Raw genomic sequence first — 72,089 nt, forward strand, 5'->3', positions numbered from 1 at the left:
GACTTCCTACAGGGCGACAGTAAGCAAGAGAGTTTAGTATTGGCAGAAGGGTGAGTGAAATATATTACAGAGTCCAAAGTGGGCACAGACATGTGGGCAGTTGATTTTTTATAAGGCATCAAAGTAATTTAATAAAAGAATAATAGACTATTTTCAACAAATAGTCGAAAAACTAGACATCTAAATGAGGGAAAAAAACAAAAAAAACAAACTCGACCTCTACCTCACACCAACACAAAAATTAATCCAAAATCGATCTTAGACATAAAAGTAAATCTAGAACTACAAAGTTTTAAAAAGGAAACATAGAAGGAAATTGTCATGACCTTGATATAAGCAAAGATTTCTTGGAAAGTGCACTAAAAAAAAAAAACACTAAACATTTTTTTGCAGTGGTAAAATGGACTTCAGATTAATTCTGCTCTTTAAAAATCACCATAAAGAAAATGAGAAATTTAGCCAGACTGGGAGAAATATCTGCAAACATATATCTGACAAAGTGCTAGTGTCCAGAATATAAAGAGAATTCTTACAACTCAATAATAAAACAAACAACCCCAATGACATATAGTCAAGAGACTTTAACAGAACCACCAAAAAAGAAGACGGGCACGGGCCGATAAACATGAAATTAACACATGAAAATATGCTCAGTATCAGTAGTTGCCAGCGAAATACAAATTAAAACCACAATAATATACTAAGATCCACTAGAATGGATAAAAGTAAAAAGAGTGATAATATGAACTATTGGTGAAAACTGCAACTGGAACATTGCTAGCAGAACTGTGAAATGATATGATGCATTTTGAAGGCTGCTTATCAGTTTCGTATAAAGTATATACTTACAACGTGATGCAACAATTCCACTTTTATATATTTACCTAAGAGAAATGAAAACATATGTCTATACAAAGACCTGTACAAGAATGTCAATAGCAGCATTATTTGTAATATTTCAAAGGTAGTACCAATCCAAATGTTCCTCAACTGATGAACGCATAAGGAAATTGTAATCTATTTATGCAACGGAATAGTACTCAAGCACTTAAAAGAAACAACTGATATACACACAATACGGATGAATCTCAAAACATTATGCTAAGTGAAAATGGCTAGAAATAAAAGACTATATAGTGTATCCTTCCGTTTATGCGACCTTCTAGAACAGGCAAACTTAATCAAAAGTGATAGAAATAGATCAGTTGTTGCCTGGGGTGTGGGAATGGGAATTGACTGTGAAGGGAATGTTCTGGGCCATGAAAATGTTCTGTGTCTTGATCGGGATGATGGTTGCAGAGGTGTAGATATTTATCAAAATTTATTTAACTGTACATTAAAATCGTGCATATTATTCTACATAAGTTAGATTTTAATAAAATTGATTATTTTTAAATCTCAGCACTAGCGCTGGAATCTTGAGTCCACTGGCAAGAACATCAAGGGTCTATAGAGCCATCTTAACCACAATGTTCCTGTGGTTTGACCTTGGCTGAGTTTGCAACTCCTTTGGTTCCTATCTGGTTGTAGAGCCTGAATTTCAGACTCCCCCATATCCTTGGTTTGTGAGCTCCCCCATTTCCTTCCACTTTCTTACTTTCTGCTTTATTGAATCTAAGTCCATTTCTGTTGCCTGACTAATAGAGCTACCTCTAGATATAGGTTCTAATATATGGTTCTAAATAACCCACTGGAAATTTAGGTTTTGTTCTTTATGATCCTAGCTCTTTTTAGTAACATGTTGTTTGATTTTTAGCAAGTTTTTTCCCCTACTATGGTACTCAGTTTCTTAATTTGTTAAGTGTAACTAACTTACTATGCAAGTCTTCACCAGTATTGTGTCCTCTGCATGTTGGTTAAGAGCTTTTTTCCTTATAAAGGCCTAACTACATTTATAGTAAGTGACATGAAAAAATAAGTTATTTACAGTATTTTACATTCTACTTTATCTTAGTATAATTCTTTCAGAGTATGAAAATAAGCTCTCTCTCTATATCTTTCCCAAACAACCTTGTTTTTGGAAGATTACAGGAAGTCACAACTTACACTTTGAAAATGTAATGAAAATACTGATTTAAAAAGTAAAATTATGCACACACAAAAAAAGTAAAATTATGTCAGGAATATTACTGGGTATCTCCTTAATTTCAAATTAAACTGAGATCTAATTAAACAATAGTGTTCTTTATTAATAGTTTTTATTTCTTTGATCTACGAAATGTTTCTAAAATGTTCATTGTTTTTAAATACTCAATGAAAAAGATGTGGTCTTTGTAATGTTATCATATAACTTTAGTGGAATTTGAAGATCATGTCACATCATGAGCATATTATTTCCATATTTTATTTGATTGTGTACATTACAAAATAAAGATATTCATTCAATTTAAACAGAGTCCCATAAATGCAGGAAATTGTATTGATTTGATTTTTCCATCTAGTTGTCTAGATAAATTTGATATTAAACCAAACAAATTACATGTTTAAAATAAAAGCATTTGTACAAGTCTTGATTGCTATATACTTATATCATCATGTGGCCCCCTAATAATCTGCCAAAAAAACCTGAAAATAGTTATTAGAACTTTCCCTTTCCATTAAAACTTAGATTATAACAATTTTAATGCCATGAAAGTAAGTCATTCAATCCCAGAAAACAATATGCATGTATAATTTCAAATAATAGGCCACAGTGTGTGATTCAGTCTAATTAGTGTGGTAAGCAGTATATGACAATAAATGGATGCACAAGAATGGTTTTAAGTAATTATAGGGATTTCAAAGCATCATAAAAATGATAAAATACAAGGCATTTTGGAATTGGGACAGCTGCTAGGGATGTAGAAAAAGATGGTGAATAGATATCACAAGTGTATCAGGTTTTACCTATTAAGTGAGAAGCATAAAGGCATTTTTGTTGAGCTCTATATCTGTCCATGCTTTTTCAAACCCAAAGTCAGTCGATTACACATGGTGTCTAATACAATCAGTATTTAAGACTTCAACTAAAAATCGTCTCTTTTTAAATATGGAGTAAGAAAGATCAGTGAACACAATGAATGGTCTATTCAACTCATCCTTTTAAATTTCATTTTAGATAGTGTTCATATTGCTTTAAATATATTGTTTCTTTTCAATATTGATTTTAATAAATATGTTTTTTAGCAGTGTGACTTTGATAATATGTGTTCATAAAAATTAATCATCTCTAACATAGATTCTTGCTGTCTGCTGTGTAAGAGTGATTTCAGCTACTCTAATCAGGCCAGTCATTAGACCTTCATGGCCATTACTTTTTATCTAATTCTTCTTCCTTGTTATTAATTAATTAATTTATTTATTCACATATTTTATTGGTAACATAATTAACCATTTTGTTCTTTCAATATGGTATTTGGTGAACAACATTAAGATACTGACTAAATAGGTTTTGGAAAGAATTAGCAAATTCTGCTGAAGTAGGCTTGATTGCAGACTGAGAAGAATAAGGGATATAAAATTGTTATTGAATGCCTTATTAAGGTTAAAATCATCACAGATGTTAAAAACTTGCATGCTGGTAGAAACTGTTAGATTAATTTCAAAAGGATTAAGTGTGCTCCATAAAGGCATATAATTCTTTGGAACCCTTATTGACCTTTTGCCTGTAGGTGCTAACATTTCTAAACTGGCATGGCTTTCTCATGATCACCAAATGCTTAAATGCACATTGGCTTGAATGAGAATGTGAAATCCTTGCCAAACTGAAACTTAGGGAACTGTTTCAAAATATTTTATAAATGGAAAGAAGAAATAAAAGATGGTCAACAGGGGCTCCTAATGATCTCAGTCCAACCTGCCCCCCAATAAGGATGCCAGGCCAGTGTGGGCAGGGGAATTCATGGGTTCTGGAGGGTGTGTGGTGTGTCTGGAGTGGCCTTTCTTTTGTGTTGAGAGGTGTCATTTTGTATTAAGGGTTGAGTATTGTGAGCCTCTCAGTAGGTTTGGATCAACCTATCAGTGTCCATATGCTGTCAGTATATAAAGATGACCTGTGGATCCCAGCTATTTCATTGTATCTGGACATATCAGTCTGTTCAGAGTAGTAAATCTATCTAGAAGGTCAGTCTGTCTAGGTTGTCTTTATGCCTCAGGCAGTTAGGATGTTCATCACTCCTCTGTGTTTTCCCCACATCTTCTTCTCACTGGAATGCATCCAGGTGGGGACCATGGTCTAGGTGAAGTCAGAGTGAGGAATTTCTTTGCTCCCACTGTCTCAGAAATGTCCTCTGATTTAAGGATGCTTTAAAGGAGGCTTGACTTTGTGGGAAGGGTTGTCTCTCCTTGTCCCAGATAGCCTTTGCTCCAGCTCTGCAAATCCCATCTATAATGCTCCATTGACCAGGAAGACGGTAGAGGCATCATAGGAGACACCACCACAGTCCAGGTTCCAAGGACACCAGACATTTGTGGAACACCAGGATTATGAAAGAGAAACGCTATCACAAACAATGAGGACAACTGATCCTGGGGAAAACAAGAACAATAATTGAACTAGGGATTTGAGAACATATACAACCAAAAAATAAGAAGAGGTTGCTATGAGAAAGGAACCACTAGAGAATAAGAAACAGTTCTTAGAAATTAAAACTAAGGTTGTCAGGTAATTATCCACTGAGCTAAAGATCACATTAGTCAGCTGGAAAAAAGAAAAAGGAAACACAGGAAATTTCCCAGAATACAGAATAAAAAGGCAAAGAGATAATATGAGAGAAAAAGCAAGAGAAATGAAGGTTAGATCCAGATTGTTTAATAAACATCTAATAGCAGTTTTTGAAGGAGGGGTCTGCGATAATTGAACAGTGTCTCTTTTCTAACAGTTAAAATCAAGTCCTGGAATTGAGTCTTTCTGGATTAGCTTGAATTGTACGTCTAGCCTTGAGGCAATTACTGTATCAGGGATATGGAGAAAAGTAAAAGCCATGTATTTATTTTCAAATGCTAAAACTGGCTTAAAATAATTTAATACATTTACAGATCCAAATGCAAATGTTATCGTCTTGCCTATAAAAAGGTACAGCTGACAGAAGATGTGAGAAAGAATTGGGGAAGAGACATGTAGGGAAAATAGGGGCCTTAACAATAGGGGCATCAAGAGATGTTTAAAGTTTCTGGGGGAAAAAAGCTAAACATTTATGTACATTATTTAAAAGTACAGTGATATAAATAGAAGAAATAAAATAGTCACTTTCCTAAATTTAAGAAGAGAGAGGGGGAGAAGAGGTAGTTTTAAGTAAGCTGAATCCCTCTTCTCATACAGAAGTGAGTTAGAAGATGTAGTATCTAAAACTGATAAATTGTGAAGAGGCGTGTTATTTAGAATGATGATGGTAACCACCAGCAGAATTTAAAAGAGAAATGGTTCAAAGTTAACTCCAGAGAGTGGGATTGGAGGTAGTCTCTAGCTTTCATTTGATACCCTTTCTCTATTTTTTTAAAAAGAATTGTCACGTATTATTTTATGATACAAATGTGTACATAAATACATAAAAATAAAATGCCTAATTAAAAAGCTACAGATTTAGAAAACTTAATTAATTTGGATTGTCTTACAATTGTATCTGTACGTATTTGAATTATATTACTAGGGATACATGTAGAACATTTATTACATGAGCAAAACATATTTTTGCACTTGTGAGAACTCATGAGTTGAAAAACATGTCCCTATTTCAGTGGTTGACAAACTTTTTCTTTAAAGGACCAGATTGTAAATATTTTAGGCTTTGTGCAGCAAGAGTAAAAATCAAGGGTATCATACATGTATATATATAATGAGGGAGAAAGCAAATTTCCATCATTGAAATTCAGAGTGTAATAAAAATCAAGCATACTTTTTTTTCATAACATAAATCTACTAATGAGAAGAATGGAATTTTTTTTTCTTTTTTTTTGGAGGATGATAACATTTTGCTCAGTTGGGGTTCAAAGTTTCGAAGTTAGTATTCCCTGTTGTCGGGAAGGAAGAACTATTCCTCTACCTTCTAGGTTCTTCTGGGTGGTCTAAGAATTAAGTTAACATGAGACAGAATAACAGGAGCAAATCAAACAAAGTTTGATAACTCGTATACATGGGAGAAACCCAGGAAAACCAAGCAACTCACCAAAATGGCCAAAGCCACCACTTTAAATACCATCTTCAGCTAAAGACAAAGGAGGATGTTGAGGATAGTGGTTTGGGACTTCAAAGGGGAGGAAGGCAATTCACATGGAGATAGAAAGGCAAATGTTTGGCAAACAAGTGTTTGCCATGCCTCACAAAAACAATGGGACGTGGAGAGGACTTTGATCAAATGGGCCTTTCGAGGTTCCTCCCGGTCTACCACACCTAGATCATGTTATACTATAGTTATCTATGGTGATAGCTCCTTCCTGAAACAGGCTTTCTATCTTAAATTCTTTTAGGCACTTAGAGGGAAGGTCAAAGTTTCTTTCTGAGTCTTTTGTTCTTAAAAATAATCATGCCAGGAGCCAGCCTGGTGGGTGTAGTGGTTAAGTTCACGCACTCCACTTTGGTAGCCCCGGGTTCGCAGGTTCAGATCCTGGGTGTGGACTGATGCACCACTTATCAAGCCATGCTGTAGCGGTGTCCCATATAAAGTAGAGGAAGATGAACACAGATGTTAGCCCAGGGCCAGTCTTCCTCAGCAAAAAGAGGAGGATTGGCAACAGATGTTAGCTCAGAGCTAATCTTCCTCACACACACACAAAAATAAAACCATACCAGAGAGACACATTTTAGGGTGGCAAATTCTGATCCCACACACTATCATCAAATCAATTGCAAACATTCATCTGTAAAGACAAATTTGTTTGTGGGCCAATAAAAAAGGCAGGCAGTGGGCCAGATCAGGCCCACAGGTTGTAGCTTGCTGATCTCTGTTCCATCCAGTCAGCTTCCATCTAGCTGGAATCCAAACTTAAGTTTCTCAACTATCTGTGGTAAAGAATCAGTTTTTTTTATCCAGGTTGTTGCAGAATCGACTCTTTGTTAAATCAAATAAAAGCTGAACGACTAGAAAAATGAAATTAAACAAACAAAGACACACAAAATACAACCCCTAATTGTTTTATTGTTAGAATCAATAGACATAAAGTTATCCTGTTAAATTGCTATAAAAGTTTCTAAATACTTACTTTGAATTTCTCTATTCATTTACTGGCAATCTGGTACTGAAGAGTTTGTGGACTGGCAATAGATAGTTCATTCACTATTCTGGATTAAAAAAAAATGTTGAAAATGGATTAGTAATATAATTGCTAACAGATTTGGCATTGGCAAAATTTGAAATATGCTTTTCTGTGTCGTCAGTGCTTTCTGACTCCTCCAATTGGACCACACACGTGTTCGTTTTCTTTGCAGGCCTAATTGGCAAGACTTTTACAGATATTCTAGACGGAGTGAGGAAGAAGTGAGTAAATCAACTGACTGCTCTCTCCAGGCTTCTTTGGTGTGTTCCTTTGTGAATTTTTTCATTTGATGGACACACTTAGAATGAACACTAACGACCCTTTGAATCCATCAACAATTTTCATAAAGACAAACCACCATTTCCTGAACTCATTACCCAATATTTTACAGTAATTGTCTTGTAGTATTTTGTTGTTGTGAAATACGTTTATTACTGATGAAATATATCTGTTAATTGTACTCTATTCCATTTTTATCACAATTCTCCATTTCACATTCATCCAACTCAGAGTCCAATAGAATAGAAACATGCTTCACATTCTATCTACATGACTCAATTACTGTATTCAGAAGTTTCCACAAACGGTGCAGCTACAAAGAGAATATTTATTTAAATTCACATTCTACAGCCATGTTCATCTGGCTATGTGAGTTTAAAATTCAATTGTTAAAATTTCCATTTTGCAGTGATCCTATTCCCAAATGTATGATGTTAATTTCTTCGAAGAAGCATCTATTACATTTTTAAACATACTTTCCATCATATTCTTTCTTTGGAAGAATAAAAACACTTTAAAGATACAGCAGACTCTTAATTAACTTAAGAAAAGAAAAAAAAAAAAACAAAACCTTGCTTCCTTTCTCTGTTTCTGTCAGGCTGCAGAAGGACTACATTCTTGGGATGAAATCAAAGATTTACAATGTATCCAAGACTACAATTTTTAATGAGATGCACATTCCTTTTCTGATGTAAGCCTCGCCTCAGGGGGTCTGGGAGCAAAAGAGAAGTTCTGTCTGCATCTCTTGCAGGCCCTCACCTGATAAGTTCTTGTGCAGTGTTTTTCAGTTTAAGAATTATCTTCTTCTATTGTTTTCATCATTAAACACATCTCTTATGGAATATTTGATTTGTCCCATACGTGGAGATGAAATAACTAAGGCCTGTTCGTAACAACTGTTTACCTAAGTATCTAGAATGTTTTCTCCAAATTACCTGTAAACTTCTACTTTTTAAATAAATTATAAGTTAATTATAAAACAGTATTCTGGGTCATAACTTCTAAGATCCTAATTTCTTTCATACATACCACTACTAATGACCTAGTAAAATGAAATATACTTCACATGCTACTCTTTACTCCAGCCGCATTGTATCTAGCCTGTGCGAAACTCATCTTCTTTGAATACAGAGTTGAGGCTCAATTGTAGTCGTGTATTTTCATGTTGCTATTAGAAAAACAGAAAGATTCTTTTAAGATCAAAGAAAACTGCAAACCTAGGGTAAACAGTCATGATTTGAAAACATAGTTTTAGAAATGTAAATTTTGATCTTAAAAGATCAATGAAGTAAAGAGTTTGTGTACTAGATTGTGCCACAAATGAGTTATATATTTTTTATATGTATAAATGAGTATATTTTTCATGTGAGATGCTGAATATAATCACATTAGCCCTAGTGAGTGAACATCAGGTTGTGTCAAAAATACAGCATCTCGCTCTTCTTATGATGCTGTGTTCAATCTTTCTCTCAGGGAGAAATGTATCTGATGTCAGCGAAGTTGATGTTTCTACAACTAATGTAATTTCAAGCTATGTAGCCTAACATAGAGAAGCCTTGAGGCTTTAAGACACTTTTCTTATAGAATATCAGGACTCACAAACCCATTTCTAAACCTACTTTATAATACCTGGAGTCCTTATCGACACTGACTCTAAGTTATCCCAGGTACCAATATTATAAATAAACAGGTAAGAATAATCTCATATTCTTTGCAATAAAATGATGCTATGCAGCTTATGTCTCACAGGATTTTCAAAAATAGACATTTTTGGCTCCACAGGCTTCATTTTAAGCATCTTCCAAATATGTGCCATTTCTGCAGTCAGAGAGATGGCCAACAATCTGAGGGTGCTGATGGAGGTGTTCAGCGATGAATCCAATCAGAGCAGTTAAGGTCAGGGACCTCGTTGGTTCCAGTGAGTTCCACACTGAATAGGGAATATTGAGTAATCAGAATTTCAAGCAATCATCATTGGCACTGAAAACTTGTAAGCATTCTACAATAGTACTGTTGTAGTCATATCACCTAAGGGTTTTTTTAAGTCTTTAATAATAATAAAAATAATAGTGACTATAGATTAAGAGCTTACTATGTGCCAGTCACGGTTCTAAACATATTAACATATATTGATTGATTTGATTCTCACAGTGATTTCATAATATAGGTATACTATTCCCTCATCTTAAGATGGGTAACTCAAGCACAGAGATGTTAGTAGCTTGCTCAAGATCACACAGCATGTAAGTTGTATAACCAGGGTTCCAATCCTGGAAGCCTAGTCTAGAGCCAAGCCTCCTAGCCACTAGGTATTATGATAAACAAACATGTCATGAAAGAATTAGTCCTTGTGTCAAACTGTGGAAATTAATCTTCACGTCAACATCATTATCATCATTTAAATATTGGGTAGACGGGTTCAAATCACAGTTATGCAACTTACAAGCTCTGTCACCATCATCAAATTTCTTGACTTCTTTGAATCTTACAGTCTCCCAATCTGTAAAATGCTACAATACCTATCTTGCAGGGTTGTTTTGAGATTGTTAATAATATACATTAACAATATATGTAAACCACCACCATAGCTTCCTGGCACGAAGCGGGTCCTCAACAAAGGGTATCTTTGTTACACCAATAAGTGCATGCTAATATACATTAAATTAAATGTTTACCAAGCTATTAAGCAGATACAAGTCTGACCACAAATCAGTGATATAAATTCCAAGGTAGCAAATACGTCAAGAAAATATTTCAAGCAATGTGTTAGGTCACTAAAAGGAGCTTCTTAGACGAAGTGTTGTTTTGCTGTTTAGGTCACATGTGGCTCAGTGAGCTGCAACTGAGGTCGTGAGGAGAGGCTTGGGTCCAGACTTCACGATCTCAGTCTTGAAAATAGGGAATTCAAGAAAGAAGTTCTATATGTGCTTGTGCTGACATTTTTGCTGCATTTCAGTGATCATTCTCCTACATGGATGAGTTTGGCTTTGGCTGAAAATACCAATAGGCAAGCAGCAGATGTGTGCAGCAACTCAAAATGATGTTTATATGGAATGCTAATAACGTGTGCAAGATGGAGACTTTGATGTTAGAATCTCAAAAACTCCGAATCAGGCCATTTTACCATGAAGCCATGGTTCCCAATCTGCCAGTCCCCAGCAGCCCCCAGCGGGTCCTCCATTCTACAGTTGCACCAAGCGCCATTTTCAAACTAATCACAAACTGTTATTCTGATTAATTGACTGCAAATTAACTCAAATGGATTGTTAAGGTCATAGTAGCTTGTGTGTACGTATGTGTGTGTGTGTTGTATACACAAGTTTTTATTTCTCTGAGATAAATGCCCAAGAATGTGATTGCTGGATCATATAGTAAGTGTATTTTTTAATGATTTACTTTTTAGTAGATTTGTCTCCATGTCCTCTTCCTTTTATATCCCTTTATAAAAAGCTATTTCAAGAAAAAGAGTCATCTTAGACCTTAGAAGTCCTTATCACAGAAAAAAAATTTTTTGTAACTATGTATGGTGATGGATGTTAAAGACTTATTGTGGTGATCATTTCACGATATGTACTAATGTCTAATCATTATGTTATACACCTGAAACTAATATAACGTTATATATCAATCATACCTCGATGAAATAAATAAGAAAAATAGACATTTTGATTAAGCAAAGTTCTCTAAAAATTGACTTTCTTGATATTAACTAAATTTGTCTGCTTATAACAGATGATGATCAGCACCGAGTCAGCTGGTTTTCGCACAATCTGTAATTTAACAGTGTGTTATTAGATGAAACTGGTAAACAAGCAACCAAACCATTTGGTCCACAGGGATGGGTCCACAGGATATCTGCCATGGAATAGACATAGGTGGTCTCTCAACACACTGATTCCTAAGGCCACTCTGGATCCAGCAAACCTGAGTACCCGGGACAGCGCAAAGGAATCTGCATGTTAATGCCTTTCCCTCACCTGTGCTTCCTGCTCATGATGTGATCTGAAACCCACTGGGCTGGACCTTCATAGATGGCAAACCTGGGCAGATAGTTACTCAGAGTGCAATGAGAATACAAGAGAATGAAGAAAACTTAGTTGGAATTATGGAATTTTAAAACTGAAAGAGTCTTTAAAGGTCATCTAGTTCAACCCTATAACTTTATAGAGGAGAAAAATATGTTATTTAACTAAAGTCACTGAGTTTGCTCAGTTGAACATTCTTTCCCTTCTAAAATGTCATTTAGACCAGGAATTGAAGAAATGAAGAAAATCTGAGAGAAGAAAGGAAAAGGAAAGAAGCAAATCTCTGAAGAAAGTCAACTAACAAATTTCAGAGGAAAGTTCTAATCTTTCAAGATGTACTCAAATCAAAATTCCTATGTTTTTAAAGACTTTTTTTTAACCCTAATTAGCAAGCAAGTTTTGTTTTAAATATTGGTATTGCTTTAGAAAACATAACCTAAATACCTGTGGTAATCTGAATCATGAATATGTACTCTCTTTGACCAGCAAATTACAGAATAAGTAATCATTTTCTAATTTCAAGGCTCCTATTCTTTTAGTCATTTAGAATTCAGACTTCAAGCCAATCTATGAATGCCAGGTTTCTGTTCATTACAAACAATTCATCTTAATTAGCCTGAAAAACGGTTTTAACAAGAAATAAATTAGCGAGCACAGAAAGCAAGTTTTGTGAAATGTTTAACGTTCCTTTAAAATCCATTTCAAAACAAATGGCAGTTGAGAACGCGGAAGGTTAGAAAGAGAACTTTTGTTGCTGGATTGATTTCAAATCTTCCTCTGGTTGCATGCAGGTGTAGCCGTGTTTACTTAAAAATTTATTGTAACAGATCACATCTTTATAAACATGATGGTAATCAATGTTCATTAAGGATACAACAAAAATTCCCTAATTAAAGGCCATTTGTTTCATCACAATAGGATCATTTATTTATTACTGGATAAATTGTTACAAATTGCTCCTCTTTTGGGCAGTAGGAGCACAGAATATACGAATTTGGAAATTGAGGCCAAAAACTCCTTTACTGGGTGAAATTCTAGTAATTCAAGCAGAGGGTTGAGTATGACACATGTAAGAAGGGAAGGCTGTGTTTTTGCTCACCACACAGTTCTACGCTGTGATCTGATGGTGCCAGTTCTCGATATTATTCTACCCAAATCTTCTCAGTTCTTCACTTTTCTAAATTAGACAGCTGTGAACATGTCAAGGTACCTTTGGGCTCTATTTTAAACTGTTTCAAACAGCATGGAAACTGCGCTGTTCTCTTTCTGTAATTCCAGAAGGCACTCTTAGCTACAGTGCTATGTAACAGGAAGATAGTGGGAGACATTATAGTCTCTGTCTGTAATAGACTCTACAGATTCTTTGTTTTTTGTTTTTGTTTTTAAACCAAAGCAAAAGCGTAAAATCTATTCTAAAGAAGAGAGTGGGAGAGTCACACACAGATTGAAAGTGCAGACATTTCAAATAAAAAGTTCTTTCCCTGAATTGATCCTCCCTGTTTAACCACCTAATTCAAATAAACACTGTCACACTTCACAGCCACCAGCTGGATCCTCCTACTCTCCGTTCGAATTCCAAACAGTCAGTACAAACAAATATTTTTTGGAGACAAATTCAACTGCCCTAGTGTAAAAGTGTTTTGGGCTCATCTCCAGGCCAAACACATTGGCTCAGGGCAATCTCTTTGCTGTCAGACAGAGGCTGTTACTGTGATTCTCATTCAGAGTTGTTCTTAGAGGATTGCCTCAGCTGATCAGACAGAGTGAGTCAGACAATCTTAAGGAGAGAGAAAGGAAATACCACTCACCCACTCCTTGAAACTCCCATGTGGCAAGTCACATACCATCTGGCTCTTATTGGTCCTTGAATCAGGGTGGGAGCTACAGTAGTAATCTGCCTTTACAATACACTGAGCAGGAGATATTATTCCTGTTTCCTGGTGTACAGACTGCATGTTTCCCAAAACCCTCCTATTTGGAAGACAGAAAGTGGTCCAGGAATACCAAATACGGCCAGCAGTTAGCCCTGTCCCCAAGAAACATGAGTGACCCCTGAGACCAGGCAAGCATCTGATCGCGGTTTCGAGTTGAGTGGGGTAGAAAAGTAAAACTCGTCAAGAAGAAACATGCGAAAAGCTTTTGCTTGCTCTGACTTCCCATCCCACGCGTCTGACTTCGCATTGCCAAAGGTCCCGACAGCAAGTGAAAAATGCAGTCAGACATAAGAAAATTCTGTTTACGCAAAACCAAAATCTAGAAGGAACACACGTTTCTTTTTCTTTCAGACACTTAATCTGTAAGGTCTCAAGTTTACTGCCTACCTTCCAGTTCCAGTTTTGAGGTAGACAGTACATTAAGAAGTTATGCTCTGGTGGAAATTGAACAGGATTGGGATTTCACTCAACACTGTTCTTACCTCCTTACTTAACCTTACTTAACACAATTAACTCTCTAAGCCACAATTTCCCACTCAACCAAATGAAGGTCAGAATGGTATCTGTACTATGAAATACTAATAGAATTAAATAATATGATGTATGGAAGCCTCCTATACAGCACACAACTAACAACCAATAAATGTTCCTTACATCTAAAGAAAAGACAATTAAAGATTTATTTTTTTTAAGTTTAAGGATTAATTTCATTGTTATTTTTTGTTTTACTTGATCTAACATAACCACATACAGAAAACTGGAAAACAGAAAAGAGAAAGAGTCCTTAATCACAGGATCATGATTCTGGTAGTGTTTTGGTATAAGTTTTCCAGGATTTTTGCCTCCATGAATTTTTTAAAATAAATAAATATATACAGTCATGCGTTGCTTAATGACAGGGGTGCATTCTGAGAAATGCCTCGTTAGGCGATTTCACTGTTGTGTGAACATCATAGAGTGCGCTTACATAAACCTAGGTGGTGTATCCTACTACACACGTAGGCTTTATGGTACTAATCTTGTGGGACCATCGTCATGTATGCAGTCTGTTGTTGACTGAAATGCCATTATGCAGTGCATGACTGTATATCAAAATGCATGTGATATTTTGTATCAGTTTTATGTACTACTTTATCATGAGCATTTTCCTATGCACCACATAATTGTAATCACCAACATTATGAATGGCTATCTTATATACCAGAGTGGGTCATTTGCTGTATACCTCATCACCCCTATTGGTGTCTAAATAAGTTGCTTCCAGTGCCTAAAAATGGAAAGAAGAGCCTATGATTGATATTTTACTGAAGACAGCTTTTCTCCTAGTATTTCCATATTTCCTACATTTCTCTTTATATACTTAGCGTAAATTTCAAGAAGAGGGATTACCTCGTCAACAGGCACAAGCATTTTTAAGGCTTTTGATGTTCGTCGCCAAGTTGTTTCTGAGTAAGAGCTGAAGCAGAGTACAAAAATATCGGTCATGCACCGTCTTGCCACGACTGGATTCATTATGCTTTAATCAAGAGGTATGTCAACATCATAATCAATCAACACCTTTGCCTTAATTATCTGCCTTCGTTTGTCTGTCTTCATTCAAAGTCAATTGGAGAAAGAAGTAGGGAAAATTGTTAAGTATTTATTAAGTTAAAGCTCCTTAAGATAAAAAATAAATATTGGAGGATCAAAAAAATATAAATATTGGAGGATCAAAGTCTAATCTTAACTGGCATGAAAAATGATGACTTTATCTAGATGTTATTTTGTTTCATTTAATATAATACACACACGTGAGGTGTGTATTCCTGTATGAGGTTGTGTTCCTCTCAACCTAAGCTTGCTGTACCCTAAGTTTTATATCACTGAAATATCTTTAACTTAGGTTTTTCTATAAGACCAAGTATGTGTGACTGCATGCAATAAAAGTACCCCCAGAGATGTAGTTTGGTCTTGAGAGGAAATCCATAATGGCTAATTTAAAGCACACGGATGATGCTACCATGCTGGAATGGTTTAGAATTTTAGCAATCATAACCTAGCAATCCCGTGGTTTGTTGCTTCTATTTGGTATGTCGTCACCATGATCTAACTCTAATATCTATGAGAATACCTCTGGAAAGTGTATATTTATTTGTTGCCACAATTGATCAACCAAATAGACAAGATGCCCCTGTTACAATCTAGTCATCAGGAATATAACAATAAACAGGACTAGTCTCTGCCCTGGAAGAAGTCATCTCTTTATTCTACAGGGCTGTCATGAGCTAAGCTGGAGGTACAATCAGGTTGGGACAGTACCAATCATGGGATACTTCTCAGATAACAGTCTGATTCTTCTTCTAAAGGGTACTACGTTTCTTGCATAAAAGGGCCACCCAAGAAAGAAATGTGCCTCTTCATTCATCTCATTTAATTCAGCCATACATGATTTTAGAATTGCTCATAAATTACTCAGGCTCCTAATGTCAACAAAGATTGATACTTCTCTGTTCTCTCTTAGACTGCATTGGGTCTTTTCCCTTGATGTATTAGGTATGCTTGTTAAATACAAGGCTGCTAATGTTGGAACAATTGCAATGATCAAGATAGTGAACGCACCCAGATATATATGGAAATAATAATATTGGTGCCTACCACATGGAATTTTTGTGAGAATTGAATGGAAAGAATGAATATATAATGTGAGTTGACATGATCCCAGCCCACAGATAAAATAGACATCAGGTAGAAGTAATCATAGCAGATATTGTCTTCATCATGAACATCAAGATAACAGGACTGCTGCAGCCACTTTGAAAAGCAATTTAACATTTTCTTAAAATATTAAACATAAAACTACCATATTACAAAGCAATTCCACTCCAAGGATCTATCCAAAAGAAATGAAACAAATGTCCACTCAAAGACTTGGACATAAATGTTCATAGTAGCATTACTCATAATAGCCCAAACCTAGAAACAACCCAAATAGCCATCCATTGGTAAATGGATGAATGCAATGTGGTACATCTATATAATGGAAGACTATTGGGTAATAAAACGGAATGAACTAGGGACACAGGCCTCATCACACATGAACCTCAACAACATTATGCTAAGTGAAAGAAGCCAAACAAGAGACCATAGACTTATCATTCCATTTATATGAAATGTCTAGAAAGGACACATTTGTAAAGATAGATAGTACACTAGTGGTTGCCCACACATGTATATGGTAATGACCATGTAACCTGTAGCACAGACAATCTAGTCCTTCTTCATGCACACAGATGTGTACACAAATAAAACAGCCGTCAGTGCCAGCCAATTTGGGTGTAACCCTTTACTGCTCACAAAGCATCTCCTCCATGTGATCCTCCTGCCCCACAAAGGAGCCAGTCCAAGCCAAGCACCTCAAATCTGGCATCCCATGAACCCCGCTCAGTGTTTGTGGTCCTTTCTCTGGCATCCATCTTGACTTGTTCCCAAACAGTTCTCATTCTAATCCTCTCGGTTCTCATTCCGATCTTCCCACCTCTGAACTCCTGACTCTGTGACTCCAATCTTGATTCCTGACCCTGCACTTATGGCTTAGAACCCATCTCTCTCGCTTTGGATCACTTATCATCCTATATGTCTACTTCTGATAGAATCCACAGCTTGGGTCACATCACATCCAATTCTGACCCAGGGTGTCTGGCTCTGCCCCTACCCTTCCGTCACCATCTCTCAGCCCCTTCAAAGAGATCGCCTCTTCTCCACACATAAAGCATTTCTTCTGTTCATCTACTATTAAATTGTTACTTCCTATCATGTGTTAAATATAGTTATTTATGTAGTTGTCATAACCCCAACTGTTTCATCTTTACTATTTCATCTTTACTAAATGCCCCCACAGTATCCAACACAGAGCTTCTCTCACAAAAAATGTTTCTTTTCCGAAATGTACTGATTGATTGAAATATCTGTTAAGATTCTATGAATGGGTTGGCTCTGCAATAGTTCATTTCAGTTATCAGTATAGTATCACAGATGCTAGGCTTACTGCTGAAAAATGTTACTTTCTTGTCTCAAGGCATTTAAAAAGGTGGGACAAAAGACTCTGCATTTGTCCTGAGTTTTAAACAAACCAGAGAAACATTAAAGCATTTAAATGCCTTATTAATGTTAACCTATTTATATCTACGTATTTTTCAGATTGTGAGAAAATGGAACTTTGGGGTCTTCGCAAAAGGACTACCTGGTTATAAAAAGGATTGGAAAGTCAGGCTCATGCGGCAGTTCGTGGAGATACAGAACTCTATGTCTAGAGCAAAAAAAAAAAAAAAAAATCCCAGTATCCTCCTCCATCTCCATTGTGTGATTTCTTAATGCTGCACTTGGCACGACAAAGGAAGTCTGATGTTTCAGAGGTGAGTCTCAAAGTAGCCAAACCACTCTTCAATGTGCTCTAGCTTGACAGAATATTTGTTGCCAGCTTTTTGTTTAAAAATGCCATCAGTTTAACATTAACTGAAAAAGTAATTATTCTCCAGTTTCACTGAGCTATTAAGAAAAAAAAGTTCATTGAAACTCCAGGAGATGAAATACTGTGCTTTCCGGACCTGTTGGAAGCCTTTCAACATTTAGAGCAGAAAAACATAAATTTATTTTTTAAGAAGGAGATTTAGGAACTCTACTGAGCAGAAAGTGAGAAAATTAATCTGAGTTTCAGGTAAGATAGTTTGGATCAACAAAATTCTGCACACTCTGCTTAGATCAGACTCTTTCCATACATTCTGGAAACTCAGTGCCATTTATTACTATAGAATCTTTGGTTTAGGAACATGCACACATGCACTTAAGTCCTGTGTCCTAAATCAAAGAAACTTTAAATTAGTTTGAACTATGAAATTCTGTAAATTACACTAATGACAAAATATTTCTTTATATTCAGCTATTGAGCACGTGACAAGCCTGAAGAGGTTAAGCGCTTGTGGGTACAGGAGAGAAACATTAAAGAAACAGCCAGCACAAGAGATCTCTACCTGCAAAAACATTCCCAATTTAGTTGTAAAGACAGAACATATCATCCAAATAACAATTGAAGGAAACCTTGCTGATATGTGCCGTATAAACTGAATTTATTTAAATTTGAGAAAAAAATAAGGAGTGAATAAAGAGGATAAGGATAGGAGTGGAGATGTTTTGCAAGGTTAGGGAGATTGCAGACGACAGAGATATGAAGTTTAAAAATCAGAAAATTTGGATGTGAGATCTGCATCTTATTTGCTAGGTAATTTTAAACAAGTCTCCTCTGAACCACAGCTAAATAAAGCTGGAAGTGCTTTGCAAACTGTAAAAGATTGCTCAAATACTAGTTATTATTTAGAGATGACTTTCTGCTGCTTTAAGCAGAAAAGACTACTTTTTGAGTGAATTTTAAATATATAACTATACCTTTAATGCTAACATTTTCTTGACATTTTTATGAAACATTTTAATTCACTATGGTGTATTACTCAATAATTTTAAGATGTACCACATTAATAAAATGAAGAACAAAAATCACATGATCATCTCAATAGATGCAGAGAAAGCATTTGACAAGAGACAGCATCCATTTATGATAAAAACTCTGAATAAAATGGGTATAGAAGGAAAGTACCTCAACATAATAAAGACCATATATGAGAAACCCACAGCTAATATCATCCTCAATGGTGAAAAACTGAAAGCTATCCCTCTAAGAACAGGAACCAGACAAGGATGCCCACTGTCACCACTCCTATTTAACATAGTATTGGAAGTCCTAGCCAGAGCAATCAGGCAAGAGAAAGAAATAAAAGGGATCCAAATTGGAAAGGAAGAGGTGAAACTCTCACCATTTGCAGATGACATGATTTTATATATAGAAAACCCCAAAGAATCCACCAGAAAACTTTTAGAAGTAATAAACGAATATGGTAAAGTTGCAGGATATAAAATCAACATACAAAAATCAGTTGCATTTCTGTACACTAACAACGAAGTAGCAGAAAGAGAAATTAAGAATACCATCCCATTTACAATTGCAACAAAAAGAATAAAATACCTAGGAATAAATTTAACCAAAGAGGTGAAAGATCTGTACACCGATAACTATAAAACATTTCTGAAAGAAATTGAAGAAGACACAAAGAAATGGAAAGATATTCCGTGCTCTTGGATTGGAAGAATTAACATAGTTAAGATGTCCATACTTCCTAAAGCCATCTATAGATTCAATGCAATCCTTATCAAAGTTCCAACAACATTTTTCACAGAAATAGAACAAAGAATCCTAAAATTTATATGGAACAACAAAAGACCCCGAATAGCTAAAGGAATCCTGAGAAAAAAGAACAAAGCTGGAGGTATCACACTCCCTGATATCAAAATATACTACAAAGCTATAGTAACCAAAACAGCATGGTACTGCCACAAAAACAGACACACAGATCAATGGAATAGAATCGAAAGCCCAGAAATAAACCCACACATCTATGGACAGCTAATCTTTGACAAAGGAGCCAAAAACATACAATGGGGAAAAGAAAGTCTCTTCAACAAATGGTGTTGGGAAAACTGGATAGCCATATGCAAAAAAATGAAAGTAGACCCTTACCTTACACCATACACAAAAATTAACTCCAAATGGATTAAAGACTTGAATGTAAGACCTGAAACTGTGAAAGTTCTAGAAGAAAACATAGGCAGTACACTCTTTGACATCGGTCTTAGCAACATATTTTCAAACACCACATCTGACCGGGCAAGAGAAACAATAGAAAAAATAAACAAATGGGACTACATCAAACTAAAAAGCTTCTGCACAGCAAAGGAAACCATCAACAAAACGAAAAGACAACCTAACAATTGGGAGAAGATATTTGCAAACTATACATCTGATAAGGGCTTAATCTCCAAAATATATAAAGAACTCATGCATCTCAACAACAAAAAAACTACCAACCCAATTAAAAAATGGGCAAAAGACCTGAACAGACATTTCTCCAAAGAAGATATACAGATGGCCAACAGACACATGAAAAGATGTTCAAAATCACTATCAGGGAAATGCAAATCAAAACTGCAATGAGATATCACCTCACGCCCGTCAGAATGGCTATAATTAACAAGACAGGAAACCACATGTGTTGGAGAGGATGTGGAGAGAAGGGAACTCTCATACACTGCTGGTGGGAGTGCAAACTGGTGCAGCCACTATGGAAAACAGTATGGAGATTCCTCAAAAAATCAAGGATAGAACTACCATATGATCCAGCTATTCCACTGTTGGGTATTTATCCAAAGAACTTGAAAACACCAATTTGCAAAGGTACATGCACCCCTGTGTTCATTGCAGCGTTATTCACAATAGCCAAGACTTGGAAGCAACCTAAGTGCCCATCAAGGGACGAATGGATAAAGAAGCTGTGGTATATATACACAATGGAATACTACTCAGCCATAAGAAACGACGAAATCCAGCCATTTGTGACAACATGGATGGACATTGAGGGTATAATGCAAAGTGAAATAAGTCAGAGGGAGAAGGCCAAATACCGTATGATTTCCTTCATTAAGTAGTAGATAATAACAACAATAAACAAACACATAGGGATAAGTAGATTGAAAATAGAAAAGATGGACTGGGTATGTTTATTGCACACTGAGTTCTTCATGGATGTGTGCTATTTATCTCCATAAACATCCCGTAGCACAGCCTGATGTTTCTGAGGACTTCACAGAGGTAGGTCATATTCTTTGGTTTGACGTGTTTGCGTTTATTTCTTAGAAGAATGAGGGTTAGCCTGGTCTCTCTGTGCCTCCATGAGGATCATCTCTGAGGATCTCTCTGATGCAATACTTGAGTGACAAGTACCATGAGTGGTATCAGAAAAATTCAGGAAATCAAGTTCTCAAAAACTTACACCAAAGAAACTCTAAGGGCAAAAGGTCGTGAACATGTCCTCTTGAGCAGGATAAATTGAAGCAGCAAGCTAAAAACATTTTGTTGAAATCTGATATTTAATATTAAAAATTCATGAATTTAAAAAAAAAATAAATAAATAATTTTAAGATGTATGATAAAAAAAGAAAAAATCTAACTGGAAGAATGTTGCTAAATGGATGGATCATGTTACTGCCTCATTTCTATAATTAAAAAAGAAAACCCTTAACACTCATTTCTGGCTGCTTGAAAACTAATTAAATTTCAAACTGTTTAGCTATCATAGGAGATAATATTTTAATCTATTGAAAATTATTACAGTGGGGAATTTTTAATTTAAAAATCTAGAAAGCTGTAGTTGACACCAAAATAGTTATTTTATTACCTGTTATTTTGCACAGTTTTAGATTGCATTTGCTGAAGAAAATAAAGTATACAGTAAAAACAGAGAATCTATTTCAAAAGATGATATATCTTACACATTTTATTGGCACAATTAGAGCAGAGAGTTTGTGAATAAGAGAACTGGAGGATACTGACAACTTGACAGTTAGACTTTTTTTAACAGCTGCTATTTATTCTGGGAGCATATAAACTAACAGATCTGAACATCACCTAAGCAAACAAGCATTTTTAAATTGTATGTTACCAGACAAATATGAGAAAGGAAATAAAATATAAATGAAAGTGCATTCTTTCGGAAACTTCCTTTCTTTTGTCCCCCCATTCCACCAACTCTATTAAGGAAAAACATTTCATTGTTGCCTTCTAATCCCAAAATCTTGATTTTTTTTCTTTGATATTATTTCCTAGAAGAATTGGAAGGAAAAGGAAGAGATGGCCATAAAAGAAACTTTTATTCTTTAAAAGGATTATTTCCAGACTCTCTGTTTACAACAGAATCGTACAGAGAAAGAATGAAGTATTATGGTAACTGAAACACAAGATGCACGGATCAGTGCTATGGTGGCAAGTCCAATGTGTAAATAGCATTCCCAATGCCATGGACTCTGCAATCTTATCCAATTTTGTGACCAAAGCCTTTCATAGGGCATGGCACTATTTTCAAAGGTGGCATGAAAATAATACACAAAAGCAAAGACATGCCCAATGAAGCACTTGAATGTTGGGATCTAGTTACAGAGGCTTGAGAAGTAGATCCTCTTAATATCAATGGACTATTCATGGTTGACACCCTCTCAAATGTGTCTTACAGCTCTTTTCATCTGTAGCATAGACTAGATAGGTTTCATTAATTACTTCAATTATTCACCCTTCCCTGTATCCACCCTCTTTGCCCTGTGACTTTGCAATTCCTTTGACGATAGACAACTCTGAGTTCAGCAATGTGATCCGCTCTAGCCTCTAGAATGAGATGGCATTGACAGTGGGCCTGGCTTCAAGAGGCCTTGCCTGTTTCTGCTTGCTGTTTTATGCTTCTACCCCAGCGAGTCCTTGGGTCTCAGAAGGAGGAAAAAAATACATAGAACAGAGTTCCACCCAGGGACTCCAAGCCAGCCCAGATGGTGAACCGTCGGCTGGCTGCATATATTTGAGTTGGACTAGAACTTCCCTTCCTTGTCTTGTCTGGATCCATCAACTCTGCAAACTTGTGAGAAATAATAAACGATTGTTGTCTGAAGCTGTTGAGTTTGGGTGCTTGTTACACAGCATTTTTTTTGTGACAACAAGTAACTGATAAAAGTAGCTAATCTCAAAATTGTGGTCTTTCCTCTCTTTAGGGTCTGTTTGGAAAAATTCATCCTTTTAGCACTTATAAGATTACATGCTCGACTTTTGTTTTCAAAAAATATGTACATGAGTCATGCTCAATCTCAAGATGTACTACCAATGTAACTGAATGAACTGATTAATTAAATGCACAATAGGAAAATTTTTAATTCTTTGTTTCACGTTAATAAAAATATAAGCTCTCCAGTTTCCATATTCTCTGAAGGAATATAATTTTTGTTATTAGGACTTTGCAAAGATATATTTACTTACATTTATTCTACTCATTGAATTATTTCCTTTAAGAAAAGATACTTGGAATCAAACACTATTCTCCATTCAATACCTTCAGCACATTTTCATGCATGTAAATAAGCACACAATTTTTATTTTATATTTGAAATATCAACCACAGCCATCTAAAAATTTTCAAGAGCTTTAAGACTATCAAGTGATTAATTTTTCTCTTAAGAAAACACTGTAAATTTGTCTCTCATTTGATGGGTGGGGTAAAGGAAGAGCGAGTGATGTTTTTCTCTTTTATCCCTGCCTCTTTCCGCATCCTTTCCTTTCTTCTCATCTCAGTCTCGCTTTAACCAAATTTGCCAACTAAGGTTGGCAAGCACACTCAGCACTTTTTAAGATGTCAATGAACATTTAGCCCTCAAAGGAGATATCAAAAAAGTAAATTTGTTACGACTTGATCTGTATTTCTTTGTTTAATGATTTAAACCCCAAATCAGAAAGTTTAAAGAAAGTAAAATTATTTTTCAATCCCTTTAGTAATCACTTTGCACTTGATGTCTCTCTCTCTCTCTATATTTCTTTCTGTCTTCTCTCAGCCCCCACCATACTTCATCTGTTTTTTATTCTTTCTCAAATATACTTCAGTACGAATTCCAATATACATATGTAGATATGAACCTTCAGTCCATGAAGGTGCCCCTCACAGCACATAGCATGAATGAGATTTTTAATAAGTGCTTGTTCTACTATGAATGAATGTTTTCTTGGTATGATTCATTTTCACAAATCTTTGTGTTAGCAAGGTTAATGCGTTTCTATTCACAAACTTCTTGAAAACATGATAAATAGTGTCAAATACTGTCAAAATTGTTGGGTGTTACATCTAAAATTATAGTTTGTATTTTTTAAGTCTTAGTGAAATTTCAGAATGAAACATGTTAAGATTAGTAGAGATATTATCATCTTTCATAAAGGAATCGTAATATATGGATATGCGTTCCTCAACTTTATAAGAGCAACAGAAGAATTACATAAGAATTCTAACAAAAATTTCTGTTTTTCTTTTTAAATATCAGCTAAACAATTTATAACTTTGATATTTTTACTTGTTTCTCTGACGAGGCTTTGAGAATACCCATTAAAATTTCCAGTTTTAGGTTCTTCTCAAAAACATAGAAACTATCCAACCCTGTGACAGTGTGCCAAATAGAAGACATAATTGTATTGTACACTGAATACTGAAACTTGAAATTAATCAGACTTCTACTTGAATAAGATGAAATCTATCCAACCAAAGAACACCTAAATATTGTACCTACCCAGCCATGGAAACATCAAAGATCTTCAAAAAGCTAATAGATCTAGTGTTGACAGCTTAGTATCACACAAGAACTATGGGAATCCCAAAGTTATAATGTAATTGAAGAAGAATCTCCATGAACAGAGTTGAATGGTCAAATACCAGGATTCTTTAAGAAGGTGGGAGTAAATTACCTAAGGGTACTGAAGTTGCTCCAATTTTTGCCTATATGTTTCTTCCAGTTTTTCTTCTCAAATCAGAATTATAAACATGTGTATACTCTTTACCATTTCACATTTGAATTATCGAACAATCAAGAATTAATCAAATTTTTAAATAAAACCTAAGTAGGTATATTTTAGTAACTAGAATAAATTTGTTGCTGAGATATTGCTTGTAGAATCATAAAGGTTTTTAAATTTTTGTTGTTGTTTATTAGCTATAACTTTTTGGGGTTTTTTTTGTGGTTGATCTAAGATTTACAATATGCATCTTTAGCTTCTCACAGTCTAACTTCAAATAATATTATAGCACTTTGCATACAATACAAGAAACTTACAACGTTATACTTCCAACCACCCCTGCCCTCTCACTCCATCATTTGGGCTATGTTTTCATATCTTTCACTTTAGTTTCTATGTATTTTATAAAGCCCACAATATGTGGTTATTACTCTGCTTTAAAATTTAATTACTATAAAGAAATTTTAAAAACAAAAGAGAGTATTTTATATCTACTCACACATGTATCATTTCTGTTGTTTTTCATTCCTCGGTATAGATTCAAGTTTTCATCTAGTATAATTTTCCTTCAGCCTGAAGAGCTTCCTTTAACATTTCTTGTAGGGTTGGTCAGCCAGTGGCTGATTCTCTCAGTTCTTTTTTGAAAATGTCTTTATTTCACCTGCACTTTTGGAGGATATAGAATTCTAGGTTGAGAGGGACTTTTGCTCTTGTTTTTCAGCACTTCAAAGCTGCCTTGTTGTCTTGCTTTCATTGTTTCTCATAACAAGTCAGCAGTATTTCTCATCTTTGTTTTTCTTTGATCTCTGACTGCTTTCAAAAATTTCTTTTTATAGTTGGTTTTTAACAGTTTGATTATAACGCACATTGATGTGTTTTTCTTAGTGTTTACCTTGCTTGGGGTTTGTAGAGTTCCTTGGATCTATAGGTTATATTTTCCACCAAAAAAGGGGATCATGAGGAAGAGAGCCTAAGGAATTGTTGATCCCTGGAACCAACAGAGTATGAGAACGCTGGAAATGCAACTGAGAACAAATCAACAGTTGACCTTCACAGCAAGGTTTTGTTCTAGCTTCTTCACTATAGAATTCAGATCACTTAGAAGAACACCCGGGCATATATTTTATGAATGCATGAATGATCAATTGAATGAATAAGTGAATGAATAAAAGATAATTTCTAAACTCATGTTTTATCATTGAGGAAATTGAAGCTCCTGTAGGCTTCACAGTTTACTCAAGTAGTTAGTGGACAAACTGGAACTTAAATTTAAGTTGTCTGATTCATCTTTCAACACAGCAGCTGCCTCATTTCTGTAAATTGAATCATATTTTAAATTCACACGAGAACTCTCTTTCTAAAGACACTCTGTATTGAATCTTTTTGTAAAACTAAAAATCCTTTAATTAGGTTGATTTTTCCTGAATCTTTGGTAGGTTTTTCAAGTTCCAGTTTCTCTCCAAGCTTTCTGGACTATTTCAGTTGCTCGGAGGTTTTATATAACAACTCTATTGTAAAAGTACAGAGGATTCCAAAGGGTGGCTGTTTTTCATTTTGGTAAAAGAGTAAAAGAGCACAATCTGAAGGAAAGAACATGGCTTTTGATATCAGATAGGACTACATTCTGATCCAGGATTTGCAACTTAATAGCTGTTTGACTTTAGACAAAACCTTTAACTTTTCTGGTCCTTGGTTCCTTCTTCTGTAAATTGGGGATAAAATAATATCTCCTCTTACCACTTCAGAGAATGGTAAGAGGAAAATTCGATGATGCACATGCTATGCAAATGCATGTGTTACTATTGCTTAGCTGTGAATTACCCTTTCTCCAGATCGGCGTTTATTGGTAGGATAAAATCCAATTCCGTGGTTGTGATAGGTGGAAGTGGCTGCAGACAGAAGGATAGAGTGGAATATAAGAGGCCACAGCAATAGAGACTTCATTGTCAAGTGAGAGCTAGTGAAAACAATCACACTACTAGCAGGTAAAAGCACTGTAAGAGGTTGATGGGGGTCTGTAAGAAAGCGCCTGAGATAAACTTATCTCTATCTTGTATTTCCCACACTAATGATCATTTTCATTAGTGAGGACAATCAAGTAATTTTTAACTGGAGACTACCGTCACAGTATAAGACGACCATTGTCATACTTCCAATGTCTGTCCTTGGCACCACTAAAGCTACGTGATGTTTTAAAACAGTTTTATTGAGATATAAACATGCCACACAATTCACCCATTGAAGTACACAATTCAATGGCTGGCTTTTAGTAGATACAGAGTCATGCATCTATCACCACAAGACATTTTGTAATGTTTTCATTACCCCAAAAAGAAACCCTACATCCTTTAGCCGTTATTCCCTGGTCCTCCCAGCAATACTCCCCTAGCCCTGGGCAACCACTAGTCTTCTTTCTGTCTCTACACATTTATCTATTCTGGACATTTCACATAATTGGCATTGTACAATAATGTAGTGTTTTATGTCTGGCTTCATTCCCTCAGTATAATGTATTCGGGGCTCCCTATGTTGTAACATATATCAGTACTTCATTTCTTTTTATGGTTAAATTTGCTCTATATTTTTGTAGCATTCCACCTCATAGTATTTGAACTTCCACTGAACTTACCTGTTCTAACATCAGAATATTTAAGATGAAAAGAGCCCTTGGAGATCATTAACTCAACCACCTTTTAACTTTGAAGAATGGAACTCTAAATTGTTTGAGTGTCTAGTGCTATTTTACCTGTGTACCAGAGGACACCAGTCCAGCCTCCGTCCTCTGACTGTACAAAGTGGGCTTCCTTTCATATCTGCTCTAAAACGATAGTCACGCACTTTCAGATAGCACCTAGTGTATAAAATCCTTTCATATATGTGAACTCATAACCTGCATACAAAATCTATGCAGGCAGAGCTAGATACTTGAAACATGAAATATAATAACTGATCAAAATTATCAGATAAAAAGTAGATATATCCTAAAAGGACTCCCCAAATGACAAATGTAAAATACTCATTCTCACTGACTACTTCATAAATTTCAAATATTGTGACTTTCTGTTCTTACAACCCATAAAAACAACAGCTATAAAAATGTACCAGTCTTGACGGCAATGAAGAAGCATTTCCGGGCTGACAGAGGGGTTCTGCTTTAGAGCTGTTAGAACGCAGATGCTCGAGGCCAAAACATGTCTTCTCCTTTGCTCCCCGTAACATCATAAGTTTTCTGAGACCTCTTATACTAAAGTGATCCAGAGCATATATTTACATGCAATTTCTGAAGTTTATTTTATTTATTTATTTTTTTTGTGAGAAAGATCAGCCCTTAGCTAACAGCCATGCAAATCCTCCTCTTTTTGCTGAGTAAGACTGGCTCTGAGCTAATATCTATTGCCAATCCTCCTCCTTTTTTTCCCCCAAAGCCCCAGTAGATAGTTCTATGTCATAGTTGCACATCTTTTGAGTTGCTGTATGTGGGACGTGCTCTCAGCATGGCCAGAGAAGCGGTGTGTCGGTGCGCGCCGGGATCCGAACCCAGGCCGCCAGTGGCTGAGTGTGCGCACTTAACCACTGAGCCACATGGCCAGCCCCTGGGTGCGCGCACTTAACCGCTGAGCCACGGGGCCAGCCCCAATTTCTGAAGTTTAAAATGCAGGGGCTGGCCCCGTGGCTCAGCGGTTAAGTGCGCGTACTCAGCCACTGGCGGCCACACACCGACACACCGCTTCTCTGACCGTGCTGAGGCCGCGTCCCACATACAGCAACTAGAAGCATGTGCAACTGTGACATACAACTATCTACTGGGGCTTTGGGGAGAAAAAGGGAAAAAAGGAGGAGAATTGGCATGAATGTTAGCTCAGGGCCGGTCTTCCTCAGCAAAAAGAGGAGGATTGGTACAGATGTTAGCTCAGGGCTGATCTTCCTCTCACACACACACACACACACACACACACACAAATGCAGTAATTTAATATCAGTACTGATGGGTTATAAGCTGCAGAATCAAATGCTATTGGTCCTGTTATTTAGTCCAAAATAAATAACTCTAGTGTGAGTAATGGGGAAATCTGTTCAAACCCAAAGGTTAAAATCTTATTTCCTTTCTTAAACTCCTTTTCATCTTTTCTTCCGTGCAATATCTGCATGACTTATTATGCCATTATTGAACTGCTCTCTGACCTCATTAACATTCTTATCTCCCTGAAAAAAATGTTATAAGAGACTTGTCTGGTTATTATCTCTGCCACCTAGGACTTAAAGTTTGTCTATCTTTTCCAAACACATCTACCTTGAAATATCTACAGCTTACATGCCTTAGCTATTTCCCCAAACATGCTGAGTTCTAATGTTAGAGATCCACTCAATCTATTTTCTTTTTCACACTTCATGATTTCTCATGCAGGAAATGGCCCAAAGCAATAACCGTGTTTGAAAAAAACCCCACTAATCCATAAAATTCTAGAACTGTAACACTCAGTAGGATACACAACAGGATACAGCTATAGAGAAGAGGTCCTGGTTTATTCCTGTGTTTTGATACGTATGAAACTGATTTTTGCCGAAAGAAAATTGACAGATTATTATTTTATTTGTGGAGTGTTTAGTATACTAATTATGGATTTGAAAATTAAGTCACTGCATTTTCAACGATAATAAGAGCAGCATAGAAACTGTGAAATGATAAAAAGTCACATATCAAAAAATTGTAAGATATATCAGGAAACATAATATCTTCAACAATAATTTAATAATTGAAATAACATTACTTATATGTTTTATGAGCACTCCATGTTTATAATAATATCCCAGCACATCTGTTCTCCCTCCCAAATCCCTCCAATTCTACTCAAACTTAAAGGAAATAATGTGATATCTTATATCAAAGAGAATTTAAAACACCATTTGGCTTGAGAATTTATCTTTCTCATGGGGTACTTACAACTCAGCCTAAATGTTTTTTTCCTTTTTTAGCTTCCTATAAAAGTGTGATTTAAGTCAATATGTAGGTAGGGTGTAGAGTGGTTTGCTTAGAAATTATTGCCCCAAACACACACACACACACTCTTCTACAGATATATGCCTGTGCATATGTGTAAATGTGTGTATATCTCTCTCTACATCTCTATCATTTATATCTCTATCTCTAAATCTAACCTGTCTACTATTGGGCCAACAAAACTAAGAAAAAGTCCAATTTTCATTTTATTCTTTTTTTTTTGTTTGGTGAGGAAGATTAGCCCTGAGCTAACATCTGCTGCCAATCTTACCCTTTTTTTTTTTTTTGCTGAGGAAGATTGGCCCTGGGCTAACATCCGTGCCTATCTTCCTCTACTTTATATGTGGGATGCCTGCCACAGCATGGCTTGACAAGTGGTGCATAGGTCCGAGGCTGGGATCCAAACCTGAGAACCCTGGGCTGCCGAAGTGGAGCTCACGAACTTAACCACTATGCCACCAGGCCGGCCCCTCATTTTATTCTTCTACTCTCCTGGGTGGCTGGTGGTGGGGAGATCCCTCTTTCTTTTTACAGCGGGGAGTTGTTTTCAATATCTGTTCTCTACTTCTTCCTCATTAATAAAACCCTGAATTTCAGATGGGCACATGGCCACGCAGAATAAAGATTGTATCTACCTTCTCCCCTTGAAGTCGATAGCAGTAACATGCACAACTGCCAGAACCTGTTTTTGTTTTTTAAAAAAAGGAGGATGCTCTCTTTTTCTCTTTTCCTTTCCTGTTGGAGGAATGCACACCCGATGACGGAGGTGCAGCAGCTCCCTCCCCATACTGCAAGATGGAAGCTGTGTGTCTTGAGCAGTAAAGCCACAAGAGTTGAGGTTCCGGGTGACTGCCAAGCTCCCATACCCACACCGCACTGACTAGGGCTGTGTGGTAAACAAATATTCTCCCTTTACATCTAATTGTTCACCAAGTTTGGGTAGTCTTCTCCATACATACTTACTGGGTTGGTTTCCTTTTTACCCTCTGTGTCTTAACTCAAGCATGCTTAATCTCTCATCTAGGGTTTTGTAATGATCTCATAATTGCCCTTTCTACCTGCGGTTCCTTCCTTGTGCTATTGTCTTCTACATGCAGACTGCAAAGTAAACTATGTAAATTACAAGCCTGGTCAGAGAAAATAAGTAACGGGATCAGGATTGTAACTCACCCCTGTCTTGATGTAGAGCAAGAAATCTTAGAGACATGGTGGATAGCCAGGAAAAGAAGGAGATCTACTTAAAAGAGGCACATACTAAGACCAAATGACAGATTAGAGGTAAGCAAGGAAACCCTGAATAAGACATAGCAGATACGGTCCCTGTGTCTAGGTTATGTTTCAGATACTGCTGGCCTGTATGTCATTTGTACCTCTATACAGAGCATCATATCTGAAAGAGTGTTTTAGGAGCTCACCACAACGTGGGATTACCATGAATGACCAGCCACTAAGAATGAACATAGGACATGAGAAGAAAATATTTTCTAGCACTCAAAAACACTCCCTGCATAAAGTTACCCCTGACTAACATTCACCTATGAAAATCATTTTCTTGCTGTAAATGCTCTATGATGAGTAGTTATGTTTGCTCAATTATGCCCTTGGTCAGTTCACATGTGCTGATCTTGTCTATTTCATCTACTTGAAAAATTCTATACTTCTCTATAACAACCCACAATGTAGCAGTACATTAAAGAAAATACTAAATTATTATGCTTAATTGAGTTGACTATCTTATAATTGAGGGAGAATTAAAATATTTTTTTCCAAAGAGAAATCCCTTGATTAGAGATATTATAACTCCTGAGTCCAGTTCAGTAACGGGGGCAGATAACACCAGATTCTGATTCTTACATCAGTGCCTTGTCTACCAGATCCAAAAGGCAACTCTAAAGTGAAATAAATGATTTTTGTTAACTTGACTTATGGAGTAGATCACATAGGAATATTTTATAATCACAAATGAGAAATAATCATAGTTCTTCCCTAATGTTTTACAATTAAAACTCAAGTGAAGCAAATCAGATGAAGCAAAATGGTTGCTTTCACAGTGAAGAGAGAAAAAAAGTACTGCTTTTATATAAATAAAATACCATTTGCATTAAAACATAGTCTACAATGAGATAGTGTTTGAATTAGCATTATGCACTTTATAATGCTTAGTCTAGTTATTGTAACTATGTTTTAAAACAGAATTTGACCATCAAGACATTTTCTTACTAAGTACCATCTTTACAATCAATTGTCTGCAGATAATTTCTTTATTGAACTAGTCGGTGGCCTTTTATTCTGTTGAAGTGTTTAACATTTAAATCTTATCCACTTGCTTTTAATTTGCCACAAAGGTATAACTGCCTAATACCTCTGAACTATGACAACGGCATCCTCTTTGAAAAGACCAAGCTACTATTAGAAATGGGTCATGAAGCAAAAGCCATTAACTCATTTTAAAAAGGGCAGAGCCCACCAAAGCATTACTGACAAACCTCCTTCCCTGTGTCCATTTGTCTTTATTAAATATCACATTTAATATCTACCTCCATGCATGAGATAGCCTTCTGAAGCATCTCCCCATGAAAAAATTAAAACCATTAGAAATTAAATTTACTTTCAGGTTTTTACTTTGAAAGAGCAACCTAATTCTCTTATGTAATATTAAATAGTAAACTAACTATTAATAATTCCTAGTAATAAAAATAATGATTCCAGAGTTGCTAGCTTGAAAACATCCGTAAACCCTTAAAAGAGGAAAATTCAATTAATAGAGGCAATGATGAAAAACAGGCAGATCAAGGTAGGGTCTTTTATTTTTTACTTGATGGTGGTTGCAAAAAGACAGCATGAGATAGCTATTTGCATCTTCTCCACAGGCCAAATGAAAGGTGTATTAAAAATTAACGTTAAAATAACAAAAACAATAGAGAATGATATCTCTATCTCTATGTGGGAAGACTTATACTAACTTCCAAGTCTCATTTTAGAATGAGCTTCTGCCTTCAGCATTCATATAATTTCTTATAATGCGGAAAGATAATCTATGTTCTATAAGTCCTCTTCTTGGAAGGAAACTTTTGTAGAGTCAATCTTTACATCTGTTTTCCTCTGTTCTATCTCAGAAAATAAAAATTTTATGAATTTTTCCCTCTCTGGGTTGTCAGTTACAGATGCCATTGCAAGGTGAGGCCAGAGTCAGTTTTGGTGAGAGCAACATCCAGTCACACAAAACACCTACTTTGGAACTTTCAGAACAGAGACGAGAAAGGTTACCTGAGTAAAGGTCTATGTGTCTGTCCCACAGCTGACCCCAGGGCAGGAAGACAAGTGTTGGCAGCTTTGGTTATCTAATCAAAAATTTGTTTTGTTTTTGTTTTGTTTACTTATAATGGAGTCTCCTATTATCTCAGATATGCCTATAAACAAAATAATAAAAATCCAATTCTTCAAATATTTAGGACTACAGGCAAGACGATCTGATTGCCATCTAAAGCAGAGATAGTGCTATTTTATAGGCAAAGTAAAACACATAATTGTGTCAGTTAGAAAAACCCTGGGTTTTTGCTTTTTATTTATTTTTGCCATATTTTATTCTTGATTATAACCTATTCTTTTCTTCCTTTCCTTCCTCCCTCCTCCCTTCCTACCTCTCTTCCTTTCTTCTTTTGCCTTCTACCACTCTATCTTCATTTTCTCATCTTTCTCTTTCTTTTTATTTATGACTAGTCGTATATTTTTAAATCCTTATTCTCCAGTTACAATAGGTATGAGACATTCTGTAGCAGATCATCTCAGAGCAGTCCAGAGCCCCCATATACCCCGTGATAATCTCTCCACAAATGGATCTCAAAGTTTACTTCTCAGAGCTGGTCCATCAACTCGTCGTGGTTCCTACCAGTGGCCGCCTTCTGAAGTTCAGTGGCTCTTACATAAACTGCAGTCCTGCCCCTTGGATGCTCCTGGGCCCTTGATCTGGACTCATGCGTATGCCCTTAGGTTGTTGCTAAATTCTTTCCTATCTCTACTGTGTCTGAATCTTGATCTAGTTGCATTGTAGTGTTGACTCCTGTCTGTCAGCACTGTGTGAATTGTATAAGAAAACGCCAAGCTTTCTTTGTTTCATATTTGCTTGGTACATATTTTCCATCCTTTTATTTTCAGTTTTTCGGAGTATTTTTGTTTTCAGTTTGTCTCTTCCAGGCAACATATTTCTTCACCCAATGAGGGAGTCTTAGCAAGTTTATGAGTTCTAAATGGTGTAATTACTATGAAATTGATCTTATTTCTGCCATTTTAATTCACGTTTTCAATTTAAATGTAAATTGTAATCATTGTTAAAATAAGATTTATTTCTGCCATCTTGTATTTTTCATTTATTCTTCTCTCTTTGTACCTTCCCCCTCCTTTCAATAGAATTTTCTCTTTCTAGTTTAAAAGTTACGTATTCTATTTATTCTTTTGATTGTTGTCTTTTTTGTGTGTGTGTGAGGAAGATTAGCCCTGAGCTAACATCTGATGCCAATCCTCCTCTTTTTGCTGAGGAAGATTGGCCCTGAGCTAACGTCTGTGCCCATCTTCCTCTGCTTTATATGGGACACTGCCACAGCCTGGCTCTACAAGCAGTGCCTCGGTGTGCACCCGGGATCCAAACCGGCGAACCCCGGGCCACCACAGCGGAGCGTGCGCACTTAACTGCTTGCGCCACTGGGCCAGCACCCTGATTGTTGTCTTTATCTGAAGACTCATACTTCTTTGTTCTGTCCTCATTGATTTCTTAAATTTGTAAATATTCGTATCGTCCTCCTAACACAATAAAAACTGGGTCATTTCTAATATTTCTTTTTATGTTGCCTCTTACTATTCTGTTATGATTATCTAGAACTTTAGTTTTGGATGGCTGTCAATATACATTTACCTTTTTCCTGTCCTTGTTTTTATTTACCTAACATAAATACAAGTTTTACTAAGATATTTGTTCATCCTTACTCTCCATTTCTCTTTCAGCATCTCCTGTTCTTCAATAGGTGTTTTAAATAAGGGCCATTTTATGGCAAAAGTTCTGAAGTCTTTTATGTATGAGAATACTTTTATTAGTTCTTCATCATTATACTTCAACTTCTCTAGTTATAATATTTTAGGTTCACAGTTCTTTTTTTAAAAATACTTTAAAAATAAAATATTGTCTTTTTATATTCAATTTGCTGTTGAGACATCTACTGCTAATCTGATTTTTATATCTTTTTTTTTTTTTTTGTGAGGAAGATTAGCTGTGAGCTAACATCTGTTGCCAGCCCTCCTCTTTTTGCTGAGGAAGATTGCCCCTGGACTAACATTCGTGCCCATCTTCCTCTACTTTATATGGGACGCCGCCACAGCATGGCTTGACAAGCGGTGCATTGGTCCAAGCCGGGGATCCGAACCTTTGAACCTTGGGCTGCTGAAGGGGAGCATGTAAACTTAACCGCTACACCACAAGGCTGGCCTGGGCAGATGATCTTTTTTGCTAAAATTCTTGCAGTTTTCTTTTGCCTTTGAATTATTTATTCTCCTTATAATATCTGGGTGTGAATTTTTCCTTATCTCTCCATTTGACCCTCTGTAAGCTGTATTAATTTGAAGTTTTGCAACTTTCTTTAATTTTGAAAAATGTCTATTAATTCTTCACATATTTTCTCTTTTCATTTTTCTCTCATTTTGGGACTCATTCACAATTTATTTATTCTATTATCTATATCTTTTAGCTTTTCTTTTATGTTTTCTATCTCTTTATTTTTACATGCTCTCCTTCAGAGAGATTCTTTTTTTTTTTTTTTTTGAGAGGAAGATCAACCCTGAGCTAACATCCATGCTAATCCTCCTCTTTTTGCTGAGGAAGACCGGCTCTGAGCTAACATCTATTGCCAATCTTCCTCCTCTTTTTTTGCCCCAAAGCCCCAGTAGATAGTTGTGTGTCATAATTGCACATCCTTCTAGTTGCTGTATGTGGGACGCGGCCTCAGCATGGCTGGGGAAGCGGTGCGTCGGTGCGCGCCCGGGATCCAAACCCAGGCTGCCAGTAGCGGAGCACATTCACTTAACCACTAAGCCACAGGGCCGGCCCTAGAGAGATTCTTAATCTGATCTTTAGGCTCACTTATTTGCTCTTCAGCTGTACTCATTAAACTATATATCCCATCTATTGGGTTCTTTATATTAGCTATTGTATTTTCTTATCTAATATTTTCCCTGCATTCTATTTTATGGTTTCTTGTTTTGTTTCACATTGTTAATATCTTCACTTATCATCTTAACTATATTTATTATTCTTTGTTTAAAATTCTTGGTCAACCTGCTCTAATAATTCTGATTTACAAGAAATATATTGTCTATGTCTTTGTATTTCTTTTTTTTTGGCTTATAAACTCACATACAGTCAGTCCTCCATATCCTCGGTTCTATATCCAGATTCAACCAATTGTGGATCAAGAGGCCCAGGATGTAGGGGTAAGTGTAATCAGAATATGTTCAAACTATTATATTCTTAGACTCCTCTTGATTTTAATATTCAGCGAAATAATTTTGGTCTGGAAATTGGACCACTAGAGCAAGTTCCATAGGTACGTAAGGAATCCAAATCATGGAACTCTTCTTGGCTTCCAGCATCTATTTTCGGTAAGTGTTAACAAGTATCTTATTAGATGGCTCTTATTGAAAGCAGCTGCAGAAATTAAAGCATACAGAAGCATGAGGTAAGTTCCAGATCACACCATCTTTCAAATAAGAACTAAGAATTTATTGTCTTTGTCCAGAAATCTTAATTTAAGATCAAATAATAGTCAATATCTTTCTTCTTTTTTCCTAAGCAACAAGATAAATAATCCATAAAATAACTTTTGGTTTTGAAACTTCCCTGGTCACTATTTATGTCCCCTGTCTTCTCTTTCACTACTTATGCCCTCTAACTATATCCTCCTGCCAGAATTCCCCAAGCAGCCAATACTTTTCTTCACTTCCAAGTCTTTGCATACTTTCCCCCAGTATGGAACACTCCTCTCTTCTCAACATTATTTCCTTTCTCTGCTAGTCCTCTGCTTTTGCTGAAGAAACCTTTTGGTTCTTTTTTATGTGACCTCCTCCGGCAAGCCTGCCCTCACTCATCTTTCCTGGCTGAGTTTCACAGTCAAGTCTCCCTGCGTGTTACCATCATACTCTGTGCTTTAGATTTCTTAAGTAATTGTTATTTGATTTTTCTTCCACTATATTGTAAGGTCTTTGTAGTCAGGGATTGTGTGTCTTGTACACTTTTACACACAGCATTAGCCCCAAATAGTTATTAGGTATTTATGGAAAGATAGTAACCATTCTTTGGGTTTGACTGGGTGTCTGCTCTAAAATGTAGTTGAGTTTAATGACCAAGAGATTGGGCTCCAGTGTCAAATCTGGGTTCAAATTGTTTCTCCATTACTTACTGGTTGAATAACTCTACAGTTATATTATTTAACCTTAGTCAACTTTATGAGTTTACATGTTCTCAAAAGTAAAATGAGGCTAAATGTAGTTAATATAACCAAACTGTAAGGATTAAAAAAATAATTCATGTAAAGTGCTTAGCATTTTTGTCTATTACATAGTAAGTTATCAACAAAGGTTAGCTATTATCATTTGATCAGCTCAGGTTCTTTTCATGGTAAAAAAATGAATCTTTGGTGTTCTCAAAACCCTCTTCCTATGTTTTCAGTAACTTGTCTGTGTCTTCATGTGACTCTAGACAACTTTTGTAAGAGGAGAAAATTATCTGATAAAGAGATTTGCATAAAGGCATGAGTAAGAATGACTTAATGAATTGTCTTTAATAGCATAGTCAGTGCTAATCTCTCTAATACTGGAATTTCAGGCATCAGTATCAAATAAGCTACTGGAAGTAATTTTGAGCAAGATAGTCTATTGGGACCCTTGCTAGAAATCTTACTACATAGGAGATCTACTTATTCATTTATTCATTCAGTTGAAAGCATGTACTGAATTCTTGCTGTGTCAAATATCCTACCGGGTGTGTAGGAATATAAAGATTTATATTACTTACTCTTACCCCCAAACATGCTCATAATCTAGTAGAACAGGCAATAATATCTTGTATTTTTATTGTTTTAACGTATATTATCTCATTTACTTATAACAGCTGTTTGTGATGAGGTTGCAATTTTCATTCCCAATGTGCAGATTTGTAGAAGTTATTGGGCTTACCTAAGGTCACACGGTTAGCAAGAGGTGGAATCTGGACTCAGATGCAGTTCTCCTGAATATAAATTCTTGTTTTTCTCTCTATATATACCACGATGCCTCTACAACCAGAATCTAAATAAACTATAATAAGTATCATAAGTACCAAAGTAGTAACGATATTTACATGAGGGCAAAATTAATTTTTGCAACTAATTAGTAATGGTTCCATAAATGAGGGGCATTTTTCAGCATATGGGCACTTGAGGGATGGATTGGGTACTGGTTGGTGAAGATGGTGGAGAGGACATTCCAGACTGAAGTAAAGGCAGGGACTAGTCAGCAGAGGTGGGAAAGAGCGGATCATATTTGGAAAGGCCAAAAGTCCTGGCTGACTGAAATATGGGATATATGAAAGAAGTGATTTTGATAATATTTAAAAGATAGATAGGAGCCAGATTATGGAAAATTGAAAGTTTGCACTTTTCTCCATAAACCGATAGTTCTCAGCCCTGGCTGAGTCTCAGAATCAATTTCACAGCTTTTTTCAAACACTCATGCCCTGGCAACACTCCCAGAGATTCTATTCATTAGCTGTTAGGGGCATGGACATCTGCATATTTTAAAACTCCTCTGTTGATTCAGCTCTGTAGGCACAGTGGAGAGTCAATGTCATGGTGATTGAACTGTGGTCCACTCAGTGCGCAGTCTGTGGACTGTGCTAGTCTTCAAACTATTAGCAGCCACGATGAGAAATTGAGAGGGAGAGTGTAAACACTATAGAGTAATTTGATGGAGTAATTTTATGTCTGTTAAAGCACATAACTTAAAAAGTGGCGCTCTATTTTGTATGCCTTTTTTATTTTTGTATAATTCATTTTATCGTATTTACAAAAGTATTGCTCCTCGTGAATTGGAAATTGAAAACCAAACTGGGCCTTCAATGCAGATAATTTAAGAAGTACTGCTCTAAGCCACAGTGGCTCTTGTGAATATGAAACAATGTTATGAATGTGGTACTGTTTTCACATTAATAAGGCTCTGGCACATTGGAGAAATGAGAGTGAGGCCCAGTCAGAAGTCCATATATTATGATGTGCTAGGATTCAGCTATGATGATGTAATGGAAAGAAAGGGGAAAGCAATCAGAAAAACATACAAAGAAGAAAAATTAAAGTTTGTCAATAGATAGAATTTGGAATAAAAGAAAGGATTAAATCTAAAATGTTTCTGATACTTTATGCCTGAGAGACTGAGCAAAAGCCAGTGATATTATTAAGAGACATGTAGATATCAGCAGAGAATTTGGGGAAAGGAGTGGGGTGGGAGTGGGGATGGAGACTCTGCTTTTAGCTTTAGGCATGTTGAGTTTAAAATGTTTGAAATAAATCAAAAGGAAATGTCCCCAAGGCAATTGAAAATATGAGACTGGAACTTGTTAGAGAGATGGAAGACGGGGATAATAATCAGGGGTGGTATTCAAAATATTTAACAACCAGTGGAGCACTGCGCTGACAAGCCTGAATGCACAGGGGCCATAAACACGTGGTACAGCCAGGCCAGTGCCCACAGCTGACTATCTGGCCTGGATGCAGGTCTGATGGCCATAGGTGGCGGGGGTGGGGGGGGGGGTGCGGATTTGGGGTCTCTGAGGGAGAGATGACAGAGAGAAAAAGAGCTTGAGGAAAAACTCTTCAGAACCATCCATACCTTGCAGATTTGGAGCAAAGATGAGAAAGGCAGATATGGAAAAGATAAGAATGTGATATGGAATTGATTTTCTCTTAAAGTCAGGAAAAGGAGAAATTTTAAGAGGAAGGAAAAAAAGATGATAAATATTGCTGAATTCTGCAGAGAAACTGAGAAGAATGAGAAGAAAGGTAAAACATTCGGATTTGGTGAACAGGAATAAATAGGAAAACTTGAAGAAATCAGTTTTAGTATGATAGGAAAAATTTGAGATATAGAGTGATAAATAGCAATATTTGGTAAGAAAGTAGAGCCAGAAAATAGAGATTTTTAAAAATAAATGTTACCAGAAGAATGAAGGAAAAAGACAGGATTATAGTTTAAGAGAAAAGGAGAGAGGAAGGAGAAAGAGGCAATATTTGAACAGTGAATGAATGAGAATTTTCCAGAATAATGAAAGATATCAATTCATAGGTACTAGAATCCCAAGAAATCCCAAACAAGATAAGGAATCTCTACCTCAATGCATTTTATTGAAACTGTAGAACATCAAATATGTGGAAATCTTAAAAGCAGCCGAGATAAAAGACAGACCCATGTAAAGTGATGGATAAACTAAAAATAGATTTCTCAATAGAAACAATGGAAGCTGGAATATAGTGAATCATATTCTCAAAGTGCTAAGAGAAAACTCAGAAATCCATATCCAGCAAAAATGTTTCAATGGGAATGAAGGTAAAACGAAGACATTTTCAGCTAAACAGAACTGAGACAGCTTGCCATTAAAGAAAATTTTCCTGGTAGAAGAAGAATGATCTCAGTTAGAAAATTGTAGATACAGAAAGGAGTAAAAAACAACAGGAGTGGCAAATATGCATAAAATTTAAATAAACATTAATTATATAAAACTATAATTATGTCTTAAGGAGTTTAAAATATATAGAGAGAAATTATGGTAAGTGACAGCAGCATGTAAGTTGTGAAGGCGTAAAGGTGGTTGGAGTATTTTATGGTCCTTGAAAAAAGAGAGTGTGGAGAGGCCAGGACTTCTTCATGTTCTAGAACAGTCTATGTTACTGTAGACCATGGCTGAGTCAAGGGACAGGGAAAGCATGTAGGAAACTAATGCCTAAAAGAAGTGTCAATGTCACCTTGAAAGTGAACAGATGAACTGTTGTTATTAAAAGAAGAAACGAGTTATGAGGAAGAAGAATGTATTAGTCCTTCAGCATGGTCAAAGGGGGTTACATACATTGTCTTAACTTGCGTTATTTAATTCTCACTACTATTAAGCATTTATTATTGTCTCCATTTTAACAGTGAGGAAACTGTGTGGGTCAGCTAACCTGTCTTGAATCACACTAAGCTGCAAAGTAGGAGTTGGTGCCCCATCGCACCATCGCCCCCCTCTAGAAGGAGGCACTGTTGGGGATGGGGGAAGAAGATCCTCATTTGCCATCCTATGGATGTCAGGAGGCTCAAGTTTCCAGGTGTGGCTGCCCCTGTTTCTGCTGGGTCCCAGGGGAGGTAAAGGCAAATGTGTGAGGACAGAACACTTCTGAGACTTTGATAAGTTATGAGAAAGCCCCATTGATCATATTGATGAATTGTCTTTCCTCCCAGACAAAATTCACTTCTGTCAACTGCTCTTTTATAGACTGCATGGCCAAGCTGTGTCTCTCTCATTTGATTTGACAAGTGTCTGTAATATTACTTGCTCACTTCCTTTGTCATTTTCTCTTGGAAACTAAGTATCTTTGGTTTTTAATCTTACAGTTACTGCTTCATATTCATCCTCTTTTTTTTTCCTCTTCTCTTTTTTCTTTCCTCAAGCAGATAAGCTTTTGCTGCTGTTTGTAAGAACTGATACTTAACCATAAGTCTAGGGTATTACTTTACAGCATCTGCAAGTTCACAAGAATCTACTAGAAATATGCCAGCAATTAAATGACACTTTACTTCTTGGCTCAAGTAGGGGCTCCTGTTGCCCAAGCTCAACCTAGCAGACAGAGGCAGGAATTTTAAATTACCACTGCCAGTCTCTCTCTCTGATGGATGCAACTCAGTCAATATACCAAAAATGTGATCGTCCAAATTAAAATCCGTTTCTTATTATAATAGCCACCCGTCAATGACTGTGCCACATTGTTCTTTCATAAGGAAGAGGGAAGGTAAAAATTATATGTTCATTAAAGAGGTAAGACATGGAATATAGCTACAAAAATATTTCCAGAGTGTAAGTTTTAGAAAATGTGGTTAATTACCAGTGTTTTAATTACCCTGAGGTTGGACCTTTAAACCAAAACTCATAATCTAATTAAGGAAGTCCATCATATAGACAGAGCATAAAGTAACATGCAATTAACATTTCCTAAAAATGAAACCGATACAAGAACATTTTGATTTACACTAATTATACTGCTAATCCTGTACCTAATGCAGCAATGGCTTTTGCATTTAAAAAAAAAAAAAAAGTTCTTTAAAGGTCTCCCTCCAAATTGTAATAGGCTTATATTTCTCCCTCTGTAGTTGCTTGTAATGTACATAAAAGTGAGAATTACAAAGAATTCTCAATCCATGGATATTATAAAATATAGATGACAGAAACCTGGCCCTGAGTGCTCCCATAAGAACAGTTTGCAGCAATCATACTACAGAGTTTTAAGGATAGCCCTTTTGATCAATCTGATTCGTTCAACTCCATGTACTTGAAAGGGCCAAGGGCCAATGTTCCTGAATTCCCAAATATAGGCTGGCTCTTGGCACCAGATATTTCACCTATTACAACACCATGAGCATACTAAACTTTCAGGAAGCATTTGTTTCTAAGCAAGGTGGTGCATCCTACAAGAGTACATGTGTGGTATATAACCGATCATTCTGAAATTCAATGAATTGCATGTGACTCCTGGTGTTTAAAGGTTCTGAAAGCAAAGCATGATTTTCCAAAATCTGAGATTCAAAATGACTAAGGTGGAAAGGAACTTGAGGGATCCCCTAATCTGATCATTTTGATTTTACAGATGAGATTCTAATGCCCAGAGAGGTAAAGAGTTTTGCCCATTCCTACATCAAATCCTATGCAAAGGGGGAACCAAACCAGCGCTATTGACTCCTAGACCTTTGGAGTCAGAAAGATCTGGTTTTAAATCTGACTTTTGCATTTAACATGTGAACGTGAGCAAGTTACTTCCCTAACCCTTGATTTCCTCAACTTTAAAACGGAAACGGAAAGGCAGATCCATCAGGATATGAAAACCAAATGAAATAAAGCCTAGGAAACCTTTGATGTTCCTAGTGTTCTAAGCTGCAGCACCCAAGGTGATCTTTTTTATTCTAATGTCATACTCTAAGATCATCACTAAAAAGCAAAATGTGAAAAAAAAGTGTGTCAGATAATTGATCGAAATGCAAAACTAGAGGAGAACTTTCAGATATTCAAAATTGTAAAATTGACGTCTTATCTAAACTATTCAAGTTGACGTTTTGTATAAGCTGTATGACTGGTGCTTCAAACCGCACTTCACTTTTTTAGTGAAATAAGAGGAAAAGTTATATTCCCAAATACAAATTTACTATCAATTCATAAGGTGAGAATAGGATAAATAGATTCTTTGGACATTAGCCAAGGACTGTGCTAAATAAGTAGGGAAAAGAAGGTTGGGTGCTAAGTTAGACAGAAAACAAAATTACCATGATTTTTTAGCTAATAATTATCCTACATCTATCCAACACCTTAAGAAATATATGCATAAAACATTTTAACGTCATAAATCAAATAGATATGCTGTGTATCACATAGCCAGAAAAAAGACTGTAGAGAAGATAATAGAAACAGAAATTTAACAATAGGACTCAGTATCTAATTGATTCATTAATTTATTAATTTTTAAAATGTATTTATTGAGTCCCTTAATTGTGCATATTTGGGGAATATAAAAACGAATAAAAGACCATCCCAGCCATTGAAGAATGAATGATTCTAGAATGATAAAGAATAACCTTATAGCACTGAGATATTTTCCTGGTGAGTCTTATCCGCTATAGAGTCCTGCTGTCAATATTGCAACACCACTGTCAAAAGTCATACAAAATTAGAAAATATTTGAAAAAGAAAAAAAAATCCATATTCCCAGCACCCAAACTCCAACAAATACCATTTCTATAGTAAGCATAGGAGTTTTCAGATGCCTTGAGTTTCACAATAAATTAGATATACATAATTTTTTTTTGCTGAGGAAGACTCGCCCTGAGCTAACATCTGTGCCAATCTTCCTCTATTTTGTATGTGGGTTACCACCACAGCATAGCCACTGATGAGCGGTGTAGGTCCATTCCTGGGACCCGAACCTAGGCTATTGAAGCAGTGCATGTTGAACTTAACCACTAGGCCACTGGACCAGTCCCACAATAAATTATATTTAAAAAAAAATTTAAACTTGTAAAAATTTCTTCTGTAAGAAGAAAAAATATTGGGGCCAGCCCGGTGGTGCAATCGGTTAAGTGCATGCACTCTGCTGCGGCAGCCCGTGGTTCACCGGTTTGGATCCCGGGTGCGCACCAATGCACCGCTTGTCAAGCCACACTGTGGTGGCGTCCCATATAAAATGGAGGAAGACAGGCATGGATGTTAGCCCAGGGCCAGTCTTCCTCAGCAAAAAAAAAAAAAAAAAAAGAGGAGGATTGGCAGATTGGCAGATGTTAGCTCAGGGCTGATCTTCCTCATAAAAATAAAAGAAAAAAGAAAAAAATATATTATTTAAAGGAGTCTCAATATTTTAAGACACATATTTTACATAATTGACCTCATAGAGTATATGCAATTTTGTGACATTTGTTATATACCAAATGTTCTATCCTAAACTTGTCCCTAAGTGGTAACATTGTTTTTTTTTTTTAATGTCCACACTGTATTCAACTTAAGTAATAATTTACTTAACCACTATCCTATTGTTGAGTATTTAGAATGCTCTGCTTTGTGATCATAATAAACTATGTGATTTGTACAGAGTTCTAAAATGGGACTGTTTTAGACTCAATTTCACTGACGTCCCAAACTAATAAATATCATATCCCCAAATGAAGTTCATGAAAAAGTCAAGGACTTATAAGCAAAAGGTCCAAAGGGTTTGGGGGATTAGGGGGAGAGAGATGGATTTGTAGAAAGAGCAGTCATGAGCTATGACATCTCCACACACCCCATGGAGGATGTGGACAAGGGTAAGGGTGTTTCTCCTTACCTGGAGCCATGAAAAGGGATCAAAGAGCTTGCTATGAGGTTCCAGCAGTCTGGTGCGGCTCAGACATGAAAACTCTAAAATACAAGAGACTATGGACTGGCAAGGAGAGGTTACTACACTGTTGGGCAAAGGATATGTGAGGATTATTTCAAGTACTCTCTAGAGAATGCCAAAAAGAGAAAGACTGCCAGATGCCTTGGAGGTTTGCAAAATTACCAGCAGCCTGTCATTCAAGATGCTTCACCATTATCAAGAGAACTGTAAGTAAGAGACCCCCAGAAATAAGAGGGTCTTGGGTTAGTTTAAATATCTGATAAGCCCAAGGAGGGCCTACGCCTTCTCATAACAATATCAGCCAACTAAGACCTTTTGTGCCCCTTATTAGGTGAAAGGCAGTGGGTGAAGGGTAGAAGAGGAAAGCTAAATGTACAAAGGAGGAAAAGAGAAGAAATTTACCATGCCTCTTCCCTCCCGTCACAGGACTAAGACAGAGAAGACAAAAAATAATTTTGAATAAGTATGGAGTTGTAATTACTAATTTCTAAAATGAAATGTTAGAAAATTATAAAATGTAATTTAGAAATTATTTTTATTTGTTTCTGTAAAGTTGGTGGGACCTTTCATTATCTTAGAATGACTAGGAGGATCGTGAGACCTGAGCTGACGGTCATCCAAGAAGATGGGAAGAACTAGTCCCACAAAACGGTTTCAACAAGTGAGTAGACGTTAGGTTGATATCTGATTACGTCCCATGAGTCTCACCTCTCCAGTGCAGAAGTAAGACTATACTAAAGACTATTTTGCAATTAGATTTTGCATTCTTTTAGTACGTCTCGTTTTGATAAATTTTCACCATGAGATTGCTGAGGATTTCAAGTAGGTTTCATAATTTACTTTACCAAGCCTTGTTTATGAAGACTCTGGGCTTTTTCTTCATTTTTTTAATCATGACCAACGATATTGAAAAGAATATAATTTTGTGTAATAGATTTTTCATCCTTTTGAATTATTCACTTAAAATAAATACCCTTAAGTGGGGTTTATAGGCCAACGGGTGTGCATTATTTTTGCTCTTGATATGAATTACCAAATTGCTCTCTAAAGAGATTGCACCACCATCCTTACTATCAGTGGTGTATGAGCATTTCTGCTTTACTAGAATTAGATATTACTAGTTTAAATGCAAAATTAATGAAATAATACTTATCTTTTAAATTTGAATCTCTTTAATTACTACAAAATATTTTCCCATGTATTTACCATTTATAATTTCTCTTCAGTGGATTGGTTTACATTTTTGCCAAGTCATCCCAATGGCATCTTCTGATTATAAGATGCTCATATGTCACACCAGTCACTCCAGTTACATTTATACTGGCAGGAAGGAAAGAAGTATTCTAGGGAGTAAGAGAATCATCAATATTTGTAGGAATGCCACGTCTCAGGTTCCCTATTCCTCAGGGCCTTAGCACTTAATGCTTAGTGAAAGATAATGGAATTCTTAGGAAGACTGTCTTTTGGGAAAAGAAATAATTTCCTTTCTTTTGTAAAATATGTAGTATTTATGGATATAATTTAGATCAAAGATGGAAAAAAAAAGCAGGCGCATTTTCCATCTTTCCTGTAAAGTGCTTCTGAAAATTTTAGCAATCTTAGTATTACTGGCTTCTTTTCACAGAGAGTCTAAGTAGGACATTGAATAGCTTCTTACCTAAAGTAAAGTAAAATTTTACTGTGAAAGAGCACTAATTAGAACAAGAGAATTCTTCTGTAGTTATTAGAAATTCTGCTTTCTTAAGGATAATTTTAGTTTTTATTATTAAACATAACTGCATTTTTCTAAAAGTAAAGATATGTTTTGCATCTAAATGAGAGGCTACATTAAAATATTGGGGATACTTTCAAATACTGAAACTGCAAATATTAAAAGCATGCTAGTCAGACTCTCACAGAAAAATGCAAAAATTGCAGAAAGGATGGATAAGGTTAGCCACAAAAATTGTTAGAAAGATACTTCAGAACAATACCAAAACAGCATAGATATTTAGTTGTAGAAATGATAAAACGGGAAACATACTATCAAAATCAGTGATATTTACCAAACATTTGAATCTTAGATAATAATATATTTCTACCCAAATGAACCCTACAATTACATCTATATGACAGCTGCCAAATTGGCCTGGAAGGAAATTTGGCTGATGTGATTTACAACAGTTCATCCACTTAGTTTAAGCAAATAGCAAGGACCAGAAATACCAGACTCAGGACATATCTCATATGCAAAGAGAAATTCAGAATAATCAATATTTTCTTCTGCTCAGACCTGCTCATGGTTCTGTAATGTGGGCTAGGATACAATCATGGAGGCTTTGACTTTAACTGGCATGGAGTTTTGGTTGTAAGATGCCAGTTCCCTTGGAGATGGTTTCTGCCACATTTCTCAGTGGCATCAGAGAAAGGTCAGAAAGAAGGGAAAATGTAGTTCCTCCCCTTGGTTTTCTTTAGTTCCAAAGAGCTTCCCCCTTTTCTCTAATATTTCTGGTGCTGATTCTGCACCTCTACCTAATCTTTTGAACCTCACTTCACATTCTAACCTTGCATAGTCATTAGGAGTTTTAGAGATAAGAATGACTCTAGAGAATTATTTGATAAAATCCACCCTCTTGAACCCTTGTGCACTGGTGGTAGGAATGTAAATTAGTGCAGCCACTATGGAAAACAGTATGGAGGTTCCTCAAAAAACTAAAAATAAAACTATCATGTGATCCAGCAATCCCACTTCTGGGTATATATTCGAAGGAAATGAAATCACTATCTCAAAAAAGTATCCGCACCCCTATGTTTATTGCAGCATTATTCACAATAGCCAAGACATGGAGACAACCCAAGTGTCCATCCACTGATGTATAGATAAAGAAAATGTGGTCTATATATATGTACATATATATATATATGTATTCCATGTATCATGGAATATATATGTACATATATATGTATCACGGAATATTATTCAGCCATAAAAAATAAATAAATCCTGCTATTTGTGGCAACATGGATGGACCCTGAGAATATTATGATATTATGATAAATGAAATAACTCAGACAGAGAAAGACAAATATTGCATGATCTCACTTATATGTGGAATCTAAAAACAAACAAAAGCTCATGGATACAGAGAACAGATTGGTGGTTGCCAGAGGCGGGCAGTGGGAGGTGGGGGAAATGGGTAAAAGTTGTCAAAAGGTATAAACTTCCAGTTATAAGATTAGTAAGTCCTGGGGATGTAATATACAACATAGTGACTATAGTTAACAATACTGGAGAGAGGAGTCAAGATGGCGGCGTAATCAGACTCGGAACTCACCTCCTCCTGTGGACACAGCCAATTTACAACTACTCGTGGAAAAATTACCCCTGAGACAGAACTGAAAACTGGATGAGAGGAACTCCCGCAACAACGGACAATCCTGACTGGGGTAGAAGAGGCAGAGACTCCCTTCTGGAGAGGAAAAACGCCGCCTTCACAAGCTGCCAGCTTCACGGCCGCTGGGAGCAGCTCACAGGTCTGCAGCCTCCCTGGAGGCGCGGGGCCCTGAGCCGGGGAGCGCCCCCGCTGTGGGCATATTGTGGACCCAGCATAATCAAGACCAGCGGCATAATATCTGACTGTGCCTGCTACTAAAACACTGGGGAGCACCCCCAGAAAACCCGGTTCACAAAGAAACTAAAACTGGCTCTTAAAGGGCCCGGGCGCAAACTCACCCGTTTCAGGAAGCATCCTAAAATCACCAGAAAGAAAGGTGCACAGTGCTTTGGTGACAAGAGACTCACCTAATAGGCCCTGAGTGCATCTCGGTGAGGGGTGAGACCTCTCCAGGGACTGGGACATTGGCGGCAGCCATTGTTGTGGCCTGGTGTGGGCGTGCTGACACAGACGCCATTGGAGTTCTCCCTGAGGCCTGCTAGCCCAGGGTCTGCCCCACCCGCTAGAGCACCGATTTAATCCAGCTCAGCCAGGGCAGGCAGCCCACCCTAGAGACTGGCCCCACCCAACAACAAGCCCTCAGGCAACTTGTGGGCCTGCATAGATTGGGGACTGGATTCTCTGCAGCCTGCGGAGCGGGCTTGAGTGGGGCAGGGTGAGCACAAGCAGCGGGTGGAGAGTGTGGGGTGGTGGCAGAGTGTGTGGGGCTCCCGCCATGGAGAGACTGGGTCCGCTTGGGGAGGTCGGGGCGCTCACACGGGGCAGGACTGTGTTGACTGTGTGTGTGGACCTGTGGGCGGCAGGGCTTCTCAGCCGCAGAAGACTTGTACTTCTCAAAGACCCACATAGGAGGTTTGCTCCACCTTCCAAAACCTGAAACAATTGGGTGCTCCTGTGCCTGAGGCCAGCCCCACCCAGTTGCAATCCTCAGAGAGCTGACAAGAGACCTAATAGGCTAGAGGCTTACAGCAATTGTAAGGCCCTGAGCCTAACAACCTGCCACGCTGGGGGCCTACTCACTTAAAAGAAATACTGCAACACAAATGTGGTATTAGAACTTGCAGCGAACTGTGCTGGAGATCCCCACACCTGATAAAGAGACTGAAGGGCCCACAACAACTACAAGCAGCTGAGCATTACAACAGCTGGCCAGGAGCATAACTCAGCCTCCCTGGACGCCTACAGGGAGAGCAAACTGGACACAGCAGAAGGATACACGTAGCCCACATAGGGGTCACCCTTGGAACATTGAGAACTGAGGGAAGCACACTGGAAGCATCCTAAGCCATCACTTACATAAGGTCACCTATCCAAGAGCAGGAGACGTAGCTGACCTACCTAATACATAGACACAAGCACAGGGAAAGAGGCAAAATGAAGAGGCAAAAGAATACACTCCAAGTAAGGGAACGGGACAAAACCCCAGAAAAGGAACTAAGTGAAACAGAAATGAGCAACCTACCTGACAGAGAGTTCAAACTAAGAGTGTTAAGTATGCTCACTGATCTGGGGAGAAGAATAGATGAACTCAGTGAGAATGTCAACAAAGAAATGGAAGATATAAAAAAGAACCAATCAGAAATGAAGAATACAATAATGGAAATGAAAAATTCATTAGAGGGACTCAAAAGCAGAGTAGAGGATACAGAAGAACGGATCTGTGAGCTGGACGAAAGACTAGAAGAAATTACCCGAGGTGAACAGGTAAATGAGAAAAGAATTAAAAAGAGTGAGGACAGTCTAAGGGACCTCTGGGACAACATCAAGCGCACTAACATCCGTGTTATAGGTGTCCCGGAAGGAGAAGAGCGAGACAAGGGGTCAGAGAATCGATTTCAAGAAATAATAGATGAAAACTTCCCTAACCTAAGGAAGGAAACAGACATCCAGGTACAGGAAGCACAGAGAGCCCCAAACAAGATAAACCCAAAGAGGCCCACACCAAGACACATCATAATCAAAATGTCCAGAATTAAAGATAAAGAGAGAATCCTAAAAGCCGCAAGAGAATGTCAAGTTACGTACAAAGGAAACCCCATAAGACTATCAGCTGACTTCTCTGCAGAAACCTTACAGGCTAGAAGAGAATGGCACGATATATTTAAAGTGCTAAAAGGAAAAAACTTACAACCAAGAATACTCTATCCAGCAAGGTTATCATACAAAATGGAAGGAGAGATCAAAATTTTCCCAGATAAGCCAAAATTAAAGGAGTTTGTCGCCAAGAAACCAGTGCTACAAGAAATGTTAAAGGGACTGATTTAAGGGGAAAAGAAAAGACCACAAATAGGAAAAATTATCTATTTCCATGATTAGAACGTAATGGATACAAATGCACAAAAAAGAGGTTAGATATGATATCAAAAACATGAGGGAGGAGGGGAGTTAAAGAGTACAGCTTTCAGACAGAGGCCAAACTAAAGTGACCATCAATTCTGTATAGAAGAAGAAAGGAACAGAGAAGGACTACTAAAACACTGAGGAAAAAAAAAAAAATTTAAAAAATGGCAGTAAGTACATACTTATCAATAGCTACTTTAAACGTCAATGGACTAAATGCTCCAATTAAAAGGCATAGGGTGGCTGACTGGATAAAACAACAAGACCCTTATATATGCTGCATACAAGAGACACACTTCAGACCTAAAGACACCCACAAACTGAAAGTGAAGGGATGGAAAAAGATACTCCACGCAAATGGCAATGAAAAGAAAGCTGGGGTAGCAGTACTCATATCAGACAAAATAGACTTTAAAACAAAAACTGTAAAAAGAGACAAAGAAGGGCATTACATAATGATCAAGGGAACAATCCAACAAGAGGATATAACACTTGTAAATATCTACGCACCCAATGTCGGTGCACCTAAATATATAAAGCAATTATTAACAGACATAAAAACAGAAATAGACAGTAACACAATAATAGTAGGGGACTTTAACACTCCACTTACACCAACGGATAGATCATCCAAACAGAAGATCAATAAGGAAACATTGGCCTTAAACGACACACTACAACAGATGGACCTAGTAGATATATACAGAGCATTCCATCCAAAAACCGAAGAATACACGTTCTTTTCAAAGGCACATGGAACATTCTCCAGGATTGATCACATATTAGGCCACAAAACAAGTCTCCATAAATTTAAGAAGATTGAAATAATACCAAGCATCTTTTCTGACCACAACAGTATGAAACTAGAAATCAACTATAGGAAGAAAATCAGAAAAGCCACAAATACATGGAGATTAAACAAAATGCTACTGAACAACGACTGGGTTAACAAAGAAATCAAAGAAGAAATCAAAAAATACCAGGAGACAAATGAAAATGAAAATACGACATGCCAGAATTTATGGGATACAGCAAAAGCAGTTCTAAGAGGGAAGTTTATAGCCATACAGGCCTATCTCAACAAACAAGAAAAATCTCAAATAAACAATCTAACAATGCACCTGAAGGAACTGGAAAAAGAAGAACAAACAAAGCCCAAAATCAGTAGAAGAAGCGAAATAATAAAAATCAGAGCAGAAATAAATGAAATAGAGACCAAAAAACAATAGAAAAATTAATAAAACCAAGAGCTGGTTCTTTGAAAAGATGAACAAAATCGACAAACCTTTAGCTAGACTCACCAAGAAAAAAAGAGAGAAGGCACAAATAAGTAAAATCAGAAATGAAAGAGGAGAGGTTACAACAGACACCTCAGAAATACAAAAGATTATAAGAGAATACTATGAAAAGCTATATGCCAACCAATTCGACAATCTGGAAGAAATGGATAAATTCTTAGAATCATACAACCTTCCAAAACTGGATCAAGAAGAAGTAGAGAATTTGAATAGACCAATCACCAGTAAGGAGATCGAAACAGTAATCACAAACCTCCCCAAAAATAAAAGTCCAGGACCAGACGGCTTCCCTGGTGAATTCTACCAAACATTCAAAGAAGACTTAATACCTATCCTTCTCAAACTCTTCTAAAAAATTGAGGAGGGGGGGAAGCTCCCTAACTCATTCTACGAAGCCGACATTACCCTGATACCAAAACCAGACAAGGACAACACAAAAAAAGAAAATTACAGGCCAATATCACTGATGAACATTGATGCAAAAATCCTCAGTAAAATACTAGCAAATCGCATACAACAATACGTTAAAAAGATTATACACCATGATCAAGTGGGATTTATTCCAGGGATGCAGGGATGGTTTAACATTCGCAAATCAATCAACGTAATACACCACATTAATAAAATGAAGAATAAAAATCACATGATCATCTCAATAGATGCAGAGAAAGCATTTGACAAGATCCAGCATCCATTTATGATAAAAACTCTGAATAAAATGGGTATAGAAGGAAAGTACCTCAACATAATAAAGACCATATATGAGAAACCCACAGCTAACATCATCCTCAATGGTAAAAAACTGAAAGCCATCCCTCTAAGAACAGGAACCAGACAAGGATGCCCACTGTCACCACTCCGATTTAACATAGTACTGGAAGTCCTAACCAGAGCAATCAGGCAAGAGAAAGAAATAAAAGGGATCCAAATTGGAAAGGAAGAAGTGAAACGCTCACCATTTGCAGATGACATGATTTTATATATAGAAAACCCCAAAGAATCCACCAGAAAACTTTTAGAAGTAATAAACGAATATGGTAAAGTTGCAGGATACAAAATCAACATACAAAAATCAGTTGCATTTCTGTACACTAACAACGAAGTAGCAGAAAGAGAAATTAAGAATACCATCCCATTTACAATTGCAACAAAAAGAATAAAATACCTAGGAATAAACTTAACCAAAGAGGTGAAAGATCTGTACACCGAAAACTATAAAACATTTCTGAAAGAAATTGAAGAAGACACAAAGAAATGGAAAGATATTCCGTGCTCTTGGATTGGAAGAATTAACATAGTTAAGATGTCCATACTTCCTAAAGCCATCTATAGATTCAATGCAATCCCTATCAAACTTCCAACAACATTTTTCACAGAAATAGAACAAAGAATCCTAAAATTTATATGGAACAACAAAAGACCCCGAATAGCTAAAGGAATCCTGAGAAAAAAGAACAAAGCTGGAGGTATCACACTCCCTGATATCAAAATATACTACAAAGCTGTAGTAACCAAAACAGCATGGTACTGGCACAAAAACAGACACACAGATCAATGGAATAGAATCGAAAGCCCAGAAATAAACCCACACATCTATGGACAGCTAATCTTTGACAAAGGAGCCAAGAACATACAATGGGGAAAAGAAAGTCTCTTCAACAAATGGTGTTGGGAAAACTGGATAGCCATATGCAAAAAAATGAAAGTAGACCCTTACCTTACACCATACACAAAAATTAACTCCAAATGGATTAAAGACTTGAATGTAAGACCTGAAACTGTGAAACTTCTAGAAGAAAACATAGGCAGTACGCTCTTCGACATCAGTCTTAGCAACATCTTCTCAAACACCACGTCTGACCGGGCAAGAGAAACAATAGAAAAAATAAACAAATGGGACTACATCAAACTAAAAAGCTTCTGCACAGCAAAGGAAACCATCAACAAAACGAAAAGACAACCTAACAATTGGGAGAAGATATTTGCAAACCATACTTCTGATAAGGGCTTAATCTCCAAAATATATAAAGAACTCATGCATCTTACCAACAAAAAAAACTACCAACCCAATTAAAAAATGGGCAAAGGACCTGAACAGACATTTCTCCAAAGAAGATATACAGATGGCCAACAGACACATGAAAAGATGTTCAAAATCATTAACTATCAGGGAAATGCAAATCAAAACTACAATGAGATATCACCTGACACCCGTCAGAATGGCTATAATTAACAAGACAGGAAACCACATGTGTTGGAGAGGATGTGGAGAGAAGGGAACTCTCATACACTGCTGGTGGGAGTGCAAACTGGTGCAGCCACTATGGAAAACAGTATGGAGATTCCTCAAAAAATCAAGGATAGAACTACCATATGATCCAGCCATCCCACTGCTGGGTATTTATCCAAAGAACTTGAAAACACCCATGCGTAAAGGTACATGCACCCATGTGTTCATTGCAGCGTTATTCACAATAGCCAAGACTTGGAAGCAACCTAAGTGCCCATCAAGGGACGAATGGATAAAGAAGCTGTGGTATATATACACAATGGAATACTACTCAGCCATAAGAAATGATGAAATCCAGCCATTTGTGACAACATGGATGGACATTGAGGGTATAATGCAGAGTGAAATAAGTTAGAGGGAGAAGGTCAAATACCGCATGATTTCCTTCATTAAGTAGTAGATAATAACAACAATAAACAAACACATAGGGACAGAGATTGGATTGGTGGTTACCAGAGGGGAAGGTGGGAGGGAGGAGGGTGAAAGGGATAATTTGGTACATGTGTGTGGTGATGGGTTGTAATTAGTATTTTGGTGGTGAACATGATGTAATCTATGCAGAAATAGAAGTACAATGATGTACACCTGAAATTTTTACAATGTTATAAACCAATGTTACTGCAATAAACAAAAAATTAAAAAAAAAAAAAAAACAATACTGGATTGTATATTTGAAAGTTGCTAAGAGAGTAGATCGTAAAAGTTCTCATCACAAGAAAATAAGATTTGTAACTATGTGTTGATGGATTTTAACTAAACTTATTGTGGTGATCATTTTGCAATGTATACATATATCCAATTATTATGTTGTACACCTAAAACTAATACAGTATGTCAATTATAGCTCACTAAATCCAGGGGGAAAAATCCACTCTCTTTCCTAAGCAAAGAAATGAATCAATAAATAGATAAAACAACTACTTAGCAAACAAAAGGTAGGAGACAACTTCTTGACAAAGGGTAAGTACCAGTAATATTTAATTTGCATCATACTTGGCAGGATACAGTGGAAGCACTCTTACTGAATATTCCAGCAACAAGAACTAAATACCCTCTATCACCAGCACCACTATTCAACACTGTATTGGAAGTCCTGCCAAATAAAATACAAGATAAATACATAAGTGATAGAATTATTAGAAAGAGAGAAAAGAAATTCTACTTAGAAAAACCAAGAAAATCAATTGACAAACTGGTGTGACATCAGCCAGCCTACCATATAAAATAAAAGCAGACAAAAATCAATAATATCAGCAATAGCCAAATTGAAAAAATACCCAATTATACTAGCAACACACATATTAAAATAGTTAGGAATAAACCTAATGCAAAAAGTGTGAGTCCTATATAAAGAAAACCATAAAATTGTACTTAAGAACATGAAGGTGTAAACAAATTTACCTACACCTTATGCCAGGTTAAGGAAGTTCAATGTAATAGAGATGTCTATTTTTCAGAAATTAATCAATTTATTCATTTAAAATAAAAATTTAGCAGGTTTTCCGAGAAACACGACAAGCAGATTCTAAACTTCATCTGGAAGAATGAAAATATAGACACAGGAATATAGACAAATGTATACATTGTACATTAGACAAATTCAAAGGAATTCTTGAGAAAGGACAAGGCTGGGAAGTAATGGTAAGGAACTAGATCCTAAAGACATAAAAAGCATACATAAAGTTGTGGTAGTGATTCAATTAATATTTACTGCTTTAAGTGTGGTTTTATTACAAGAAAGGAAAAAATAGTGCAACAGAAAAGAAAATACAGACTCAGAGGATGATAAGGGTAATCTTTCAAAGTAGTAGGAAAATGATGAATGGGAAAACTCAATAAATAGTTATCTTGTGGGGTAAAAATAAATTTACAGCTTATACATCATATACAGTCTTCTCTCAGTCTGCAGGGGATTGGTTCCAAGACCCCCACGGATACCAAAATCCACGGATGCTCAAGTCCCTCAGTCGACAACATAGTACATGATCGGGGTTGGTTGAATCCGCGGATGCGGAACCCGCGGATATGGAGGGCCGACTGTATTCCAAACTGAATAAAACAATAATATTATTAGAAAAAATATATAGAATTAAATTTTAGAATACAGAATGCTTTATAAGCAATAAAGGGGGAAAACAATAAAGGAAAAGACTGACATACTTGGTCATATAAAATATAAACTTCTGTATAGTGAAAAAAAGTACCATGAACAGAAACAGGAGACAGGCTGGGAGAAAACTTTTCCACTAGATGAAACATATATAATATTAGATGTCTCATCTAATACATTGGTTAAGAAACTAGACTCTGGGTTTGTCTGATCATGTGAGTTTGTACTCAGCTCTACCACGGACTGTGACCTTGGGCAAGGTCTCTCAGCTCTCTTTGCCTCCGTCCCCTCATCTGTAAAATGGGGACAATCCTGCCAATTTCATTGTGCTGAAAGGATTAAATGAGTTAATCCATACAAGTGCTTAGAACAGTGCCTGGACTCAATAACCATTAGTTATTATTATACATAAGTAAAAAATAACATCCAGAATATTTGAATATGTAAAGGACTTCTAAAATTCATTTTTAAAGTACAAAGAACACAATTTATAAGTGAGTAAAATATAGATACAGACAATTCATAGAAGAAGAAATATGCATGACCAATGAATACACGCCAAAAAATTCTCAAACGCGGTAATAATCAAAGAAATTCAAATTAAAACAGCCAGAAGATAATTTGTATCCATCAAATTGGAAAGAATTTTTAACAATAATTAGAGTGCTGGTGAGGTTGTAGAGAAACAGTTACTTACTGAACATACAGTTACATTGAGGGGCCAGCCCAGTGGCGCAGCGGTTAAGTGCACACGCTCTGCTTCGGCAGCCTGTGGTTTGCAGGTCTGGATCCCTGGTGCACACCAAAGCACCGCTTGTCAAGCCATGCTGTGGCAGCATCCCATATAAAGTGGAGGAAGATGGGCACGGATGTTAGCCCAGGGCCAATCTTCCTCAGCAAAAAAAAAAAAGAGGAGGATTGACATTGGATGTTAGCTCAGGGCTGATCTTCTTCACAAAACAAAACAAAACAAAAAACCACAGTTACATTGCATACAATGTTGGTGAGTATACATTGATACATTCTTTGGGGAGGGTGCAATTTGGTAGAATATTGTAAAATGTAAAACATACATACCCTGATCCAACAATCCCATTTCTTAGAGTCTGCCCTAGATAAATAGTGTAATCTTGAAAAAAAGATATTGTTTATAGTTGGGGATGTGGGGGAACCTGTGGATGTCCACCAAGATAGCTAGATTAACAGTGGTTCATGGTTCAATGCAACTGTTTAAAAGAAGGAATATCTATACATATTGCCAAAGAACTTTCAAAGTCATATGGTTTTAATTAAAATTAAAAATAATTTGAAGAATACATAAAAATTGATACCAAATATGTTTTTTAAAGCCACAATACAAAATAGCAAAATATATAATATATATACACATATATAATACAGTATGAACTGAATCATTTGCAATGAGAATGCATTCACTTACTGATTGCAAAATTTTAAAATTTAATAAAAATGAGACCTGTGATATAGGAAGTACTCAATAAATAATTACTGTTATTGTAGATATGAATATAATGATTAATCTTGAAACTATGTGCTAGTCTCTTGCTCTCAAGGAGACAGGAATCTAATTTTCTGTCGACCAGAACACCACTCTCCTGCTCTAAACACTTTACAATGTTTCAAACCAGTTGCACATAACCAAAGCAAAGCTTGCGTAGTCTCCACGTGACTGAGAACAGCTGGCTGGATTGATTCAAAATGAGAGAACAGCCTCAATCCTTGTCTTGACTTCCGTAGACCTGGCCTAACTAACACAGAGCTTGGTATTTGCAAAGGGCAGCTCATTTTCAGATATAAAGAACAAGAAGAGAATTAGCATTTTAAGGGTTGTGTCTTATTTGGGTTTTACTTATTCACGCTTTATTTTCATTTTTTGAAATGAATCATGTTACTACGCTGTGCTTGCATAGCTGACAGGAATATAATTTATGTGAGAAAGGCAAAAATAAATTGCTGCAATTTTTAAATTGTGATTGTGAGAAATATGATACAGTCAATGCTGATTTGAAACCTCTAAAAACAGGCTCTGCAAAATTCAGATTATTTCTAGATAAAATGTTAAATTTTCTGTGCTAATTTTCTATCACAAAAACATCAGTAGCTTTGGCTCTGCGCTTCAGCTCATATCACAGAAATCTCAGTCTTTTCTCGGTCTGTCCTTCAATAATAGAGGTAAGGTCAACAGTTTGGTATATTATGCTTAATGTAATGGTTGTATCCAATTTATCCCTTTCTCATCTAATGATAATTCTTTTAATGTAAGTTATGTGGAATAGATGGAGTCAGGCCAATCATAAACTCCCTCGACTGTAGTTAAGAAATATGCTCTACTTCATAATGATGGAAAGTCATATCTGGAAATTCCAAAGGTATCTTCAACTTGGAAGTTAACTTCTTCAAGTAAATTAGGATTGTCCTTGGCAAATGGTAAAGGACCCCACTAAATGAAATACAAGATTAAATTTACACTGACATTAATGTATTTCTTTCTTTTGTGTGTGTGAGGAAGATCATCCCTGAGCTAACATCCGTGCCAATCCTCCTTTTATTTGCTGAGGAAGACCAGCTCTGAGCTAACATCTATTGCCAATCCTCCTCACTTTTTTTCCCCAAAGCCCCAGTGGATAGTTGTATGTCATAGCTGCACATCCTTCTAGTTGCTGTATGTGGGACGTGGCCTCAGCATGGCCGGAGAAGCGGTGCGTTGGTGCACGCCTGGGATCCAAACCCAGGCCGCCAGTAGCGGAGCCCGCGCACTTAACTGCTAAGCCACGGGGCCGGCCCCTAATGTATTTCTTTATGCCTCAATTTGTTCATTTTTAAAATGAGATTGGATTAGATGATCTAATCCCATCTTCCAATTACAAAAGAAGAAATCTAAATCTAAATATGTGCTTTCTTATAGAAATCATTCTATATAAAATTAGACCAATTATAAATGAATGGTAAATAAGAAAATAAAATATAGATATATGCCTGATGAAATTCCAAGGTCCATTAATACTTGACAAATAAAAATAAAATAATGATAATGATAATAGTGATTTAGCAAGGGTTGTATAATAAATTTCATCAAGTAATACTTTCTTTTTTAAGCAGAGTAATTGGACTAATCAATGAAGAAAATGCTGGAAATACTACATGCCTTCAGGTTGTTATCAAGATACTCGAAGATTTTTAATATGAACACTGAAAAATGTGGACAGGGAGGTTTTGTGGCTTGTGAGACAAAGACGATTGATTGTTGGTTCATTATGAAATTGAAGTTCATTATCAAGTTGAAGGATTGATCATTGGTTCTTTGTCTGTTTTCTTCTGAAGTTTTTGCCCATGGTCCTGCCTCATTTCACATTTTTGTGTGTGTGTGTGTGAGGAAGATCAGCACTGCGCTAACATCTGACAATCCTCCTCTTTTTTTGCTGAGGCAAACTGGCCCTGGGCTAACATCCGTGCCCATCTTCCTCCACTTTATATGGGACGCCACCACAGCATGGCCTACCAAGTGGTGCGTCAGTGGGCACCCGGGAGCCTAACCGGCGAACCCTGGGCCACCGCAGCGGAGTGCACGCACTTAACTGCTTGCGCCACCAGGCCGGCCCCTCATTTCACATTTTTTTAAATCAGTAACTTGAAGGTATAGACAGAATCAAATTTATTTATTTTTTTTAACAGTTTTATTTATTTATACATTTTTTTGTGAGGAAGATCAGCCCTGAGCTAACATCCATGCTAATCCTCCTTTTTTTGCTAAGGGAGACTGGCTCTGAGCTAACATCTATTGCCAATCCTCCTCCTTTCCCCCCCCCCCCCAAAGCCCCAGTAGATAGCTGTATGTCATAGTTGCACATCCTTCTAGTTGCTGTATGTGGGACACGGCCACAGCACGGCCGGAGAAGTGGTGCATGGGTTCGCGCCTGGGATCCTAAACCCGGTTGGCCAGTAGTGGAGTGCGCGCACTTAACCGCTAAGCCACGGGGCCAGCCCAACAGTATCAAATTTATAAATTATTTGAATCAAGGAAGTATGGCTAACTGTACATCCAGTGACAAAACTATGATTCCAAAGTTTAACAGGCTAAAATGATGAGATTAAAACAATGAGATGAAAGTAGAAAATCAAAGAAAAATCTTGCCAGCAGTAAGAATAAAAGAATAAAAATCCTAGCTTATCAACAGTCTCTATGAATAAGACATAGTACTTTATTTCTCCAGAACCAGCTTAGTATGAGTCATAACTAGGATTGGCTACCCTTTCTCCTCTTCCAAAACTTCTGCAATTTAAGCTAAGCTACGAGTGTTCAAAACACAGGAGGATACAGAGGCACTGGCTTGGTAGTCTACATCTGGAAATCTATGTTTAGTTCTGGTTACCACGTTTAAAAGGTAGTGGTTATCCTTTTAGTCCTAGCTAACATATTTAAAAACATATTAGAGACATTTGTAGACAAAAAGCAATTTAAACATGGTAACTCTCCTGGGAACTGTGTCACATGAAGAAATTGAAAATACTTTTAGTCTAGAAATGTAAGGTGTGTGCATTTGTGTTTCTGTGCATGCTTTTTGGAGAGGAAGTAAAGGGCGGCCATGGCTATGAATATTTGCAGGACTATCTATTGGAAAACAACTTTTTTAACTTTTGCTTCTTTTTGCTCCCTCTTATTATTTTTAAATAGATGTTTAACAAAGAAATATTTAGGATTATTCTTCACAACCATAGTTTTTATAATCAGGAAAAGACAGAAATGACAAGGAGAGATATATAAGCTTAATCAACACCCAACAAAACATTCTAATAGCGTCCGTGTTTCTCTAGGTTTATTCATCTCTGTGTGTTCTGTGTCAAGTATATTGGCAGGGAAACAGTACATATTCAATAAATACTGGTTAAGTGAATGAATAGTGAAAGAATGAATGAGTAATCATGGAGTGAATGACTTGTGAGGTCCCAGCCACTAGAAATGCCCAAGTCAAGGCTGGATGACTACCTGGATAACTATCATAGAAAGGATTTCTGAGAGAAGTTGATGGACCTAGATGACCTCTAAGATGCCCTTTATTTTTTTTTCTTTTCTTTTTTTTCTTTTTTTTTTTTATTAGGAAGATCAGCCCTGAGCTAACATCTGTGCTAATCCTCCTCTTTTTGCGGAGGAAGACCGGCTCTGAGCTAACATCTATTGCCAATCCTCCTCCTTTTTTTTCCCCCAAAGCCCCAGTAGATAGTTGCATGTCATAGCTGCACATCCTTCTAGTTGCTGTACGTGGGACGCGGCCTCAGCATGGCGGGAGAAGCGGCGCGTTGGTGCGCGCACGGGATCCGAACCAGGGCCGCCAGTAGCGGAGTGCGCGCTCAACCGCCAAGCCACGGGGCCGGCCCTAAGATGCCCTTTAAATGTAAATTCTTTAAGAGTCATTTTTTCCTATGGTTCTGATTGTTATTATAGTTCCGGCATTAGAACTTGTTCAAAGAAGCTTGGAAAATGTATTGTCTTGTTTATCAAGGGGAGAGAGAGGGATATAAAAATATAAAGAAGGTTAACATTTCTGTAAATAAAAGCTTGGTAAAGCATTTCTGCCTATATAAGTAGATCATGTGGATTTGATTTTATCTGTAAAATTGGAATGCCCCTTCAGAAAAGAAATATTTAATTTGAATGCAATGGACTATTTCACTATGTCATGAACTACTGAATCCTTTCTACAGTTTTGGCAATATACATAGCAATTAAATTACAACATTTTAAAACAATGTTTGTGTATTTCATTTGGGATCCTAATTCACCTATGTAGTTTTAATACATTTTACATTGGAATTAAGTGTTTTTTTCCTAGTGAAGTGACTGTTGTGAATAAGTAGCTACCTATATTTCATACTTGTTTAAGTTTTTTCATTATAAATATTTTAGTTATAACTCAAATATTATGTCCTATTAGTTTTATTTTTTCATAATAGAGACAAGTTTTTGTTAAAGTATTTAAAATAAACAAAACATATTAAAGACGTTGTTAGATAAACAAGGGTGATTTACTTAGACAAACAAAGGCCTTAACAATATCCTGTGGAATATTAAAAAGATTTATTTTTTTTAAGTACATTATGGAGATGGTGCAGGGATTTGGATACACAAAGGGTAATAACTTTGATTTATATTAATAATAATAAATTAAGTAACCTGAGGAGTTTTAGAAGAACATAATTATTTAAAAAAAAGACTGAAATGACACATATACATTTTAACAGTGTTTGCCTTTTGCTGGTGGGATTTTGGGTGATTTTTTTCTATTCTTTCTACATTTTTATGGTAAACATAAACTATTTTAGCAAAAGGTAAAAATAGTTTATTTTACTTTTTTGAACAAGAGTTTTATAAAGTAAAAGCAAAATGACACAGCAATACACTACTTAAAAAGCAAAATATTGGAGGCTGGCCCCATGGCCTAGTGGTGAAGTTCACTGTGTTCTGCTTCAGCCGCCTGGGTTTGTTCCCAGCCACGGATTTACACCACTTGTCGGTGGCCATGCTGTGGTGGTGAACCACATACAAAATAGAGGAAAATTGGCACAGATGTTAGCTCGGGGTAAACCTTCCTCAGCAAAGGAAAAAAAAAAAAAAAAAGGCAAAATATTAATTTTACGCTAACTACAAAATTTTTATTTGGCTTGAATCTCTTTATGTCATTCTAATAAAAAGTTCTCCGATTACACATCTTCAGGGTACCTGGGCAGAGCAACACTCAGCATCACTAAGAAATGAATTATTTCACTAAACTGAATTCTCCAATAAAGCAAATTTACTTTTATAAGTAGTAAAATAGTTGGAAAACTAAACTAATTTGCCAAATTTGTTTTTCTCCTAAATCATTTTAAACTCCTTTCTTGCTTTCTTGATGTGGTCAATGTCTTTCACCCTCCTCTTAATGATTCAGAGATGTTCTTGTGACTGTCAATGACCCCACAATGAAGCACTCAGGGCCTGTGATGGTGTACATGGACATTAATCACTATCAAGGCTTTGGTTTTTGAGTTATAGTGTTTATTCTTTGTAGAATTTCTGTAGTAAATATTACTACTTATTAGCTATTGCTGCTTCTTATTAAATATTACTACTGTTACCATATTTTTCTCTAGCCTTCACTTCTTCTTCCCTCACCTCCCCTGGTTTATGGTTTCTAGTAAGCTGTGGTATGAAACATAAGTGAACATTGTTTATGGTTATATAATTATTAATAATAATTTCATTAATTTATTCATCAACCAGTATCTTCTATGTCCGGGCACACCTTAAGGCCGTTAAACAGCTGTGAACTAGGAGCAGGGTGTGCCTGAGAAAGTCTGAGTGGCCAGAGCTAAGTGAAGACAGGGCAGTAGTGTAGCGAACAGAGATGAAATGGAGATGAAACAAGATCAAGGTCATGTAATGCATCGTGGGCCGTGCAAAGATCTTGATTTTAACTCTGTGTGGGGAGCTACTGTGTGGTTTTAGGCCAGGAAGTGGTACGTCTGACTTAAGATTTTAAATATCACTGTGATTGCTCTACAGTAAATAGATTTTAAAAAAGCAAGAGAGGAGAACTGAAACTGAGATAGAAATAACAGAAGCTTAGAGTAGAGTAGCAATGGTGGATATGACGAGAAGCGGTAAGCTACAATTTATGTTTTGAAAATCGAATCCACAAGATTTGCTGCTGGATTAGGGATGGGATATGACAGAAAGAGAGAAACAAAAGATGCCTCCCAGGTCTCTGGCTTGATTAATGGTGGTGCCACTTACTGAGGGGGATGCAGTGAGGAAGATGAATTTGGATGGGGAGAAGCTGGCAAGGAAATTAAGAGTTCAGATTTTGATGTGTTAAATGTCAGCTGCCTGCCAGATGTATAAGTGGAGTTGAAGACACAATTCTGTACTCCAAGCGGAAGTTAAGGCTGGAGATACCAGTGTGGGAGTTATCATGTTAGTGATAGAAATAAAACCTATGAGACTGGATGTCGTCAACCAGAGAGTAAGTAAAGACAGGAAAAAACAAAATATAAGGAAAAAAATCTTGGGCAGTCTAATATTTAGATGTCATGAAAGGGAAGAAGATCCATCAAAGGAGATGGACGAGACACTAATGGATAGGAAAAAGCCCAAGAGTGTGTGGTGTCCTATAAACCAAGGGAAGAAATTGTTTAAAGAAGGAAAAACAGATGAACTGTGTCATATACTGTGAAGAGATTGAACAAGGTGAGTCTATGAAAATGACCACGGCTTTGAGTTATAGAATCTGAGTCTGAAGGGTTCACACATAAGTTTTAATATTTAAGTGTGTAATATTTGGATACACGTCTTTTCCACCCTCTGAAGTCTTTCTCCCAAACCCACTCTCCGTTCAGTTTCCCTGTCTCAGTAAAAGCCTATTGTTACCCATTTGTTCATATTCAGTCCGTTACAAAATCATGGTGGTTGTAACTTTCAAAATATATTTCAAATCTATTCACTTCTCTCCGTCTTTACTGCCACCGTCCTAGTGTGAACATCCTCTTTTGCAGGAACTATTGTAATTAATAAGTCTCCCAGCACCCGTTCTTTCCTCTCTTGGCTCTTGTAATCTGTCATGTAGAGCTTTCAAGATTTGTTGCTCGGCTAATCATGAAATATTAGAGAAAAAGAGAAAACAAAGATGATTCTAAGTTTTTGATCTGAGAACTGCATGAATGGTGGGACCATTTATTGAGCTAGGGAGCTCTGAGGAAGGTGAATTTGGTGAGGCCAAAGGCCAACACAATTTTGAAAATATGAACAAAGCTAGAGAACTTACACTTCCTGAATTCAATACTTCTATAAAACTATAATAATCAGGAAGATGTAGTACTGGTAGAAGTATAGAAATAAAGATCAATGAAATAGAATTGATAGTCCAGAAATAAACTCTTACATATAAGATCAATTAATTTTTGACAAATGTGTCAATATAATTCAATGGGGAGAGGGTCATCTTTTCAACAAAATGTGTTGAAACAACTGGATAACTTCATGCAAAAGAGGAATTTAGACACTTTGCTCACACAATACACAAAAACTAGTTGAAAGTGGAGCATAGATCTAAATGTAAAAACTAAGCTTATAAAATTTGTAGAAGAAAATGTAGAAGAAATTGTTTGTGAACTTGAGTTAGGCAAAGAATTCATAGATGTGATACTATAAGCACAATCCATAAAATAAAAAAAATAATAAATTTATCTTCATCAAAATTAAAAAATTTTATGCTTTCAAAATTCACCATTAGGAAATGAAAAGACAAGCTACAGACAGGAAGAAAATATTTGTATATCGTATATCTGATAAAGGACTTGTTTCCTGTATATATATAAAAGACTCTTACAAATCTATAAGATGAAGATAACTCAGTTAAAACTGAGCAAAAGCTTTGAATAGACATTCATTAGAGAAGGTATATGAATGACTAATAAACATAGGAAAAGATGTTCCATGTCATTAGTCAATCAGGGAAATTCAAATTAAAGCCACTATGAGAAACTACTTCATGCCCATTAGAATGACAATAATCAAAAAATAGAAAATAACAATATAGCCCATTCCGTATGAAACTGTAAATTATTCTCCTAATAGTTTACCCTGAGAAGTGAAATACATAGCCGCACAAAAACATATATGCAAACGTTCATATCAGCAAGAAACGGCAAACCTTATAGAGACAGAAAGCAGATTATATTAGTGATTTTCTAGGGCTGGGGGTGAGAGTGAGGATTAACTGAAAATGGGCACAGGAGATCTTTTTGAACGGAAAGAAAAGCTCTAAAATTGCATTACAGTATGATTGTTGCATGTCTATATATTTATAAAATTTATTGAATTGTACACTTAACTCCAGAGAAGTTTATGGGATAAAATTATAGCTCAATAATATCATTAGGAAATATAACAATCTTTCCAGGCAAACACAGTCAATTGATTATTGACAAATGAGCAAAGGCAATTCAATGGAGAAAGAATGGTCTTTTCAACAAATGGTACTGGAATAATCGGATATCCATATGCAAAAAAATGAATCCAGACACTGATCTGACACCTTTCACAGAAGTTGACTCAAAATAGATTTTCAACATAAATCTAAAACAAAGTTCTATAAAACTTCTAGAAGAAGACACAGAAGAAAAATCTATGTGATTCAAGAGAATAAAAAGATAAGCCACAGACTGGGAGAAAATATTTGCAAAAGACATAGCTGATAAGAGGCTGTTATCCAAAATATACAAAGAGCTCTTGAAATTCAACCATAAGAAAACAAACAGCCCACTTAAAAAATAGGCCAAAGATCCTAACAGGCAGGTCACCAAAGAAGATATACAGATGGTGAATCAGCATGTGAAAAGATGCTCCATGTTGTATGTCATCAGAAAAACACAAACTAAGACAACAATGCGATATCACTACACAACTATTAGAATAGTCAAAATCCATTATGCTGACAACACCAAATGTTGACAGGGATGTGGAGCAACAGACTCTCATTAATTCCTGGTGAGAATGCAAATGGTACAGCAATTTGGAAGACACTTTGGTGGTTTCTTACAAAGCTGAGCATACTCTTACCATAAGATCCAGCAATCACACTTCTTGGCGTTTACCCAAAGGAGTTGAAAACTTATATTCACACAAAAATCTACACATGGATATTTACAGCAGCTTTATTCATAGTTGCCAAGACTTGGAAGCAACCAAGATGTCCTTCAGTGAGTGAATAGTTAAATAAATTGCAGTACATTCAAACTATGGAGTGTTATTCAGTGCTAAAAAGAAATGAGCTATCAAGGCATGAGAGGACATAGAGGAACCTTAAATGCATGCTACTAAGTGAAAGAGGCCAATCTGAAAAGGCTACAGACTGTATGATTCCAACAATATGACATTCTAGAAAAGACAAAACTATGGAGAAAGTAAAAAGATCAGTGGTTGCCAGGGTTTCGGGGGGATGGAGGGATGAATAGATAAGACATAGAGGATTTTGAGGGCAGTGAAAATACTCTGTATGATACTGTAATGGCAGATACATGTTATAAATTTGTCCAAACCAGTAGAATGTACAACACCAAGAGTGAAGTCTAATGTGAACTATGGACTTTGGATGATGACGTGTCAACATAGGTTCATCAGTTGTAACAAATGTACAACTCTGGTGGGGGATGTTGATAACGGGGGAGGCTATGCATGTGTGGGGAGCAGGGGGTACATAGGGAATCTCTGTACCTTCTGTTCAAAATTTCTGTGAACCTAAAACTGCTCTAGAAAATAAAGTTCATTTTTTAAAAAAATCTGTTACCTTAAGTTTAGCGATGAGTTTTCAGATACAACACCATAAACATAATCAATGAAAGAAAAAAATTGATAAGGTGGATTTTATTAAAATGTAAAACTTCTGCTCTACGAAAGACACTGTCATGATAATGAAAAGACAAGCCAGAGACTAGGAGAAAAATACGTGCAGAACAGATATCAGAGAAAGGCCATGTATCCGAAATCTGCAAAGAACTCTTAAAGCTTGACAATGAGAAAAAAACCAACCTACTTAAAAAATAGACAAAATACCTGGATGCCTCCCCCAGAAAAGATGGCAGATAAACATATGAAAAGATGCTTAACATCATGTCATTAGGGAATTGTAATTTAAAACAACAGTGTAACACCACTACACACCTCTTAGAATTAGTGAAATCTAAAAAAACTCATATTACCAAATGCTCAGGAGGCTGCAGAGTAATAGGAAATCATTCATTTCTGGTGGGAATGAAAAAAGACACTTTGGCAGACAGTTGGCAAATCATTTCAAAGCTGAGAGTAGTCTTACCGTACAATCCAGTCATTGTGCTCCCAGGTATTATCCGTTTTATTTGAAAACTTATATCCACACAAAAACCTAAGTGTGATTGTTTACAGCTGCTTGATTCATAATCACCAAAAACTGGAAGGAAACAAGTCCTTCTATATATGAAAGGATAAATAAAGTGTGTTGGATCCATACAATGGAATACTACTCAGTGATAAAAAGGAATGAGTTATCAAGACACAAAAAGACATAGAGGAAACTCAAACGTGTATTGCTAAGTGAAAGAAGCCAGTCTGAAGGCTACATACTGTATGATTTCACTTATGTGACATCTGTAAAAGGCAAAACTACAGAGACAGTAAAAAGATCAGTGGTTGCCAAGAGGGAGGAAGAGACGTGAATCAGCAAAGTACAGAGGATTTTTAGGATGGTGAAACTATTCTGTATGATACCATAATGGTGGATGGATGACATTATGCATTTGTTAAAACTCATAAAATTTTACAGCACAAAAAGAGTGAACCTTAATGTATGCATGTATTAAAAAAATAGGAGGCCGGGGATGCCAGAAATAAGTGCAGAATATGACAAGGGACACTAACTATATTATAAATGTATGAAATTATCTCACTGAAGTGGGTGGGGGGTTGCTGACCCAAGCAACTTTGGAATTAAGTGGAAACTATAAAACTAAAGGAAAAGGAACTGCACATAAGCAGACCACTCTGGTTGATAAAGTTGTTTCCCATGAGGGTAGAGTTGAACAGTTCCTTTTCTGTTATATACATGTACTGGAATTGAACACCTATGTAAATAGATGGTGGGTAAGGGAAGTCAGGTTTCTTACAGTTGGAGTGAGAATTTACAGATAAACAAGAGGAGGAGGTCAGATTGATGCACGTCTAATGGACTAGAGTTGGAGACATCACTATAAACTTATGTTTAGCTGAATATAGATACAGATGGTTACCTATAGAAATATTCATAGATGTTCATATACATGAGTTAGGATACACACACATATTTCTTTACTCTGCTGGGTGAGAAGACATAAAAGAAACGGCACTCCAGTCGCAATGAACACATCTAGCGCCTAGATCTTCCTTTGTGGTACATTCTCCAATAAAAGGATCCAGGACTCCTTGGAGAAATGGCTCATTCTAGCATTGGAGCAGGAAGTATATAGGATGAGCCCAGAGCATCTTGTAGTGACAGAAAGTAAGAAAGTGCCTCTTCTCCCCAAAATAAAACTCCACATTGTGCGAGCATGTCAAAGGGGACAGAAGTCAACTGAAAGAGATCATAATGGCCAGAGCGGGAACAATTTGAGCAATAAAATAAAGAAAGTAATATTGGGGCCGGCTCCGTGGCTTAGCGGTTAAGTGCGCGCGCTCTGATGCTGGCGGCCCGGGTTCGGATCCCGGGCGCGCCCCGAGGCACCACTTCTCCGTCCAACGTGAGGCCGAGTCCCACGTACAGCAACTAGAAGGATGTGAACCTATGACATACAACTATCTACTGGGGCTTTGGGGGGAAAAACTGAATAAATAAAATCTTTAAAAAAAAAAAAAAAAAAAAAAGAAAGTAATATTGGATTATAACCCAAAGTATAAAATAAATGTCCATAGTCCTTAATGAAATAAATAAATGATGGAATAAATTAATAAATGGGGGAGTAGAGACAAATCTCCTATGCAGAATAATTCCAAATAATTTACGCAGCTACTCTGCTCTTATGGAGATGGAGCATAACCCCCACTGCTTAAGTGTGAGCTGCACATGAGACTTCCTTCCAAATGGTAGATGATGGAAGGTGGGGTGGGAGAAAAATCACTTTACAGTGGAAAAACTGACAACACTCCCTCAGTCAGGCGGTCAAAGTCCAAACCAATGACAATAAATCATGTTGAGAGTATATGCTCATGACGTGATGCGATGAAAATAGCACTTCTGTGCTCTTCCTCCCAAAAGGCCATAACCTCAGTCTAACCGCGAGAAAAACGTCAGAAAAATTCCAGTAGAAGGCATCCTACAAAACACCTGAATAGTACTCCTCAAAGTCGCTATGGTCATCAAAAACAAGGAAAGTCTGAGAAACTGTTACAGCCAAGAGGAGCCTGAGGAAACAAGTAAATGTAATGTGATATCTTGGCTAGGATTCTGGAATACAAAATGGGCATTAGGTAAAAACTAAGGAAGTCCAAATAAACTATGAAATTTAGTTAATAAGAATTTAACAATATTAGATCATCAAATGTATATAATATGTTAATAATAGTGGGACTGGTTTGGAGGATATGGAAACTATCTGTAACATATTCTCAATTTTTTAATCAATCTATAATTATTCTAAATATATATATATATATATATATATATATATCAGCTCTACCTACTCTACAGTCTTATCTTTGTCTTCCTCTTCATCTCAGGACTTTTGAACAATTGTTCCTCTCTAGAATATTCTTTCCCTTTCTATTCATCTGACTCACCCCTAATCATTCTTTAGATCTAAATTTAAATTACTTATTTTGTATTATCTATATGTTATTAATTGGTTAAAATTTATCACCTCTACCATAGACTACAAGTTCCATGAAAGCAAGGACTGTATTTGTTCCCAGTACGTAGATGGAGAATAATATTCAATATTCAACAATTTTAATGAATGAATGATAGAATAAATGAATTGTGACCTCTCAAAGGTTACTTACTTATTTTTTCTTCCTTCTTGGCTATGTACAGGATTTTTTTATATGCTAAATTATTGATGACTGACTTCTGTACAACCAATGTGGTGTTATAAAAGACATTTTAACTAATCATCTATGGCTTAACATTCATATCAGGGATATATGGGCATAAATGTCTAGTGGTTTAATCTCCATGAATTCATAATATTTTGGTTCATATTTTATATATCATACCTTAAGTACTTTATTGAAGCAGAGTATAATCTCTCAATTTTGAAAAATGCAGCCAAAGGCTTTGAAACTAAAAAAAAAAAAAAGAACCAAATTGGGCTACGCAAATGGTATACTGGTTAGTGATGTGCTACTTGAAAAACAAACAACAACAAAATATCCAAATCAAGAGCCAGCCCTGATGGTCTAGTGGTTGAAGCTCGGGATTCTCACCACTACAGCGGCCCAGGTTCATTTCTTGGTCATGGAAGCCAACCGTCTGTCAGTTGCTGTGTTGTGGCAGCAGCTCACATAGAAGAACTAGAAGGACTTACAACTAGGATATACAACCATGCACTGGGCCTTTGGGGAGAAGAAATAAAAAAGGGATGACGGGCAACAGATGTTAGCTTAAGACGAATCCTTCCCTGCCAAAAAGAAAAAAATCCAAATCAAACTGGACAATATGTACTTCTTTGTCTACAGTGACACGTGCAGCAACAAATGAATACGTAACTTAATCAACATTACAGCTAGATAATAGCAAGAAAACCTTATTCTGCATGCATAGCAGTTAGTAGTAAGCAGTTCTTAAAGGTAACAATAATAAAACTGTGCTAAGAGAAAAGTATCTTCTATTGTGACAGTATCGTGAAATTTCTGATGTCTGTGTAAAGAAACAAGAGGTCTCCTCTTTTGAAAGGATAAGATAGTTTAAACTTTAACATTTCTCTTGTTTAAAATTAAGCTAATTTAAATAAATGGACCATGACATA

The 72,089-nt window shown here is 36.5% G+C and overlaps 1 long non-coding RNA gene across 1 annotated transcript; it reads right to left on the reverse strand.

Annotated features, from left to right (window-relative positions):
* Positions 1-3,715: 3,715 nt before the first annotated feature.
* LOC147913332 (uncharacterized) lies at positions 3,716-49,034 on the reverse strand. Its single transcript, XR_015548873.1, has 3 exons — positions 48,877-49,034; positions 7,177-7,255; positions 3,716-4,506 (listed from the first exon to the last, which is right to left on the reverse strand). It is a non-coding gene; the product is annotated as an uncharacterized LOC147913332 (long non-coding RNA).
* Between the last annotated feature and the right edge of the window lie 23,055 nt (positions 49,035-72,089).

The sequence above is a fragment of the Ceratotherium simum genome, chromosome 28, assembly GCF_057802395.1.
Source record: "Ceratotherium simum simum isolate JZ-2026a chromosome 28, ASM5780239v1, whole genome shotgun sequence".
In the NCBI taxonomy this organism is placed as follows: domain Eukaryota; kingdom Metazoa; phylum Chordata; class Mammalia; order Perissodactyla; family Rhinocerotidae; genus Ceratotherium; species Ceratotherium simum.